This window comes from Nicotiana sylvestris, chromosome 3, assembly GCF_000393655.2.
Source record: "Nicotiana sylvestris chromosome 3, ASM39365v2, whole genome shotgun sequence".
NCBI lineage: Eukaryota > Viridiplantae > Streptophyta > Magnoliopsida > Solanales > Solanaceae > Nicotiana > Nicotiana sylvestris.
In genome coordinates this window covers 193190169-193262257 of record NC_091059.1, presented here as the reverse complement: position 1 = coordinate 193262257, position 72089 = coordinate 193190169, and the positions used below count along the sequence as shown (strand labels likewise).

Genomic DNA, 72089 nt, shown 5'->3' with positions numbered 1-72089 from the left:
TCTTTGGAATAAAATGGGGAGCTGCCCCTTCGCTATATGGTTGTTCGACGAATCGATTCACATCGCGTTTTGGTAACAGCTTCGAAGCGCCTGGTATTTTATCGACCCTTTCCTGATGTTCCTTCATCTGGTCGTGGAGTGTTTTGTTCTCATTTTCCATCTCTTCCATTTTCTTTAAGATGGCCGTAAGTGCATCGTCGCCCGCATCAGTAATAGTGCGGGTGTTACCTATTCGTGTAGCGTTTGGCTCATCGGCAACAACTGCGGTTTCTGTGGGTAGCGCGTCTTCGACACCTCCCTAAATGGGTTTCTCGAGCATGTTGCTCAAGGTACTCTCTAACCATTCTTCTAGTAGCCTTTTGACAGCTGGTGGTGCTTCTCCTGCTGAGGATGTTGAGGTTCCTCTCTCGCGCAAGATCGTTAGATCCCCGTGCGGAGGATGTGAGATCTCACCCTCAGGTGTAACACTTGGTGTTGCATTTTCATTGTCTTCTCCACTGGCCTCGTTGAGGGAATTCAGTAGGTTATTTGAGACGCGTACTATTGCCTTTAGCCTCGCTTCACCCTTTCCCGCCATTGTTAGCTTTTATGAGGCTGAAGAAAAGTGATTGTTTCTTTCAAGAATCTAGAAGAAAACTATGATTTCAGCTATAGAAATCCTCACAGACGGCGCCAAATTGTTTGACTCAAAAGATATTAGAACTTTTTTGAACAAATCAATCAAAGATAAAAGGGTAAATCTTAGTTGAGTATAATAATCTCTGTAAGCACGTGATTTTTGACCCTCCCCGAGGATTTTCACATTTTTTTTAGCATAAATATGTAATTGGGTCTAATATAGTCATTTTAACTATTTTGCTTTATTTCGTTGCAAAAAGAAAAATCACAAAATATATATATAAATTTTAGTTTATGTATTTCTCATAAACTTGAAAAATACAAAAAAATTGTACTTTATTTTGGTACTTTATATAAATTCGAAAATTATAAAAAAAATATAATTCTATTAATGTTTTGTAGTCGTTTTAATTTTGGAAAAAAAAAAAATATTACTTTATATTTTGTCTTTATTAAAAAAAACAAAAATTACAAAAAATAGTTTTATTAATATTTTATAGTCATTTTAACTTGGAAAAATACAAAAAATATTACTTTATATTTTGTCTTTATTAAAAAACGAAAATTACAAAAAAATAGTTTTATTAATATTTTATAGTCATTTTAACTTTGAAAAATACAAAAATATTACTTCATATTTTATCTTAATATTTACGAAAATTACAAAAAAATAGTTTTATTAATATTTTGTAGCTATTTTAAATCTTGAAAAAATATTTAAAAAAAAGATATAGTTTTGTTTAAATACTAGTCTTATTTTTGGTAGTTATTTTGCTTACATAGGACTAATTAAGCAACGTGTTCCTATTTCTCGGGTCCGGGCAAAAGAATAATATTCGGGTTCAAACTATCCGCTTTTAGGCCTAATTTTCGGACCTAGCCCATAATAATCCGAGTCCGCCACACGTGGGGAACACGGACGGAATCCCATACACGGGGAACCCCACCACGCGTGGGGAACACAAGCCTCGAACCCCACCACGCGTGGGGCTCATTTGTCTTGGCCAAAGGGATCAAATACACGGACAAAGCAAGAGAAACGGACGGAGAAATTTTTGGGGCTCAGAACACTATTCATCTTCTTCTTCAAAAAGAAGAAGAAGAAAAAACCTAAAGGACCACCCAAACCACCGTCAACCTCCAGCTCCCCACCCCCCCCCACGCTTCAACCACCATCCCCTCACATCCAAAACGCCACCACCTACGTCCGCAACCTCCCAGCTCCACCATCTTCAACCAACAACCTCCCGTCGAACCACCGTCGACCACCTGCCCGACGCCATAACCACCAACCTTCAACGAAAACCCACCAGCTCATCCAGTCGCACCCCCACGTCCAAACGACTGCCTGCATCGTCCAAACACCACCTTCAACCAACAACCTCCCGTCGAACCCCCTCCTCCTCACGTCCAGCAAAACCACTAGCTCCATCACCCACCCTCGCACCCCGGCAACGAACCACGACCACCTCCGATCAGCTGCTCCCTCCTCACTAACAGACCCATCAACGACCCACCAAAGCACTGCCTCCATCGTCGCAACCAGCTCCCTCTCCGCCTCTCGACCCTACTGTCGCAACCAACACCAAACGACCACCCTGTCTCCTCCTAGTTCCATCACTCCGTCGACCACTACCCAAAACTAACCAGTCCGACACCCCCTCGTCGTCACTGTCCAAACGCCATAACCATCGTCAAAACACATACACACACCAGCTGAAGATTAACCGTAAAACGTTCGAAAGGGTAGCCCAGAAGTTCTGTCCGGGGTGAGGTCCGTCGAGGTCGACTTTGGTTCGTCGAGGTCCGGTACGTCGAGGTTGTTGTCCGAGGTTTCGTCGCAGGTCCAACGCATCGGACGTTAATCTCAAGTAGGTTATCTCTGCCCGTGTCCTCCATGTTTGCTGTTTAGTTATATGTATAGGTGTTTGTAGAAATACAATCCTAGTTCATGCGGATAGTACGCGAAATTGCGCAAGACATATATACATGATGATTGTGAATTGCTATATTTGATAATTAACTCCGTACGGTATTGAAATTTGGCCGTGAATGTCTTTTTCGTTGTTTCGTTATTTTAAGTAGCTATTTGACATTTTATTTCTTCATGTTTAAATTGTTGTTATCCAGATATTCGTCGTAATAGAGGTTTGTATGAAAGGTGTTAATTATTTAGTTTGTCTTAATAGTTGTTTATACATGTGGTAGTAATGTTGAAATTATAGTAGCAATTTTAATTCCGCAGAAAAATACGCGCTTCATCAAATAGGTTCAATCTATAACCTATGACCTCGCAAAGTAGCAAAGAATGTAGTTATTTTAGCCTTATCTTTTTTTTTCTTTTTTGAAAGAAAATAAACAAATAATAATTAAAAAAAACGAGACAAGCTTCACCAAAAAATAAAAAATGTACAGATTGCGGAGTCCTCACAAAATGATGTATTAAATACTTAGATTCCGGGATAGGCCGTTTAGCAAATTTCACGGCCCTACTCAAAAATAATAATGCGCTAGTTGCTTTAGGCGCGCCTTTAATAATATTATCTCCTTAAGCTCGGGTGCACATTTATGTGACCCAAATCCAAGTCTCAGCGAAATCGAAATGTGTCTCTAATCACGGGTACATTGATTGTGGCGTGGTCTGAGATGCATTTCCACGACGTTGCAAATTTCTTTTAAGAAAAAAATAAGATGAGATGAGCCTCGCCAAATAAAAATACAAATTGCGGGGCCCTCAGTAAATACTTGTTTTAAAATTACTTAGAATTTAGGAGGGCCGTTTAGTGAATTTCACGGCCTTCCCAAAATAATAACACGATAGTCTCTTTAGGGGCGTGTTTAATAATCTACTTTCTTAAACTCGGGTGTGCATTTCATGCGACCCAAATCCAAATCCTAAAACATTGAATAAAAATATGTTCCGGATCGTGGGTGCATTTCATGTGACGCGGTCCGAAGACATGTTTTAAGCGATGTTCACATTCCTTAATAATAATAATTATGAAAGCGGTAAAAAGTTAAAATTTGCACATAAGTTCATATTTGTATAAAATCAGATAATCAAGCCGAATATAACAGTTGAGCGACCGTGCTAGAACCACGGAACTCGGGAATGCCTAACACCTTCTCCCGGGTTAACAAAATTCCTTATCCGGATTTCTGGTACGCAGACTGTAATATGGAGTCATTCATTTCCTCGATTCGGGATTAAAATTGGTGACTTGGGACACCCTAAATCTCCCAAGTGGCGACTCTGAAATAAATAAACAAATCTCGTTTCGATTGTCCTTTAATTGGAAAAACTCCATTGCACCCTCGCGGGGGGTGCGTAAAAAGGTGGTGTGACAGCTCTGGCGACTCTGCTGGGGATGAAACCCAGAATCTCTGGTTCAGGGTTAGAAATTCGAGCTTAGATAAATTGTTATATTTGGTTTTATCTGATTTTGTTACATGATCTGTTCTTAATGTGCTAATTGTTTGTCTTTTACCGCTTTGATATTACGTGAACTGTATATAAACTGTGCCGAAACCCCTATCCTTTCTGAGTCTTCTAAATCATGAAGAAGGGTATACTTCGTACGACTTCTTTTCTGTATAGTGTCAAATCCCAATTTAGAACGAGGTTCGGACAAGTTGCTAAGCCGGTGAAGCTTCTGTATTCCCGGTACGCTGCCCCCTCGGCTCGAGCTGTCCGCTCGGGTAAGCCAGGTCTAGAACAAACACCCAGGTTCTGAACTTAGTATAACAAAGCCACATGCCGGATCCCTAGTAGGAACGTTTATTTGCATCATGTGCATTTGACTTAGGGGACTCAACACAGGGGTTGGGTCCGTCTAGGACAAGCAACCTGAAAATAATAGACCATCTTTTGGCATCCTATGTGCTACATGTTGTACTTATTCAAGGGTGAATTGTTATGTTGATCACGTTTAATAAGAAGGTCGCACGTTTTTCCAGCATGATCTTATTTTAATCAAAAGCATGGGGAACATTTGTGGAATTCAAGAGGCCTTGGTATTCCATATGTCCCCCACGCTTTACATTTTGGGAAAAAGCACATGGGGAACCTTTGTGGAATCCAAGAAGTCTTGGAATTCCCTATGTCCCCCATGCTTCATTTTTGGGAAAAGCACATGGGGAACATTTGCGGAATCCAAGAAGTCTTGGAATTCCCTATGTCCCCCATGCCACATTTTTGAAAAAAATACATTAAATATAAAAACAAATATATATATATATAAAGAGCATGAAAATTCAAAATATTTTGTATGTTGTCATCATTTTCCATAAATTAGAAAATCGTGAAAAAGAGGAGAAAATAACAGGGTAGAGATATAACTACTTATTTTTAGAAAAAAAAAAAAGCAATGTCCAAGTAGTATCGAAACTCTGCCGAAATTTTGAGAAAATAAAAACAAATGTCTTATTAGTTTGTTATATTAAAAGCAAAGGAAAAATAGAAGAAAAAATCATCATTGTTCTGTCTTGTTTTTTTTTTTCTCAAAAAGAAAATAGTTTGTTGTGCCATTAAATAAAAATCAAAAAAAAAAAGTCTGGTCTTTTTTTTAAAAAAAAATGTTTTTTTATATTATTTTGGTTGTCTATGAAAATGCCAAATAAAAATAAAAAGAGTCGGGCGTTAACGTGATTTTATTATCTGTTCCAAAATAAATATATATATAATCAAAAAAAAATTCAAAAGAAAATTCAAAATTAAAAAAAAATCCGAAAACATTTTGATTCTTCTTTAAAATCCAAAATTCAAAAAAAATATTTTTTTAAGCAAGGTAAAAGAAGGAATGTTTTATGCTTTTGTATGTTTTTTTTTTGTTAATTTGTTTGTTTGTTATGAATGAAAAATAATAGTCTATTTGATTGTTGTGGGGAAAATATAATAAAAAAAAAAATAGAAAATGGAAAAGGGTCTTCTCGAAAATAGTTCTTTTACCCGAACTACGTGGGTTTGATTCTCACCGGATGTGAGATACGAAGGCAACCCTCATCGGGTCCAACCCCACCTTTTGCTAAAAAGCCAAAAATAAATTAATAATAATAAACAAAAAATATATGTCAAACTTTAATTTTGTCATAAAGAAGTTGGGTGACGCTGCTTCATCAAGACATAGCCGAATGTTCCCGAAAGGGACGCCGGAAGGCTGACTTTGCATAAACAGCCACCTTTGGGTCATTTTTATAAGACTTGGTCCAGTTGACCCCCACAGCCTAAAAATCTTCGTCCCCGAGACGTTGAAAGACCATGTTTGCAATATTGACTTTTCTAATTTGAAAAACGATAAAAAGAGTTATAAATAAGTCAGGTGATGTTGTTTTGTCATAAATAGTCAAATGTTCCCGAAAGGGACGCCGGGAGGCTGATTTGGCATAAACACCCGCCTTTGGGTCATTTTGAGATATGGACCCACACAGCCTTAAAAATCTTCGTCCCCAAGCCCCTAAAAACCCTGTTTGCAACACCAGGTTTTATTATAATTTGAAAAGAAAAATACCGTTGGAATTTTGTCATAATAAGCCGAGCCAGCCTCGGCCGCGTCTTAAACCGTTCTTGCCGAAATAGCCTTAGAGTATCTTTCAGTTGTCGAAAGGTTATTTTCGTAAAAGAACGGACAAGTTTGTAAGGTGTCATAAAATAATCCTCCCCGGCCTCAAAATTCATGTGAAATTTGGAAGGGGCCACATTTGCAAAAATAGCCGTTTGGTTGCATTTGTCAAACGGGGAAAGAAGCTGGCTGTTTGTAAATCTTTTGATTAGAATATGCGGGTGTTTGACTTTCGAGTTTGTAGGTCATCTTCAAACCTTTGAAACCCGGTCTGTTTTAATATGAAAATTGAAAAAATGTTTATTATTGTTTATCTCTTATTGACCCGAACTACGTCGGTTTGATTCTCACCGGATGTGAGATACGTAGGCAACCCTCATCGGGTCCAACTCCCTTTTTCATTTTACCAATAATGATATACCATAAAGCATATATGTACATATACACATGTATATAAATACGTATACTGTTTGTTTTGTTTTCCAAGATTTTTGTTTAGAGTCAAAATAAAGGTTTCTGTTTTCGCCTAAAAGGTCACCTTAATAAATGTGCAGGATGAGCACAGAGCAAAATGAACCATTCTCGGCCCTCAGCGAGGTCCCCCTACAACTCCACATGTGGTGGAATGATTTGGAAGCCAATAGCAAAGAGGTAGTAGGAAGAATATTGGGAGGTTTTGTAAATTTGTTGGGTGTTAGGCCAAGGACAGATATTCTTGAAGCTCTAATACCATTTTGGGACCCAACCCACAATGTATTCCGTTTTGTTGATTTTGAACTTTCACCAACACTTGAGGAAGTCGCCGGATATGCGGGATTGAATGAGAGGTTAAGAGGGCAATATTTGCTTTCGCCAAGACCAGTGTCTCCGCATGCGTTTCTGGATCTACTAAGCATCAGTCGGAAGATACAACATGACGATTTATCGAGAGGATGTTGTGATCTCCATTTCTTGTATCAGCGGTACGGAACCCCGCAGGGTTTCGAGGAACCGAGCCTTGGGCTAACTCACGGCGGAAACAGAAACAAATGGGAAGCAAGACGTACTTTGGCTTTTATCACAGCATTCTTGGGAGTCATGGTCTGTCCAAGGAAGGATAAAAAGATAGAGATAGGTCTGGTAGGTATGGCCGACGTTGCAATCAAAAGAACCAATAGTACTGTGGTTCCTTTGATTTTGTCCGAAATCTACCGGGCTCTGACTATATGCCGAGAAGGAGGCAAGTTCTTCCAAGGTTGCAACCTGTTACTTCAGCTATGGATACAGGAACATCTCCATCACCGAGTAGGATACATGAACCACGGGTTGACCGAGAGGAATTGTATCAGCGGATTCAAGAAGCGCATGACAGGCGCCAGATTTCCTGAAGGTGTCGAAGCATGGTTTACACGGTTAAGGTCAACAACAGCTGACCAAATTGAATGGGCATTCGGTTGGTTGACTGATACTGAGGTGATCTACATGTCGGCTGAAGAATGTCATGTTCTCTTAATGGGGCTTCGCAGCATCCAGCCATATGCCCCTCATCGGGTATTACGACAACTGGGCAGGTTTCAAGTAGTCCCTACTGATGAAGATCTGAGCAAGCATGCCTTGGAATTAAGCCCGGGAGTCATATTCCCCGAGGGGAAGATTAGAAAACTGTGGCATGAATGTAGATTCTTGGAGCCCAAGACCATGGTGCGAGAACTAGCTAAAGGTGAGGTAGACCCAAAGTACGATGCTTGGTTCGAAAGAAGGTTTCAGATTCGGCAAAGACCTGCTAAAAGGGCACACGTCCAACACTTCACAGATGATTCACAAGAGCAATGGGGATGGTTAAAAAGGGAGGAAGGTTACCGGGTGGAAATCGGGAAGCTAAAGCAACAAGTCGAAAGGCTTGTATTTGAGAACAATGTGCAAGTCGCCTCGGAGCAGGCTGAAAGAAACAAGCTAGCCCAAGAAAACCAAACCTTGAAGGCCCGCCTTCGCCAAGCCAGTAAGAGTAACGTTGACCGACAGAAGCGTCGCTCTGACGAAAGATTGATAGCAAGTTTGAGAAGTCAGGTCATCCAGAGCCAAGAAGAATTAGAACAATCAGAAGCTTGCATAGCAAGGATGAAGGTCAGATGGGCAAGGTACACAATGGCCCGGAAGCAGCGTTTGCAACAGGTCATAAGGGATTATGAAATGAGCGTCGGAATATTAAGGGAGACGAACTCCACTCTACATGATCGGATCGTCAAACAAGCACGAGATGCCCAAGCCGACAGAAGGCGATGTTACGATGCAATGACCAGAATGGAAAGACAAATGGAGATGTTCCAGGATCAGCTTGCCAACAATGCGCAAACACTGGGATTGAAGAACCGACAGATAAGGCATTTGTTCGCAGAAAGGGACAACATTCGAGGAAGGATCGACGAGATTGGGCATTACATCTACATGAGATGCCTGGCATGCGAGCAAATGCCTCGGAAGACCCTCCTTGTTTCCATCATGGGTTGCGTCCACCGAATCATGAATGAGTTGAAAAGCCTGCAGAGGGACCTCACACCAAGGGCCGCGGAAAGGCCGAATGATGCCTCGCGGGCCCCTAAGTTGGAAAATTAATCTTTGGTTGAGTCTTGTTTATTTGGCTTTGTTGCTTTTCCATATGTTGTTTTCTTTTCTTTTAGTCAAAACGGGTTAAGAACTGTGGAGTCTGTACTATTGCTATTCCTTGCTTGAAGTAATTTGTAATAGCAAAATTTTGAGAATGAATTTAACGATTTCACAAGAATTTTGTGTTTCTTTACTTTAAGGCAGAACTACGCCTGGTCTGATTCACGCGGGGACGTGATACGTAGGCAATCCCCATAAGATTCGACCGCTTTTAATAAAGAAAGAAAAGAAAATACAAAATAAAATAAAACACAGGGTTTCCCAAAGTACTTTAAAAAGGGACGAATGAGCAAACCGGGATGACGCATGTTGTTTGAAGCAAAGCATGTAGAAACGATTAACTGCCTAGGTGCATTGCATCCTCTATGTGTTATGATCAAATCTGTTAAACTCTAACGCTAACAAAGTTTGTTGTTGTCTCAAACAAATTAGTTGTTAAAGAACTCTGGCAACACACTCCTATCAAACCAGATCCAAAGGACCGATAGCAACCAACATGACTACTTCAGAGAATAGTAATGAGGAAGAGAGGCCGATGAGCCAGTTGCTAAAAGAAGCGATGGAAAAGATTGAAAGGATGGGACTAGAGATGAATGCAATGCAGCTAGCCATAGCCAAAACACAAAAGAGCCCTGAAACACTGGGGCACATGCCGGAATACCCTCACTCTGGCCCTTCCACAAGCCGCCCAAATCCCCTTTATCATCAAGAAAGAAGCCCTCATGATTCCCAAGCTCCACCACCCCATCAACCTCTCCCAACACCCAATATTCCCATTTTTGTGGGACCAACATCAGCCCCTTTGCAAAGAACGACCAGTGAGCCATTGTTTCAGGCTCACGATACACAATACTACCCCCCCGAGCCTACGTTTCATGCCCCCGAACCACAGGCTTACAATCCACATTTGGAAGTGCCGGCAGAGATTGAGAAGCCGGCTAAGGCCCCTGAACAGGATGAAGTATTGAGAAAGTTCAAAAGCCTGGAGCAGTCCTTCAGGAACTTGCACGGGCTGGGCAATCAAGTCAGCGTAGCATACAAAGATCTGTGCCCTTTCCCAGACGTCCAACTCCCGGCTGGGTTCAAGATGCCTAAGTTTGATTTATATGAAGGGCACGGTGATCCCATGGCACATTTGCGGGGATTCTGTAGCAAAATGAGGGGGGCAGGCGGCAAGGATGAGCTGCTGATAGCTTATTTCGGCCAAAGTCTGAGCGGATCTGCACTAGAATGGTATACCAGGCAGGATTCCAGCAGGTGGTACACGTGGGATGATCTGGCGCAGGCTTTTGCAGGTCATTTCCAGTACAATCTCGAGATAGTCCCTGACCGTCTCACATTATTGAGAACTGGGAAGAAACCCGGGGAAAGTTTTCGCGAGTTCGGGTTCCGCTGGAGAGAACAAGCAGCTAGAGTCGATCCTCCCATGAGAGAGGGAGAGATGGTGGACTATTTCTTGCAGACACTGGATCCAACCTACTTTGGTCACTTGGTGACAACAGTTGGAAAATCTTTCAACGAGGTGGTCAAGATAGGGGTCATGATAGAAGAGGGTCTGAGGTCTGACAAAATCTTGAACTATTCGGCACTCAAAGCCACAACCCAGGCTATTCAAAGCGGCACGGGAGGTGCGCTGAGAAGAAAGAAAGAAGAGGTTGCCACGATCGAGGCAGGCAGTTGGTCCAGGGCTGGCAGGCCGCACTACAACCAACCCAGACCTCACAGGTCAAACTACCCATACAACCCACCACAAAATTTCTATCCGCCTCGAGAACCACATTGTTCCGTACACCAGGCCCAAGCATACACTCAGCCTCCGGTTCGCCCACAATGGCGCGCGCCGGCTCCCCAGAACATATATGCACCACCACAAAACACCTATCCTCCACCGAGGGCGTATAGAAACCCTTCAGGGGCAGGCTTCCGGGGAAATCCAGATGCTAGGAATGACAGGTTGCGGAAGCAGAGAACTTTCACGGAGTTGGGAGAAACCTACACCGCTTTGTTCCACAAGCTGAGGCAATTGGGTTTGGTTAGTCCTGTCCAGACTCGAGAACCAAATCCCCCACCTCAGAATTTGGATCGATCAATAAGTTGTGAATACTGCTCAGGGATGCTCGGGCATGACACCGAGAAGTGTTGGAAGTTAAGGCATGCCATACAGGATCTTATCGACACCAATAAGATCGAGGTCCAGACACCAGAAGCTCCTAACATCAACCAAAACCCACTGCCAGCGCACCACGAAACTCACATGATTGAGTTGGTGTGTGAGGGAGGAGAGTTGAGAAAACCCTCACAAACAGTGATGATGATCCAAGCCGCCCCGAAAGAAGTCTCGACCAGTGTAAGGACGAGTGTACAGTCGCAGGGAGAAGGCGTCAAGCCGGTAGTGATATTGGGAAAGAGCCCGTCCGCCATAACAAGCAAACCCGAGCCAAGCAAGTTGGTAATATCAGGAATCCCGCCCACACCGGCAGTCGTGTTAAAAGGGGTATGTAGAGAACTGGTGACCATAAAGCCTGTGGTCCAGCTGCCGATGATTGACAGCAGGGCTGTGCCTTGGAAATATGAAAAGGCGGTGGTGATGTACAAAGGAAAACAGGTGGAAGAAGTCAGTTGTGAAGCGCAAGGGCTGACTCGATCAGGTCGATGTTTTGCTCCGGTGGAGCTAAGAAGAACCAACCCAGTTGCAACCAAGAAACCTGTGTCCGAAGAAGAGGCTGAAGAGTTCCTGAGGAAGATGAAAGTACAAGACTATTCTGTGGTCGAACAGCTGAGAAAAACACCGGCCCAGATCTCACTGTTGTCATTACTGATCCATTCTGAGGAGCATCGTCGGGCCCTGTTGAAGATATTGAACGAAGCTCATGTACCCAGTGAGATTTCTGTAAACCACCTGGAAACCATTGCCAGCAAGATTTTCGAGGTGAACAGGGTAACATTCTCAGATGATGACCTGCCGGTGGAAGGTACGGAGCATAATAAAGCTCTATACCTAGCTGTCAAATGTGAAGACTCGGTGGTAACTCGAGTATTGGTGGATAACGGCTCAAGCGCCAATATTTGCCCACTATCTACCTTAAACCAGTTAAAGATCGACCACGGAAGGATCCACAAGAACAGTATCTGTGTCCGAGGGTTTGACGGAAACGGAACAGCTACTGTAGGGGATGTTGTACTTGAACTGACCATTGGTCCGGTCCTGTTTACCATGGAATTCCAGGTGTTGGACGCCACAGTATCTTATAACCTGCTGTTGGGACGACCCTGGATTCATGCAGCCAAAGCGGTGCCTTCCACCCTACATCAGATGGTGAAGTTCGAGTGGGAAAGACAAGAGGTCGTGTTACACGGCGAGGATACAACGTGCACCATGGGCGGAACCATTGTACCTTTCATAGAGACCGCTGATGACAAAGGTCCTTGGGTCTACCAGATTTTCGATACAGGGTCGGCCAACAAAATTTCTGAAGGAGAAATCATCCCGCACCCTAGGGTAGCTGCCGCAACAGTCATGATGGTCTCAGAAATGCTGGGTAATGGATTTGTGCCGGGAAAAGGCCTGGGAGTCGAGCTTCAAGGGATTGTCCAACCTGTCTCCCTTCCTAAAAATCTGGAAACTTTCGGATTGGGGTTCAAACCAACCGCAGCAGATAGGAAGCAAGCGCGAAAAATGAAGAAGAGGGTCTGGTTTCTGCCTAAACCAGTGCCACGCCTCTCAAGGTCTTTTGTCAAAGCAAGTGCCAAGGGGTCACCGGTCCCAAAGATTCTAGGACCTTTGATCGGTATAAATGAAGACCTGAATCAGAGTTTTGAGAAGCTATTCGCGGATGTCAGTATGGTGGAAGCTGGAGAAGGTTCCAGCAGAGCAGAGATACAGTTTGTGGGGCCTGAGGCCAAGACCAACAATTGGACAGTTACTCCTCTTCCTGTCCGAGGGGAGTCTTGGTAGTAGGCTTTGATTTATGTTTTGTGTGTTTTGTTTTGTCCGGATTATTCAAGGGTGTAATCCAAATTTTACTTTCGTTTTTGTAAAAGTGTGAACCCTTTTATCCCGCAAGTTTAATGAAGTTCTTTTCTTTTGTCCCATTTTAATTTTGTTTTGTTCTTTTTCTTTCTGAACAGTTCTCTTTTTACTGGTTCTAATGACATGGCATGCACAGCGGATCTTCGACCTAGTCTAATAAATCAATCTGAATCCGACTCAATGATGCAAGAGGTCGTTTGTGACGATGAATCTGAATGTGACGAAGGGGGAGCCTTCGAAGAGATAAACCGAGAACTGTGCCAATTTGAAGAGAAACCCAAGCCTAACCTAAATGACACTGAGGCTGTGAATCTAGGAGACGCTGATAACGTCCAAGAGACCAAAATTAGCATCCACATTGAGCCGAATGTCAGGGAAGAATTGATCGAAACCCTCACGGAATTCAAAGATGTTTTTGCATGGTCATATGAGGATATGCCAGGATTAAGCACCAATTTAGTGGTTCACAAATTGCCCACTGACCCGGCATACCCTCCGGTCAAGCAAAAGCTAAGAAAATTTAAAACAGAAATGAGTGTAAAGATCAAAGAAGAGGTGATTAAGCAGTTGCAGGCGAAGGTCATTCGGGTCACTCGATATCCCGAGTGGTTGGCCAATGTGGTACCAGTCCCAAAGAAGGATGGAAAAATCAGGGTGTGCGTCGACTACCGCAACCTCAACAAAGCAAGTCCCAAGGACAATTTTCCGTTACCCAACATTCATATCCTGATCGATAATTGCGCTGGGCGCGAGATCGGATCCTTTGTGGATTGCTATGCGGGTTATCATCAGATCCTAATGGACGAGGAGGATGCTGAGAAGACAGCGTTTATTACGCCATGGGGAACCTACTGCTATCGGGTAATGCCGTTCGGGTTAAAGAACGCCGGGGCAACGTACATGCGAGCAATGACTGCCGTGTTTCATGACATGATACACAAAGAAATCGAGGTGTACGTCGATGATGTGATCATCAAATCTTGGCGTCAGGAGGACCATGTGGCAGACCTAAGGAGATTTTTCCAAAGACTCCGAAGGTATGATATCAAGCTTAACCCGGCCAAATGCGCATTCGGGGTTCCATCAGGAAAGTTGCTAGGATTCATCGTCAGTCGACGGGGGATTGAGTTAGACCCATCCAAAATTGAATCCATCCGAGATTTGCCACCGCCAAGGAACAAAACAGAGGTAATGAGTTTGCTGGGTAGACTCAATTACATCAGCAGGTTCATCGCTCAACTCACAGCAACTTGTGAGCCCATATTTCGGCTGCTGAGAAAGGATGCTGCGGTAGGTTGGACGGCAGAGTGTCAGGAGGCTTTCGACCAAATCAAAGGGTATCTGTCTAATCCACCCGTATTGGTTCCGCCTAAGCCCGGGAAGCCCCTAATTCTTTACCTGACGGTCTTGGAAAATTCATTTGGTTGTGTATTGGGGCAGCATGATGACACAGGAAGGAAGGAGCAAGCCATCTACTATCTTAGCAAGAAATTCACAGTACATGAGGTCAAGTACACTCAACTCGAGAAAACATGTTGCGCCCTAACTTGGGTAGCTCAGAAGTTGAAACACTACCTGTCTTCGTATACTACTTATCTCATATCCCGTTTGGACCCATTGAAGTATATCTTTCAGAAACCTATGCCCACGGGAAGGTTGGCAAAATGGCAAATTCTGCTCACAGAGTTTGATATCGTCTATGTAACGAGGACGGCCATGAAAGCCCAGGCGCTGGCAGACCATTTGGCAGAGAATCCCGTTGATGAAAAATACGAGCCCTTAAGAACGTATTTTCCTGACGAAGAGGTAATGCATACAAATGAGTTGGAATTGCCTGAGGAACCGGGTTGGAAGCTTTTCTTCGATGGAGCTGCAAACGCGAAAGGGGTTGGAATAGGAGCAGTACTCATTTCTGAAACAGGACGGCATTATCCTGTTACGGCTCAACTACGCTTCTATTGCACCAACAATATGGCCGAGTATGAGGCTTGCATTCTGGGTCTGCGCTTGGCTGCTGACATGGATGTCCAAGACGTCTTGGTCTTGGGAGACTCGGACCTCTTGGTACATCAAATTCAGGGTGAATGGGAAACACGAGATCTAAAACTCATACCATACCGACAATGCTTGCATGATCTGAGCAAGCAATTTCGATCGGTGAAGTTCAAACACATCCCGAGAGTTCACAATGAGGTTGCGGATGCCTTGGCCACCTTAGCATCAATGCTGCACCACCCTGACAAAATGTATGTTGATCCTCTACACATCCAGGTCCGTGATCAGCACGCCTACTGCAATGCCATAGAAGAAGAAGCAGATGGCGAACCCTGGTTTCATGATATCAAGGAATACCTCAGAATGGGGATATATCCAGAACATGCCTCTGGAGACAAAAAAGAGCCCTTCGGCGTTTGTCGAATGGTTTCTTCCTCAGCGGAGGAGTATTGTACAAAAGAACCCCGGATTTGGGATTATTGAGATGCATAGATGCCAGTCAAGCAACGACGGTTATGGCAGAGGTACATGCTGGAGTTTGTGGGCCACACATGAGCGGATATGTATTGGCAAGAAAGATCCTTCGAACAGGGTGTTATTGGCTCACCATGGAACACGACTGTATCACTTTTGTGAGGAAATGCCATCAGTGCCAGATACATGGAGATTTGATTCATTCTCCGCCAACAGAGTTACATACGATGTCAGCACCCTGGCCGTTTGTGGCATGGGGCATGGATGTCATTGGGCCCATCGAGCCGGCAGCATCCAACGGTCATAGGTTCATTCTAGTGACCATTGATTACTTCACCAAATGGGTTGAGGCTAAAACCTTCAAATCAGTAACCAAGAAGGCAGTGGTGGACTTTGTTCACTCCCATATCATCTGCAGATTTGGGATCCCAAAAGTGATCATCACGGATAACGGTGCGAATCTTAATAGCAGCTTGATGAGAGAGGTATGCCAACAATTCAAGATTACACACCGCAATTCCACCCCATATCGTCCCAAGGCGAATGGAGCAGTCGAAGCAGCCAATAAGAATATCAAGAAGATACTGCGAAAAATGGTGGAAGGGTCCAGACAATGGCACGAGAGATTACCCTTTGCTTTGTTGGGTTACCGCACTACCGTCCGAACTTCCATAGGCACAACTCCTTATTTGTTGGTGTATGGAACTGAGGCCGTAATACCAGCGGAGGTCGAAATTTCGTCCCTCCAAATTGTCGCTGAAGCCGGGATTAATGATGATGAATGGGTCAAAGCTCGATTGGAAGAGTTGAGCCTGATAAATGAGAAAAGATTGGCAGCAGTGTGCCATGGTCAGCTGTACCAGAAGAGAATGGCAAGAACATATAATAAGAAGGTGCGCCCCAGGAAGTTTGAAGTAGGGCAGCATGTATTGAAGAAGATCCTCCCACATCAGGTCGAGGCAAAAGGCAAATTCGCCCCAAATTGGCAAGGGCCTTATATCGTGACCAGAATATTGTCCAACGGTGCTTTGTGTTTGACAGATGTCGAGGGGAGATGTGTCGACATGGCTATCAATTCTGATGCAGTCAAGAGATATTATGCGTAATTTCTTTAATTATAGCAATTATTGGTTCGTTTGTTTGTATTTGGCATTTATTGGATAATGGGATGACGGAGACAATTCTTTATTCTATCCAAACACTTTTTAACCCTTGCTTCCCCCTTTGAGCCTTAAGTTATTCTTTCATACCCCTCTTTTGGAATCACTAATGGAAAAGACATGAAAAAAAAAAGAAAAAAGAAAAGAGAAAGAAGATGAAAAGAAGGAAAAGAAAAAAAAAGAAGAAGATAGGATACGTAGGCGCCTCACGGCTCAGTCATAGTATGCATCATAGTGAATATAGGATGCATAATGTACACAGTGTGCATAATAGGCACAGTGTGCGTAACGCACATAGCGCAACATAAGTGTAAAAAATAAATTCCCCAAGCAAGAAAACTAGGGCAGAGGTTATGTTTTAAGTTCCAACAAAGGTTTGATTCCAAAAGTTGTAGCACATCACCCATCAAATTATTTTTATTTTTATAGCCTTTCTTTAACCCCCACATCAAAACCAACATCAACGCCCAAAAGACCTCCCGATCAATGTCCAAGAGATGCCAAGTCAGGCAAATAAGACCGAGAATAATACACCGATCCCCAGCAAAGAAGAGGATCGTAAGATTGGGAATGAATCGATGATCAAAGGAATCTCCAGAAGAGAGGGTCGTATCTACAACACCCCGATTCCTCGAAAGAAATAAAAGGAGAGAGTCTTATCGGTGAAAACCTTCACAGGCACCGAGAGGCGATGTAAGATGAGGAATATGAAATGAGAGAGTCTTATTGGTGAAAACCTTCACAGGCACCATAAGGCGCCGAGAGATATGAAATGAGAGAGTCTTATTGGTGAAAACCTTCACAGGCACCATAAGGCGCCGGGAGATGAGAGAAAAGAGAGAGTCTCATTAGTGAAAACCCCTCGAAGGGCACTATGAGGCGACAAGACAAATCAACAAAAGCTACCACATTCGCAACGAAATGGACACTCATTTATCATCCCCAGCAAGTTAGACCATCAGGCAAATCGATTGATACAAATAGACTGGGTCGGGAATCTATGGTGCACGACATGATCACGAGGACCAGTCATGTCCTCCAGATAAGTTCTTCTGAGTTTCTTCTCCCACCAAATATTGGTTCAGAAAGATTTGCTCCTTTTCTATCTTTTATTTCCTCTTCCTAAAATTTGTCTTGAAAAGGATTTTTCAAAGCTTACTACCAGAGACCGAAGGGGAGTTCATCCAATGCAGGATAACACAAACAGTCTTAAAAGCCGGCCCTAGGCAATGCAATAATCGTGCCTCGCAGTTTTGGAGGAAGTAAGCTCCAAAGGGAATGGTTTCAGGAGTAAAAGCAGATTCCCACAGCATGTGCTTAAAGAAAAGCAGAAAAAGGAACAAATTGAAAACCAGCCCCAGCAGGCTAGAGACCCCCAGCAGGCAATTTTGTCCACTAACCAATTATGGGGACATAGAGCAAGAAAAGGGGAAGAGAGGAAAAATCATCCGCCGAAAAGGCACCCTCTACCACCACGATTAAAACTAATTAAATTCTTTTGTCTGCTGCAGGAAAACAAAGGATTGATGATGGCAGCGAGAGGCAACGCCAGGGAAGTCACCAAAAACCGGGGCAGAAAATTTTCTACCAATTGTCAAAATTTTCTCGAAAGGACGGGGAAACAATTTCAAATACTTTTAAGTTCTAGGTCGCCCACCAGTATAATGCGGGAATACATTTAAGTTCTAGGTCGCCCACCAGTAAAATGCGGGAATACATTTAAGTTCTAGGTCTCCCACCAGTAAAATGCGGGAATACATTTAAGTTCTAGGTTGCCCACCAGCAAAATGCGGGAATACTTTTAAGTTCTAGGTCGCCCACTAGTATAATGCGGGAATACATTTAAGTTCTAGGTCGCCCACCAGTAAAATGCGGGAATACATTTAAGTTCTAGGTCGCCCACCAGTAAAATGCGGGAATACATTTAAGTTCTAGGTCGCCCACCAGTATAATGCGGGAATACATTTAAGTTCTAGGTCGCCCACCAGTAAAATGCGGGAATACATTTAAGTTCTAGGTCACCCACCAGTAAAATACGGGAATACATTTAAGTTCTAGGTCGCCCACCAGTAAAATGCGGGAATACATTTAAGTTCTAGGTCGCCCACCAGTAAAATGCGGGAATACATTTAAGTTCTAGGTCGCCCACCAGTAAAATGCGGGAATACTTTTAAGTTCTAGGTCGCCCACCAGTATAATGCGGGAATACATTTAAGTTCTAGGTCGCCCACCAGTAAAATGCGGGAATACATTTAAGTTCTAGGTCGCCCACCAGTAAAATGCGGGAATACATTTAAGTTCTAGGTCGCCCACCAGTAAAATGCGGGAATACATTTAAGTTCTAGGTCGCCCACCAGTAAAATGCGGGAATACTTTTAAGTTCTAGGTCGCCCACCAGTATAATGCGGGAATACATTTAAGTTCTAGGTCGCCCACCAGTAAAATGCGGGAATACATTTAAGTTCTAGGTCGCCCACCAGTATAATGCGGGAATACATTTAAGTTCTAGGTCGCCCACCAGTATAATGCGGGAATACATTTAAGTTCTAGGTCGCCCACCAGTAAAATGCGGGAATACATTTAAGTTCTAGGTCGCCCACCAGTAAAATGCGGGAATACATTTAAGTTCTAGGTCGCCCACCAGTAAAATGCGGGAATACATTTAAGTTCTAGGTCGCCCACCAGTAAAATGCGGGAATACTTTTAAGTTCTAGGTCGCCCACCAGTAAAATGCGGGAATACTTTTAAGTTCTAGGTCGCCCACCAGTATAATGCGGGAATACATTTAAGTTCTAGGTCGCCCACCAGTAAAATGCGGGAATACATTTAAGTTCTAGGTCGCCCACCAGTATAATGCGGGAATACATTTAAGTTCTAGGTCGCCCACCAGTATAATGCGGGAATACATTTAAGTTCTAGGTCGCCCACCAGTAAAATGCGGGAATACATTTAAGTTCTAGGTCGCCCACCAGTAAAATGCGGGAATACATTTAAGTTCTAGGTCGCCCACCAGTATAATGCGGGAATACATTTAAGTTCTAGGTTGCCCACCAGTAAAATGCGGGAATACTTTTAAGTTCTAGGTCGCCCACCAGTAAAATGCGGGAATACTTTTAAGTTCTAGGTCGCCCACCAGTATAATGCGGAAATACATTTAAGTTCTAGGTCGCCCACCAGTATAATGCGGGAATACATTTAAGTTCTAGGTCGCCCACCAGTATAATGCGGGAATACATTTAAGTTCTAGGTCGCCCACCAGTATAATGCGGGAATACATTTAAGTTCTAGGTCGCCCACCAGTAAAATGCGGGAATACATTTAAGTTCTAGGTCGCCCACCAGTAAAATGCGGGAATACATTTAAGTTCTAGGTCGCCCACCAGTATAATGCGGGAATACATTTCAGTTCTAGGTCGCCCACCAGTATAATGAGGGAATACATTTTGTCTGTTCATTCCATATTCTAGGTCGCCCACAAGTATAAATACAGGCATGTCATTACCAATAGGAGACGCACTTCCTTGGTTTAGTTTCACCATAGGAGACGCACTTCTTAAGTTTAATCTTACCAATAGGAGACCCGCCTGTAGAACGGAGTTTGTTGTATGTCGAAGAAAAATAGAAATCAGGCGTCCACCTGGAGAACAAGGACAAAGAAAAATAGAAATCAGGCGTCCACCTGGAGAACAAGGACAAAGAAAAATAGAAATCAGGCGTCCACCTGGAGAACAAGGACAAAGAAAAATAGAAATCAGGCGTCCACCTGGAGAACAAGGACAAAGAAAAATAGAAATCAGGCGTCCACCTGGAAAACAAGGACAAAGAAAAGAAGAAATCAGGCGTCCACCTGGAGAACAAGGACAAAGAAAAATAGAAATCAGGCGTCCACCTGGAGAACAAGGACAAAGGAAGGAAGAAATCAGGCGTCCACCTGGAGAACAAGGACAAAGAAAAATAGAAATCAGGCGTCCACCTGGAGAACAAGGACAAAGAAAATAGAAATCAGGCGTCCACCTGGAGAACAAGGACAAAGAAAATAGAAATCAGGCGTCCACCGGGAGAATAAGGACAAAGGAAGGAAGAAATCAGGCAGCCACATGGAGAACAAGGATAAAAGAAATAGAAATCAGGCACCCACCTAGAGAATAAGGGAATACAATTGAAGTATTGAAGTCAAAAGCCCGCTCATATGAGAAAGGAGCACACTTAGAATCAATGAAGCAGAGGAATACAACAGGAATCCCCAGCAGGAAGCAATAAAAATCCCCAGCATTCACAAAAGGCTGGTCAAAAAAGACAACAAGAAAACAAGAGGGGAAAAGAACCCAAGGTACGGAAGTGGAGAACAGATGTGGTCCGCTCAAAGAACTAGCACCTACAACTAGCAGTATCAAGGTTCAAATCTGAAGTCTGTATGAAGCACCATTCAAGACTCAAGACCAAGTTTCAGAAGACTTACAGATAGGAATCCCTGTAACTAGTAGCTGATAGGCTTAGTTAGTCTTTTTCAGTCTTCATTTTTTGTTGTAACGACAGGACCGCGGACCGGAACCTCAACGGAACGACACCTCGATCGGCTCCTCACCTCGGTACACTCTACCATCTCTCTCATTTTCGAACTACACGGGGCCTGATTCCTGTATAACCAAGGATATGTAGGCAGCTCAGATACCAGGGCTCGGTCACATTCCTTTCCTTTCCGTAGTGTAGTCCCCTCCAAATAATGGTTGGGTCAAAAACACGTCTAGTCGTTCTTTGTCGGAAAACTCTTCGTGTTTCCAGTCAAAGAGGGGCAGCTGTAAGCACGTGATTTTTGACCCTCCCCGAGGATTTTCACATTTTTTTTAGCATAAATATGTAATTGGGTCTAATATAGTCATTTTAACTATTTTGCTTTATTTCGTTGCAAAAAGAAAAATCACAAAATATATATATAAATTTTAGTTTATGTATTTCTCATAAACTTGAAAAATACAAAAAAAATTGTACTTTATTTTGGTACTTTATATAAATTCGAAAATTACAAAAAAATATAATTCTATTAATGTTTTATAGTCGTTTTAATTTTGTAAAAATACAAAAAAATATTACTTTATATTTTGTCTTTATTAAAAAAAACGAAAATTACAAAAAATAGTTTTATTAATATTTTATAGTCATTTTAACTTGGAAAAATACAAAAAATATTACTTTATATTTTGTCTTTATTAAAAAACGAAAATTACAAAAAAATAGTTTTATTAATATTTTATAGTCATTTTAACTTTGAAAAATACAAAAATATTACTTCATATTTTATCTTAATATTTACGAAAATTACAAAAAAATAGTTTTATTAATATTTTGTAGCTATTTTAAATCTTGAAAAAATATTTAAAAAAAAGATATAGTTTTGTTTAAATACTAGTCTTATTTTTGGTAGTTATTTTGCTTACATAAGACTAATTAAGCAATGTGTTCCTATTTCTCGGGTCCGGGCAAAAGAATAATATTCGGGTTCAAACTATCCGCTTTTAGGCCTAATTTTCGGACCTAGCCCATAATAATCCAAGTCCGCCACACGTGGGGAACACGGACAGAATCCCATACACGGGGAACCCCACCACGCGTGGGGAACACAAGCCTCGAACCCCACCACGCGTGGGGCTCATTTGTCTTGGCCAAAGGGATCAAATACACGGACAAAGCAAGAGAAACGGACGGAGAAATTTTTGGGGCTCAGAACACTATTCATCTTCTTCTTCAAAAAGAAGAAGAAGAAAAAAACCTAAAGGACTCACCCAAACCACCGTCAACCTCCAGCTCCCCACCCCCCCCCCCCCACGCTTCAACCACCATCCCCTCACGTCCAAAACGCCACCACCTACGTCCGCAACCTCCCAGCTCCACCATCTTCAACCAACAACCTCCCGTCGAACCACCGTCGACCACCTGCCCGACGCCATAACCACCAACCTTCAACGAAAACCCACCAGCTCATCCAGTCGCACCCCCACGTCCAAACGACTGCCTGCATCGTCCAAACACCACCTTCAACCAACAACCTCCCGTCGAACCCCCTCCTCCTCACGTCCAGCAAAACCACCAGCTCCATCACCCACCCTCGCACCCCGGCAACGAACCACGACCACCTCCGATCAGCTGCTCCCTCCTCACTAACAGACCCATCAACGACCCACCAAAGCACTGCCTCCATCGTCGCAACCAGCTCCCTCTCCGCCTCTCGACCCTACTGTCGCAACCAACACCAAACGACCACCCTGTCCCCTCCTAGTTCCATCACTCCGTCGACCACTACCCAAAACTAACCAGTCCGACACCCCCTCGTCGTCACTGTCCAAACGCCATAACCATCGTCAAAACACATACACACACCAGCTGAAGCTTAACCGTAAAACGTTCGAAAGGGTAGCCCAGAAGTTCTGTCCGGGGTGAGGTCCGTCGAGGTCGACTTTGGTTCGTCGAGGTCCGGTACATCGAGGTTGTTGTCCGAGGTTTCGTCGCAGGTCCAACGCATCGGACGTTAATCTCAAGTAGGTTATCTTTGCATGTGTCCTCCATGTTTGCTGTTTAGTTATATGTATAGGTGTTTGTAGAAATACAATCCTAGTTCATGCGGATAGTACGCGAAATTGCGCAAGACATATATACATGATGATTGCGAATTGCTATATTTGATAATTAACTCCGTACGGTATTGAAATTTGGCCGTGAATGTCTTTTCCGTTGTTTCGTTATTTTAAGTAGCTATTTGACATTTTGTTTCTTCATGTTTAAATTGTTGTTATCCAGATATTCGTCGTAATAGAGGTTTGTATGAAAGGTGTTAATTATTTAGTTTGTCTTAATAGTTATTTATACATGTGGTAGTAATGTTGAAATTATAGTAGCAATTTTAATTTCGCGGAAAAATACTCGCTTCATCAAATAGGTTCAATCTATAACCTATGACCTCGCAAAGTAGCAAAGAATGTAGTTATTTTAGCCTTATCTTTTTTTTCTTTTTTGAAAGAAAATAAACAAATAATAATAAAAAAAAACGAGACAAGCTTCACCAAAAAATAAAAAATGTACAGATTGCGGAGTCCTCACAAAATGATGTATTAAATACTTAGATTCCGGGATAGGCCGTCTAGCAAATTTCACGGCCCTACTCAAAAATAATAATGCGCTAGTTGCTTTAGGCGCGCCTTTAATAATATTATCTCCTTAAGCTCGGGTGCACATTTATGTGACCCAAATCCAAGTCTCAGCGAAATCGAAATGTGTCTCTAATCACGGGTACATTGATTGTGGCGTGGTCTGAGATGCATTTCCACGACGTTGCAAATTCCTTTTAAAAAAAAAATAAGAATGAGATGAGCCTCGCCGAATAAAAATACAAATTGCGGGGTCCTCAGTAAATACTTGTTTTAAAATTACTTAGAATTTAGGAGGGCCGTTTAGTGAATTTCACGGCCTTCCCAAAATAATAACACGATAGTCTCTTTAGGGGCGTGTTTAATAATCTACTTTCTTAAACTCGGGTGTGCATTTCATGCGACCCAAATCCAAATCCTAAAACATTGAATAAAAATATGTTCCGGATCGTGGGTGCATTTCATGTGACGCGGTCCGAAGACATGTTTTAAGCGATGTTCACATTCCTTAATAATAATAATTATGAAAGCAGTAAAAAGTTAAAATTTGCACATAAGTACATATTTGTATAAAATCAGATAATCAAGCCGAATATAACAGTTGAGCGACCGTGCTAGAACCACGAAACTCGGGAATGCCTAACACTTTCTCCCGGGTTAACAGAATTCCTTATCCGGATTTCTGGTACGCAGACTGTAATATGGAGTCATTCATTTCCTCGATTCGGGATTAAAATTAGTGACTTGGGACACCCTAAATCTCCCAAGTGGCGACTCTGAAATAAATAAACAAATCCCGTTTCGATTGTCCTTTAATTGGGAAAACTCTCTTGCACCCTCGCGGGGGGTGCGTAAAAAGGAGGTGTGACAATCTCTAGAAGGAATAATAGATAAAGAGAAGATGGTCACAAAGTTTCTTTTCATTCATGAGTAATAATGTCTCCAGCGTTCGGGCCCCCATTACAAGATTATTGTCCTCCTTTTATACTAAGTGAGAAACTCTTCTAAATTGTAAAAGACAAAATACAGAGAATATTCCTAATGTCCCCATTATGGGCTTACACTACTACAAGGGTTGTACAGTCTCTTGTTTTGTCTTAAGGTCGTCTCCCTCAGGACATCGACTCAAGGAGACCCCGTCATTTGTCGTACTCGTCGTTGGTCGTGATTGGTCAAACTTGAACCCATACAAAGACTATATTATATTATTAGTGAATTTTAGTTTGTGATAATATTTTACTTGGAATTTATCAAAGAAAATAATCTAATAAGTGAATTGATATTGCAAATACCGTTTATAACTTCGATGCATAGAACTTAAATTCGTAAAAATTATGGACTCGCAAGCCATTAGAGTTTAAGTATAATATAACCAAAAATATTTCCTTCATTCATTATTGATCACAACTTCATGCCACGCTCAAAATTTTGCGAAATAAAATAGGTTAAAATAATGGACTAAAGAATTAGAAAGAATATTAATAAATCTTGGGAAATTTGCAATGTTTTTGTACGTGGGATAAAGAAGTAAAGAAATGGCAGTAGTGGGATAGTTCAGGAGCCAGAAAGAAAGATATTGGCAGGCAAACAAAATGGTTTGGAGTCAGAACTCAGAAGCTAAGTGAAGATAACAGAAGCTCAGCAACTTGTTCCTATGACTTTGTCTTTTCACGTCTTATCTTTTTTTTTTTTTTTTTCATCCGATATCCGATACTCATATTGGAACTCGATTAAATCTCAATTCGCGCCAGAAAGTCCCACATTGGAGGGTAAAGCGCTCCCTAACAAAGGCGATTTTATACCCAGGGCTCGAACCCGAGACCTATGGTTAAGGATAAAGGAGTACTTACTACTCCACCACAACCCTTGTTGATACGTGTTATCTCTCACTCCCATTATTCTTTCTTCTATAGTATTTTTATTTTTTTTGTTTTTTATCTTAGAAAGAGAAGAAAATATCGAAGGTTTTGAGCATCTAAATCTCTGAATCCTACCCACATGCGCCCCATCATTACAGCTCAGTGAATGGGTTGCCATAGCAATTTGCTTCTTTCTGTATCAATTTCCACCCCCTTCTCTATTTCATTAAACTGATTTATTTTTCCTACTTGTTATTGTCAACGCTCATGTTTTTCTTCACCTTGTAGTTTACTTGTTTCATTTCTTAAGTTGTTGAAACCAAATAATAATCATTTGACATCAATAAGCTCGTAATAATTGTGAGCTATGCCCCATTTGATACTTACGTATAAGCCTAGGTATAACTTTAACATAGTAGTAGAAGTCTATCCCCCCCCCCCCCCCCTTTTTTTTTAAATAAAAAAAACAAAACAAAATGGTGCTCTAGCCAATTTGTTAAGCACCTCAACTATTTCATTAAGCACTCGCACTGAATGTCATCTTCTCACTAAAACTTAGGTAATTCAAATGATGTGTTCCATAATTTTTTATCCCACTTTATTTAATATTAAGTCGTAGTAACAATAGGGGTGTACAAATCGAACGGGAAAACCGCACCAAACCGGAAAGTCAAACCATACCGATTAAAAAATCCAATTAGGTTTGGTTTGACTTGGTTTAGTATTGAGTAAAAAATTCCGAACCAAACCGACATTTAAATATATAATTTTTTATATATGCTTTTAAGAATTTTCATAGAATTTTCTTTTAAAAAATGTATAGAAATATTTGTGATTCTCTTATGAGATGTAATATTTAGTTAAATATGAAAGTTTTATTTTATTAGCTTTAAATAATGGGTTGTACGATCACTATCTTATTAAGTAGTATTATATTAAAATGTGTCAATCTCTTTGTTCTTCCATATTCATAAGTTAAGATCTAAAATTTTTATATTTCAAATTTGAAGTGGTATTCGATAATTTAAAATGAAATAAAACATATCATTATATATGTATCATATTAGTTTTTATGTTTAATTATTAAATTTAGTTAATCTTGAAAGTGTATATTAACGAAAAATTATTGTCAGGCGACTAAAAAACTAAATATCATATGTTACTAAGAAAATTCTCCCGTAAGAATATGTTGATAGATCATATGTTTTTCAATTTTTTTAATTTTTACTAAACATATATTTACTTATAAATTTTTTTAACAAAGTAAGATTGAAATCCGAAAAATATGAAAAACCTGGCAAGACTGAACCAATCCAAACCGAAATAGTTGGTTTGGTTTGGTTTTGATAAAAACCGAACCAACCCAGTCCATGTACACCCTAGTAACAATTTTTTTTTTTTTTTGCAAATAATGGAAAGTTGTAGTTAAGATAAAGCTACCCAACTAGACATTGTATCTTGCAAATGAAAGACAGAGCGAAAGAGCGAGAATTCGGTTTGGATGCAACAATAAAACAGAAATGTGATCTGCACGTAACAAGGAATTATAGATGTTAGTTGAACGAGTTTCCTACTTTTGTTTAATCACTCATTTTTAGTTTAAGTTCAAAATATTGACAATATAAAGTATATTTACATAATCATATCACTAATCATAAGGTAACTATATTTAATTTTTTATGATTAACATTCATTGATAATTTTATAATATAATAACTACTATATTATAGTAATATTTTCAATTACACGAACAATATATACATAATTAATTTTTTAAACAACAATGCATAAAACTTAGCTTTATTTTAACAACTCCTACTTTAATGCACGTACAGGTCATGAATTTAAGTTGCTTCAAACCTCCAAAGCTTGTGTCATTTGTCCGTGGGGCAATCAGAAGTTTCCCTGAGATAGAATCAAATGATATTTGGATTTTAGTTGGAGTAAAAGACAACTCCAATAAATTAAACCAGAACAAGAAAAACAATGTATAAGTGGACAAAATTGTTATTAATATGGCTATGCATGCATCAACAATAACGGTTTACAAAATTTAATGTACCAATTCTTTTTCTCTTTCTTTTCCCGTCATAGTTTTAGATATAGTATATATCTTAGTACTCCCTTCTTCACTTGGCATGTATACTAAAAACAGATTTTTAATTTTATTTGTCACTTTAGTATATCAAGAAAAGACAAATTTTTTTCCTGTTATACCTACAATATTTATTACTCATTTCAAATTATTTTCTCAAATTAATTAAAATATGCATCAATTAATATGGGTATCATGGTAAATTATACACTGTATTTTTTTTTAAGGGGCATGAAAAGTCAAAACGTGCCTAATAAAAGTAAACGGAGGAAGTATATATTACAACAACATCAATGTTTGTTCTGGAGGTCGAACAGTTTTTCACGAAATCTTATGAAATTCAATTCACTTAATATCTGGATCCTAATTAATTAAGCGTTCAAATATCTTGTTTAATTTAGTTAGTTCAAATATTGTGGTCATAATGTTTAGATAAAAGCTTTTCGATATAATTTCTTTTACATGTAATCATCAGAAAATTAGTTCTGCACCTTGTTCATATTTTGCATTTTAATACCCCTTCCGTTTCAAATTAGATGGGTACTTTCCTTTTTAGTCTATTCCAAAATAAATGACATATTTTTAGATTTGGAAATAATTTAATTTTAAACTCTTCATTTTACCCATTTTACCCTTAATGAGAAGCTTTTATAATCACACAAAATCATAGTCCCACAAAGCTTTTACCCCTTAAACTTTTAGGATCACAAGTTTCAAAAGTCTTTTTTCTTTAAACTCATTGCCGAGTCAAACTATCTCGTCTAAATTGAAACGGAGGGAGTAGTTTTTATTTGAGTAAACTATTAAGAGAAGAAGTGAAAGGTAATGTGAATCTTAGACAACAAAATACAAAATTCAAGGGCATAACATCTAGCGAGGAAAAGATTAAAGCTCAATGGGTGAAAGCATTTTTACCATCCGAAAATTGAGTAATAGCAAAAAGATATTTCGCTTTACAGAAAAAAGAAGCACTAAGGTAATTATTTTTATAATAACTTATACTATATGATTAAGTTTATGGATAATCATAAGTAGTTGATTTAATTGGATCATATTAAGTAGTGACACTTTTAAAACTTGAGAGGGCTATTATAACTCTACTATATATAGTAGGGACCAAATTTTGATATGATGTTCTGAATTTAAGAGATAAATTTGGAAATTTTCTCCATTTTAGAAGGTGATACTTTGAAATGAAGGTAAAACATCTAATTTGGGCCGATTTCAGATGTGGGCCTATTTAAGATAAGTGGTTCGGCCCACATAAGAAAGTGGTCCAGCCATCCACACGTAAATGTCAGCATCCAAATTAAATGCCTCTCTAATATGAGTTGTCAACGTGTCGGCTTAGATGACGTCACTTTCAGGCTGGTCGATCTATCGGCTCGGCTTTGCCCACTGGGACCCACAAATGCCACAAATCCTTTCTACTATAGCTAGGGATGGCAAAATGGTTCAAAGAAAACGGTTAACCACCTATATTATCCACTAAAAATGGGTTGGATATTGAACTTTTTAAAAACAGGTCAAATATGGATAAGAACCATGTTATCTATTTAGAAAATGGATAACCAATGAGTAACCAATGGATAACCAATGAGTCTAATTTTTACATTTGTAAAACCTCAAATTGGAGGTTCCTCAAGTTATAGAAACTAAGAATTTTCTCAAAAGTGATCATATGCAAGAAGTCATGGATAATATCGGTTATCCGCCGGTTAACCTGTTTTTTATCCGTATTAAATATGGGTCGGGTCGAATAATTAATCCGTTTTTTCATTACCCGTTTTTAACCCGAACCATATTCGACCGGCCCGTTTGCCACTGCGGACTATAATAGAAGTAGTATAAAATTCTTATCCTTGAGGTCCTCACGTGAACTCAATGCCTCAAGTACACGTGGAAGGAATTTAGTGGTTGTCTACAGTACCAGATAGGCATCTCCCACATGGGAAATCAATCAGAGCTGCTGATTAGGACCATCAGATCTGATCATGAGAATCCCATTGATTCTCTCTCTCTCTCTCTCAATTACTAGCATAAAAATTAGTATTGCTTTGTTTAATTTATTAAGTATTGTTTGATATCAGCAGATGATACGCATGATTGGTACTAAAATTAGTTTAATATTAATTCTCATGACAGCAGTCAAATTACTTGTTTAATTTATCTTGTTAGATTCCTTCTATTCCGAATCATTTTGGTTTGTAAAAGATGAGTTGACATTCCTAAATCCACTGTAATCTAGTAGTATTTGATTAGTTTTAACGATGACTTAAAGAGGAATTACAAGTATCTAAGACACTGATTTAATCATTGATTAGGGATGCAAAGAACATGCAATAGAAAGTTCCAAAATATTAGTCTTTTTGTTTTAAAACTGATTGGTGTGAAATTAAAACAACGATCCGTTGATTCTTTTCTTTTCTTCTTAATAAGATTTCGATATTAGAAATTACGGAAAGCACCAAAATTAGGGGTGGAGCTAAGTGGAGACGACGTGATTCAATTGAAATACACTGCAAAATAGGGAAAACTAATTTTATTAGTATTATATATAAACTGTTAAACCACCCCCCAAACCACATAAGAAAGATTCTAAGGTGGTGGCAAAAGTTTATGAAAACCCTTATATTAGTTCCTAGCTCAGCCACTAACCATAATCGAAAAATAGATGAAATTAATTCTCTAAAAATAGTAAGTCATATAAAATGGAATTAATGTAGTAATAATTTGATAAAAAATCAACTGAACTTTTTTAGGTGAATTCAAATAATAAATTGATCTAGGACGAATATTCACATTAAATAAATAACATGATCCACAAATATATAAAGTTAAGCCCAAGTTAGTTATAACTTATAACTGAGGCGTAATGGTTGTTTGTTTGTTGTTGTCTTTGAATAATTCGTCTCACATTAGATTAGATGAGTTAAATGTAAAAGATTTCCCGTCAATTTCGAGCCATATTAGGATAGGTACTCTGTCCAATATTAGAGAATTTGAGGCATTTTAGACCAAATTGGTCAGAGTGAATGCCTTAAATGGGAATTGGCCCATCATCGCCAACTTTGTGGAGCTGTTTAATTCTTAAGAGTTCGTGCTACCATTTACTAGAAATGAAGTAAATATAGGGGAGGGCCAACGAACAATTCAATTCTCTGTATTCAATTTCTTTTGCATTTAGAAGTATTGGTGTATATGCATTGTACAGTATCCACAGTGTCAAATTCAATGGCCTTAGCCCCCAACGACCTCTTTTGTCCGAATCCCTCAAACTAATCAAGTGGTCATGTGGAGAAGGGGGGACTAGGTTTATCCCTTTCACAACGTTCTGTCACTTTCTCCAACATTTTCTAGAACTTAACCCCATGGCTCCACTACAACAATTACAACTGGTAGTATTAAAATCCATTTCTGTTCCAGTAGTATTTGTAAAATTCCCAAGCTGGCCACTCCTTGGGCATGACAATGACCCCTAAAGCAAAGAGATCACTCTCCACCAATCAAGTCCACATTTGACTAATAAAACAATGCCTACCTTGTCAACGCTAAAATTCAAATCATCCTCGTCATAACATTCTTACGACGACTCCAGAAAGAGAGGTATTAGGGCGCTAAAATACATTCAAATGCGTGCATAAACCAAGTCTAAAACTCTTTACTCTGATATCAAAGTATAAGGCCAACAATGGTCTTTTTCTTTATAATACGTGCGTGCAAGAGAGTGCAAGCTGCAAAGTGAAAGTACGGAATCAAACTCAGCTTCATTCGCGCCTAATAAAGAAATATGAATTTAACTTCAAACATATGCATTCATTTAGCACCCCGTCCAACGTGAGATGAATTCATCTCTTAGCAAAAGAAGTGAGATATGTCTCACTCAAGTTTGTTTAGCGTGACAATCGAGTAATATGAATGCACAACTTTGGCTTCTAGGTGCAGCAAAAGGGTCAAAAGTATCTCACAACATCCTGCCCCTCAACATTGCTTCTGCTTTCCTTACCTGCTTCAGGGGTCCGATGATGAAAACCTGATCAAACAGTGATCGAGTTGTATTATGCAATTGTAAATTATTTCTATAAAGCTAAAAGTCATTTTTTGATTAGTCTAAAACTTGGTTGCATCTCAAACCAAATTCAATAATGAAAAGAGTAGTCTTTGAAAAAAAACTTCGAAGTATTTCAAGATTTCGAAGGCACAGATGACATTTCTTTGTAAGCTGATATTCCTCCTTTTAATGTTTGGGATGTTTGGGATGGCATCGTTGCTTCATATAAGTTTCATCCTATACTAGGTAACGCCCCGTCTAACGGCCCCACACTAATCACATAGACCAATGTGATCTTTGGCTCTTGCAAATGTAATAAATGTAATGATATTGCTAAAAGTTTTTTCTTCTTCTTTGAAATGGGTGATATTGCTAAAAGTTAAAGATAGTTGATGAATTTAGTGGAAGGGTCGGTGGGATCCCGGCCAACTTCCTCCCTAACAATGTATGTGAATGAGGATAAGTACACCAGAATTTAAGAGCTAATTTTGAACTGCAAACTTGTAAATGAATTGGCCTACATAATTGAGATCATAAGAGAGGAAGAAGTACAATGTATCCCTTCCAGACATGAATGACAATCTACTTCAGATAATAATTCAAAAGTAAAGAGTTACATGTTTAAATTTACCAACCTTGTCTGGCGTCCCCTTTGATCCACCGATTAGAATTTCTGCCCTGCAAAATGTTTCATATTAGGACCCACTAAACCAGCAAACAAGAATGATGAAAGGGAGAGACTATTACTTGCATGATTCTTTGATTGACAAAATCGAGGACCCTTTTCTTCCAATAACACATCCCATTTTCCTGGCTGGCACATCAAGTACTGACAGAATCTCCTCTTCCAAAGTATCTCTTTCCACATTGAGGAACTCTGACAGGATGAATCACAGTTTAGCAGAAATGCGCTAACATTTTATTGGTTAAGATTATCTTGCAATTTGATAATATGCAAACTTTCACAAATTAAATTTTCAAAATTATGTTCTATTACAAATTTGTGGGATTTTACTGGGTATGTTGTTGTTGTATGTCCTATTACAAATTTGTATCTCCAAAATAGGCTATGTCAGTCAGCCTTCCACCTACATGCATCACATCTGACACTTCTTGTGTTATACTTTTGATGGGCCAGCTTAGTTTTCCACTAACTTAGAGGTGATCAAACTAGACATAAATCAGGACGAGGCCACATGGCCTTAATATAGTAAGAAACTTTTCCAATTACATAAGAGAATATCCAAACAAAATAACATGTGAATTCTGGTATCACTAAGTATTCATGGCCTTGGTGGAGAGCTCGAGATCACCTGGAATGGAAGGGATTGCTGGCCAATCAGCATATCCATTGTCACTTATGCAGAAACACCGACAACAAAGTGAACCACGAACTGCAAGTCTCCACAATGATTGTTCACTCAATTTCTCCATCATCTTATGGAATATGTATGGAAGAAAGCGAACATCATCAGCAGCCGCACGGACCATCAACTCAGATAATGGTCTGTAAGTCCAAAACTGAGGATCCTGTGGAAAAGGAACTAAGCAATGTGATTCTACAAGGTACATAAGCAAAGACACTGTGCATAAATGGGATATCTAAGCATGGAAAGAAGCTCCATATAGTTAATCTAATACTAAAGTTAATTTGAGAAGTGAAAAGTTGCCGTCATGTATAACTGCGCAAAACCTGAAGCTTATCAAAATACAAGACCATTTAGTTGGGATCGGCAACTATTTTGAAGAGCACATACATAGTTAATTGGAGCAATAAACAACGAAAATCTTGTCAAAGAACTCATCCCTTGCCAACTCTAAATACTAGGTGATTATTTACCCATAGCAGGGATTGGGGGGGGGGTGGCTTTCTTTTTTTCTCCTAATTATTCTTTTGTTTGGGGGTGGGGGAGAGGCATAGTAAGACTTTGGTTTATCTTCTCACTGTGTTAGTTCCTGAAGACTACTTGTTGCCAGGTGCCTACTTGGTAATTCTTTCCACATATAATTCATCTTGTTTTTCGACTACCAAAGTCTTTAAGAACCCCTTGGCAAAAGGGTCAAAGAACTTTCTCAAAATTATCTTTTCTCTGATAAAGCTATTTAACTGTGGTCTGGGAATGATAACCAAGGATGCATGTTCCACATGGAAGGCATGTCAACTGAAGAAAGAAATTGGTAACATAGAATCCAACCTCCCTCAGAAGGGAACGGACTTCTTTTTTCTCAATGTATGATATACCTGCAATCACATAAAAGAGATAAAAAGGAAAAGGAAAGCCAATTAGCAACTTTATCTCTCCATGAACTTCTTTTTTACAACCTAGAAGTTTTCCATAGCAAGCTTTTTCTAGTCATGAGCATCATTAAAGTTCATTGCATGCCCTAAGTTTTTATGAGCAAAAACTAAAGGTAGAGAGAAGAGGTGGTCAGAGTTACAAGTTCCACTGGAAGTGCAAATATAGTTGAGGTTATATTGTCAGTATTAAGGAATCCTTGCTGTGCACCGTAGAATTTTTGCTTCATTTATTTTCGCTCTTTACATTTTGAAGTTATGAACTAGCCAGAAATTTTTTGATTGTCCTTAGATATTCTTCTTCCTCCCTTCCCCACCTCAGTCCTACCAACTAATTACATTACATGTATACCATGACAACTCAAAATATGCAAATTAATTTGTTCCATAGTCAAAACTTACAGAATAGTATCAATTTCCAATGCCATCTCTCTAAATGTATGGATAACAACACAATGCTGAAAAGACATTCCTCAAAGAATGAGATGCAGTTCAAAGAGGACACTTCGCAATTCTTTTCCTTTCTCTTTTATGATTAAAAACCATAAGAGCAAGCATAATCAAAGCCAGATCCGAGATAATGGCTGCCCTTGTTCAGCTGCCGTTTTCAAAAGTTACAAGAATTGATATTTTTGACCAAAAACCATAACCAGTGAAATTTGGATATTTTATAGAATATAGATCTTGCTTCTCAAAACCAAATCAAACATTTCCAGGAATCAAAACAAAACCAAACTTAGCTGGTCATCCTGTAGGAGTATTTGCATTTAACCACTCAACATTCATATACTCAGTGCAGTCACCACATGGGAAAAGATAAATAGAAGCTGAACAGGGAGATAGTACCACAATAGCGTGGATCTGCAAGAAGGCGCACAAAAGAGATATGGTCATCTGGTGCCCTCTTCTTCCCCAACTGTTCCTCTAGCAGATAATATGCTATCTGTACAACATAGAAAAGTAAACAGTCACCGAGTAGAAAAGCAAACTTTGTTTTGCTGTTGGAAGTAAGTTAATGTTCAGGAGTGCTTTACATTAAATAAACCATATCTGGAATAAAGAATCAGTGGAAATGATTTATTTTATCACACAAGATAGATTTTTACTGCACTATGGAAGAAGTTAACATCATCAGCAGCAACTAAAAGAAAAGCCTCTCATTAATGGCTCACGTTCAGTCCTATTTTCCAAATTACTAATGAAAATGATATCATCGATCTGATGTCAAATCATCATATAAACGTCCAAAAAATAAGATTTCATCCGTTGAGCTTCTAAATAAGATACCAACTCCTATCAGTTAGAGGTCACAAAAAGTGGTGCAGTAAATTAAACAAAATATAGCGAGAATATTATCTAGCGAGGCAGTGTAGAAATCAAAACTATCATGGCTGGGAATCAGCACAATCCAGGTGAACATTAATAAGAAAGATATCTTACACATGAGGTGGTAGAAAGGAAACATGCAATGAGTATGCAAGGGGCCCGGTTAAGCAGCAAGAGCGTAATGTCTGAATCACTTACAATTTTCGTTAAAAGGTATCTAACAGAATAACAGGAGAAACTAGTAGCCAATAGCTTACAAGAAAGTACCAGAAGCTAACCTGGGTATCCATAACATTGTGCAACTTGATATCAAACTGATAGTATAATGCCTGAAAAAGAAAGAGGAATTATATGTGACAAAAATGATACAAGAGGGAAAAGAGAAACAAGATTAGGAGGTTAAAAGAAGTTCCATAAGACCTCACTATCCCGTTTGCAGTCGTGAATAACTTTTGTGACATACATAGACTCAAGAGCAGGCTTACAGGCATTAATCAACTTTTTCCCACCACGAATTGCATCAACTAGGTAAATAGCATCCGGAAAAGCAAGCTGTCAATTTCAATGACGAAAGGTCAACTAAAAGGTGAATAATATGGTCAAGCCCCACCCAAAATTCTACGATAAAACCTATAAACTAGTGAAACTTAGCATGGAATCACCATCCCAAGCCAAAAAAGTCAATTTACACATCTTGCAATTTGTACACTAAAATATTGGACTTAGGACACAGAAAAGACAAGCTTTAACCAATGCTCAAAATGGTCGACCTTGGGTTGACAGGGGGCTTGGTACAAGCCTTGACATATGAAACCCGAGCACTGACTCCATTAATTTGGAAAAAAGCAGGTAATGAGTTTGATTTGGATGCACAAAGTCTAAAGGATGATTATAGCTATGTTATTGTCAGGCAAGGGAAGTTAGGAGATAATTTTCTGAATCCTGCAACTTATAGCTATGATTTTTTTTTTTATTATTTATTTATTTATTTTTGCTTTGCAAGAAAACAGATATTCAATTAAAGTTACTCCTAATAGACTTACACAAAGCTGCTATTGAATAACATCAGAATATTGGCAAATCAAGTGAGGCACAAAGTTGGAATGTACTCAGAACATGTAGGAATTGACAAATACCTGCACAATACAGAGAGTTCCATATCGACAGAGGTCAACACCCTCGCAGTCAAGTCCAACAACCAACTCATTTTTTGGGGAAGGGTTGAGAAATGTTGCTGGAAGTTGAGATTCATGGGTGACGATATAAATGGGCACTGGTTTTAGAACTACTTCATGATCGGCATGTTGCCTACCTGCTCAAATGCATGATTAAGTGATACGAACATTAACCAGTAACTAAATTATTACAGTATACACATAAAAAGGGCAACGAACTACATGCCCTGATTGGAGCCCTAATCACATCCCAAAACCAGTTACGACAATTGAAGTGTTGGAAAATAATAGGCACACATAGTTTACCCTAAGTTAACAATATCAACATAGTAGTAAAACTAAATATTGGGCATAAAAGACCACCTGAATTGGAGGACGGTAGAGGAATGTAAGTTTGGCGAGGACTAGGTGCTAAAGCCATAAGATTAAAAATTTGAAATTACCACCAGAGCAACAATCGATTTTAACATCAAAAATCTTTTTGTCTATGATTGGATATTCATGTTCTCAAATACTGCTGTTGTTGATGCTTTTATTCAATGGATATAGCAAAGAGAAAGCAGCAGTGAAGAGGCTATAAAAACCTGCAGAACGGTACAATGCGGCGTCTCTGCTCAGGGCATGCGCCTTTTGCTTGATACTTTTTCCCTACTCTTTCTGTTTCTCTCGGGCGGAGCCGTCCGCGTGCTATGCCGTTGTTCTGACACACTCTGGTATATTGGAAGTTATATAAGAATGGGCAGGGAGGTATACGGGTTGGTTGCTATTTTACAATTATCAAATCAAATTAATTGTGTCGGGTTATTAAATCTAAAAACTTTAATTCTAGAGTTATTTTGATTTGTCGGGTTATCAAATCAAACTTTAATTCTACTAAGATACAACTATATAAAGTATTTTCCAAAAAAATAATACAAAATATGAGATGTGTCATGGCTTATCCTAAAATATTCAACAATAAAGACAATAAAATTATGTAATATAAATATTGCTAATTAAAAAGTCATAATAAAAATAAACATAATCTAAAAGTACTAAGTCATGCTAAACTAAGTAGACTAATAAGGGCGTATTAATTACATGACTAAACGCTAAAAAATAAAAATAAAAATAGGTTATGCATTTTTATTTAAATTATTGCAAAACAAAAAATAGATATTCAATACATTCCCGTTCGTGGTATTGAATTGAATGTCTTTTGTTAGTATTGGTATTGATTTGATTTTGGTTTGGGCTTTTATTAGTATTATTTAATTTACTAATATTAATGACTATAAAACTTATTGGAACATTCAAAAGTTTTAAGTTCAACCTTGAAATAATACCTTAAAAGATAAAATTATGAATTTTTTTTAAGAAATATTTATAGATTACATCACAATAAGTATATTTATATATTAAATATATCTAAAATTTCTATATATGTAATGTCGGGTTGGTTTGGTTTCGATTTGACTTCTTTAGTTAAAACCAAACCAAACCAATTATGGTCGGGGGTTTTTTCCCAATACCAAACCAAACCAAACCAATTTAACTCGAATTATCGGGTTGATGCGGTTTGTCGGTTTACTTTGTACGCCCATAAGAATGGCAATGACTTCTTTTTAAAAAGGAATTTATTCTAAAAGTATAAATGTTCTTTTTCATTTTGCAAAGTAATGTGATGAAGAAGGTTTTTTAATGTTGTAATAAGGTTATTAATGTCACTTGTTATGAAAAGTTAACATGTCACCTGATAATATATAAAAAATTATAGTATATAATTTTTTTTAAAAAAAGTTATAAAGAACGTTAGGATATAAAAATTTGAGGAGTATTTAAGTTATAGACACATATAATGCTATTTTTTTATGAAGAGTTTTCTATTGTTGTAAGTCAATGTAAGTGATCTATATACTGTGTGTGCACATAATTTGGGCTCTTTAAAAAAAATTACTTAAAGCTTAATATGTAATGTATTTTACACCATAGTTCTCATGACGAATTATCCCTCAACAAAATTAGTAGTTCATTTTCAATTATTTGTAGCAATACAATAATTATGTTTTACTTATTGCGTTCTTCCCTTTGCATCCCATCCATTTCTTTTTATTCCGTAACAAAAATTACCAAAAGCAAAAGATAAAACTTAGGAAACTTATGTGGGGGCATTGTTAAAGAATGTTAATCATATCAAAGTACAATCGATTTGTTTGAGCAAATTAGATCACATGATTTAACAAAATCATAACTGTCATTTTATCTCACAGCAAGTAATAAAAATATATGTATTAAATTAAAAGAATTATGTAATCATCGTATAGATTTTGCTGAAACTCAAATAAGAAGATTAAAACATAATTAAGAAATTAATATAGTGTATATTAAAAACGTGGTTAAGAAATTCTGGTAATACTATCATAGATAGTGGTGTACTCGAGTAGGTCCCTTAATTTGACTTGGAGTTTTTACTAAGGCCCTTTGGGAACTAATAAAAACTTCATGAGTTTTTCAAATGTTTTGATTTGAAAACATTTGGTAAGGCGTGATGATTTGCGTATCAGTGTGCATAATCAAATTAATAACATTATTAGAAGATATGTAACTTTAGGCAAGGCGTGCATGAGGAAGAAATTTATTCGTACTCAATATTTATACCAATTAAATGAATATCAGACATATTTTATGTTTATACACTTTTATCACTTAATCATAATTAAAATATACTTACTCGTCGATTTATGACTTTTCCAATAAACTTGTTTGATTTAACGGACTAAGATAGAATGTAATTGACCTTTTGTAAACTTGATTGTAAATTAATCATAACATGATTGTATTCGTTCCGGGATTTGAATTGTCACATTTTCCAAACCTCAAAGGCCTTCTATGTCTTCCGCTATTTGCCCGTCGTGTCGACTAGCCAACACATCAAGTTGATAAAAGATAATCAAGAAATGTCACGATCCGGATTTCCCACTCTCGGGAATCGTGATGACGCCTACTCATAAAAGCTAGACAAGCCAACTACTATGATTTTAACACATTAGCAATAATCCAATCAGAGATAAATAGTAATTAAAGATAATCAGATATAAAGTGCGGAAAAGTTATAACAATTCAAAATACTCCAATACATGTCTACCCAAGGATCTGGTGTCACAATTTCACGAACATCTACGAATTTCTACAAACACTGGTTTAGAAAGAAAAGTACAATTGTTCTCAAAGTGAAGAGACAGCAAAAATCTAAAACGGGGAAGGGCGACTTCAGGCTCTGCGGACGCCAGCAAATCTACCTTGGTCTCCCTGAACTGAAGGCAACTACCTCAAGGTACTCATCAGGTCCGGCATCGAAATCTGCACAAAAGAGTGCAGGGTGCAGTATTAGTACAACCGACCCCATGTACTGGTAAGTGTCGACCCTAACCTCGGTGAAGTAGTGACGAGGCTAGGACACGACAACCATATAAACCTATGCAGTTAAATCGTATACGAACAGAACGATAATAACATAAAATGACAAATAAAGATGGGAAGGGGATCATGCTGCGAGGAATATCAGGTATTAACAGAATTTTAGTAGAGAAGCATAAAGAACACCATATTTATATCAGCGGGAATAAGGAAAACAGTAACACGTGCACGACATCACCCTTCGTGCTTTTACTCTCGTCCTCACCATAAGAATCAACAGGATCGACACATCATCACCCTTTGTGCATTAACTATCATTATCATGACACGGCATCACCCTTCATGCATTAACTCTTGCAATATCGGCACGACATCACCCTTCGTGCTTTAACTCTCAAATCATGGCACGACATCACCTTTCATGCGTTAACACTCACAATATCGGCACGACATCACCCTTCGTGAGTTAACACTCACTCACCATATCATGCACGACATCACCTTTCGTGTTTTACACTCTTCCTCACCCCAAACAATAGAAACAATACATTCCGGCAAGGGAATCAACAAGATAAACAATAACATCCCGGCAAGGGAATTAACAATATAAACAATAATATCCCGGCCAGGGAATCAGCTATAACCAATCTCTTTCCAATAGTTACTTCACAAAACAAATCCTAACTTGAGCCAATACTCAACAATGATCAATTACTAGGAAATTATCATGAATCATGTTCAACATTGATAATCATCAGCCTAAGCATGGACAATACACAATAGAGTCACAACAATCATGGTATAAGACTCATGGGCATGCTTGAGACCAACGTATAGATACTCGTCACCATGCCTATACGTCGTACTCAACACTAACACGTAGCAATTAAGACCACAACTCATATTCTCTCAAGCAAAGGTTAGACCAAACACTTACCTCAATTTCACGAATAAAAATCAAACCTCAATTACTGCTTTACCTCTTAGTTCTACTTCCAATCCGCTTGTATCTAGTCATAATTTACTTAATAACATCAATAATTGCTAAATAAACCAATTCTAATGCATGATATAGATTTCCCAATGTTTCTCCCAAAAAGTCAAAAATTGACCTCGGACCTGCTTGGTCCAAACCCAAAATTCGGATCAAAACCCGATTACCCATTCACCCCCGAGCCCGAATATACAATTGATTTTGGAATTCGACCTCAATTCAAGGTCTAAATCCCCAAATTTCAATATTCCTAAGTTCTACCCAAAATTACCAATTCCACAATGAACACCCTAGATTCTAGGATGAAATCTTGTAAAAAGAAGTTAAGGAGAGAAAGAAATGAGTTTAAAATAACTTACATATGATTTAGGGAAGAAAGAGTATTTGAAAAATTGTCTCTTATGCTTTAGGGTTTTGGAAAAACAATGGATGAAAAGTCCCGTTTATATAGCCGTCACAGATCCTTAAAATGCTGACCGCGGAAAAAGGGTCGCGGCCGCGAAACAAACCGCTGACAGCGAAGTAACGGCCGCGGGAGCTTTAGCCTTGCCCACCGCGGCAGCGAAATCCCCAGAGCGGCCGCGAAATTCCACCGCGGACCGCGAAACCCCAGGTTCAGAGACCTGCAATTTTTGGAATTATGCAGCACAAGTCTTTTTCCTAAGTCCATACACCCCGAAGCCTATCCGTAACTCACCTGAGCCCTCGGGGCTCTAAACCAAACATGCATACAAGTCTAAAAACATCATATAGACTTGCTTGTGCGATCAAATCGCCAAAATAACATCAACTACGAATTTAACCTCAAATTCATGAAATTCATAAGATAGTTCAAATTTTCCATTTTCTCAACCTAGGGTCTGATTTTTATCAAATCAACTCCGATTCTTACCAATTTTTTCATAGATTCGACCTAAATATTATTTTAAAACCTGTACCAAGTCCGAAACCAAAATATGGGCCCGATACCATTCAGATCACACATCGTTTCTTTTCCAAAAGTCTTTATATTTTCCAATAGACAATTTTCTTTAAAGATTCTTTTTCTCGGGCTAGGGACCTCGAAATTCGATTTTGGGTATACACCCAAGTCCCATATTTTACTACGGACCCTATGGGTCTGGGTCCGTTTACCAAAAACGTTGACCGAAGTCAACTTTGATCAATTTTAAAGGCTAAATTCAATATTTCTCTTAAATTTCACATAAAAGCTTTTCGGAAATGTGCCCGGACCGCGCACAAATCGAGGTGAGACCAAAGGAGATTTTTAAGGCCTCGGAACACAAATTTGACTTCTAAAACAAGATATGACCTTTTGGGTCATCACAAGAAAACTATTCAAATGATCTTTTCAATCCCTATTCCGTAGTATGATTGCGATACTCTCAATTTCATATAGCTTGCCTCGAGAATTATTACATACATACTAGAAGTACATACCTGCTATTGAATAAATTATGTTAATGCAAACATATGGGAGCATTGTCCTAATTTGTTTTTTTTAAGATTCAGACGTCTGAATCTGAATATACATCTGAATATCAAGATGTGTATTAAGATTAAGACATCTGAATCTCAATATACATCTGAATATTAGGATGTGTATTAAGATCTAAATACTAAATAATTAAAACTATTTGATTTTTAATATCTGAGTGTATAAAATTTATTTTTATTTGAAAATTAATAAACATAAAATTTAAATAAAATACTAATTAATCTAATATTCTATCAATAAAATCTATAATTTTTTTAAAATATAGTAGTTGCTGGTGGTGATGGCTAATGGTAGTGCTTGTGAATGCTGTTTAGAGGCGGTGGTTGGTGGTAGGTTTGGTTGATAGTTATGGTTGAGGGTAGTATTAGTGGTGATTAGTAATGGTGGCGATTATGATTGAGGATGGTGGTGGTGGTAGTTGCGATTGAGGAATGTGGTAGTTAATAATGATGTGTAGTGCCAGTTATGGTTGTTGCTGGTGATGGAGTGGTTAGTTGTGGTAGTTGAGGTGGATGGGTGTTATTTGTGGTTGAGAATGATGATGGTGGGAGTGGTGCAGATGGTGGGTGGTGGTAATCGATTATGGTGACAACTATGTTTGAGGATGATGGTGGTGGTGGTGGTGGTAGTCAGATGCAGAGCTAGGATTTGAAGTGTGTGGGTTCTAAATTGTAAAATAATACTATGACCTAAAACTAATATACAATAACAAACTGACTAAAGAATGAGTATCGATATTTAATATATATTTAAAAAGTAACAAAAGATAAACACAATATATGAATATAAACATTATCATTTTAATTGCACTCGACGACTTGTCATGTTTTGAAAACGATCAATGATCGCATCATTAGGTACACTTTCAAATACTTAATCCTCTATATAACAAACTAAACAATCATTCAAAAAGTTTATCACCAATCCTGCTTCGCAAATCATTTTTAATAAACTTCACTGAAGAAAAAGCCCTTTCGACCGTTGCAGTAGCCACAGGTAATATCAAACTCAATTTCACAAGCAAATAAATAAGTCCTCATGTCTTGTGAATATTTGTTTTAACCAATGTCTTCGACAGATCACCAAGCCCTTTCAATTTAGAGAATGCATTGTTCAATTCTCGCACATAGTCAATATAGTTGTCAAGCTCACAACTAAGATATTCAAGGTTAGAAGCAGTGAACTCATTTGGATAATATGTAGCAAGTTTCATAATCTTATTTCTATCATAATCTGCAAAAAAAATATTGGGACACAAACTAGCCATACCAAGAAGCAACTCAGTATTCACTTCACTAAAACGACTGCTAAGCTTCGAAAGTTGCAAATCAATAGTTGCACAAAAAATTCTACGTACAAATGATGAGAATATGTAATAGTTGAGCTTTCACGCTTCGACTTTCCAAGTGCATACTTCTCATCCATTTTTGGGATTACAATACCATTCTTATCACAAAACGCAGAGACATCTTCTATCAAAGAATTCCGTTTAGATTCCCTCATTGTTTGCAATTGCTTCTTTGTGAAATCAACAAGTTTCATTGCACTAAAAATATCTTGATCTTTTTTTTGTAGGTCCATATTCAAATCATATGTAATTGCCAATAATTTTAACATCAAATGTAACATACACACGAACTCATAAGATCTTATATCTTCCACTAGACTTTTTGCCAATGTTTTCTCCTGATAATTTGAACCCTCATTTGCAAGAACTCCAAGTATATGAAAAATTGATGAGAATAAAGAAATAAAGTTACACAATGTCTTAAAGTGAGATCCCCAACGGGTATCACCCGACCTTTGAAAACCAAGTTCTTGATTTAATCCACTTCCTGTATGAACTTCACCAAGCACTAATAACTCATCTAAATTTTCGGCTTGATCATCTCTAAGTATCTCCCTATGCTTATAAGAACCTCCAACAACATTCAAAACATTAGCCAAAATGTTTAAAAAATTATTTACATCATGATGTTTCTTTGCAACAGCTGCAAGAGTTAATTGCAATTGATGAGCAAAGCAACGTATGCAATATGCCGAAGGATTATCTTTCAGAATCAAAGTTTTAAGACCATTGATTTCACCTTGCGTGTTACTTGCTCCATCATACCCTTGTCCCCGTATTAGAGATGAACTCAATGAATATTGTAAAAGTAAAGAATATATTGCTTTTTGTAATGCAGGTGCAGTTGTACCTTTAACATGAACAAGACCAAGGAATCGCTCAATAAGTTCACCTTCCTTGTTGACATAGCGCAGAACAAGAGCCATTTGTTCCTTATGAGATACATCCTTAGACTTATCAACTAATATCCCAAAAAAAAAAATCCCCATTCAAGTCTTCAATAATTGCTTTCACCATTTCTTTTGCACAAGAACTTACAATATCTTTTTGAATATCAGGAGAAGTCATGTTGTTATTTTTTGGAGCTTTTTCTAATACCACATTTTTCACATCTTCCTTCTTATCTGCAAACCATTTTAAGAGATCTAAAAAGTTGCCTCTTTTTGTAGAATTTACACTCTCATCATAACCCCGAAAAAGTATTCCTTCTTTCAAAAGATACCTTATCACATCAATTGAAGCATTCAAGCGAAGTCGATGTTCACTTTTAATTTTCTCAGATTGCTTGTCCAAATAAGTTAGAATGGATTGTGCTTGGTTCATTAAATCTAGCATCATCTTAAAACATCGATTGTGAACACTACTCACGTCACCCACATGTGATTTAAGCCTTTCTAAACCTTTACTCCAACCTCTAAAACCATCCGTTGTGAAAGCATCGCCTACTTTTTTCCATATCCTCCAACCTCATTTTTAAACAAGTAACAACATAAACAAAATGCTGCATCTTGTTTAATGTTATATTCTAACTATTAAGAACATGAAGTTTTAAACCATTCAGGATTAAAATAACGAATTATTCCTCCAAAATCTCTTTTTGGAAAGACAAAATCACGAGGTTGACAAGGTCCATTTTGTATATAATTTCTCCCTATGCGGTCAAGTAAATTAGGAGGATATTCTGAAATTGGTTTTCTTTCAGCGGGATCAGGCTCATAATCCAACACTTTATCCGATACTTGGGAAGGATTAATATTGTTATTAATAACTGGGCATGGAAAACTTGGCAAAGGAGAGCTAGAAGAAGCTACAGAAGCTTGAGCTTTGTAAAAACTCGTGATCATATTACTTTTGCTAGAAGACCCCAAAAATCACAAAATATAAATTCACTTCAAGTTGTATGTTTCAAAATACTATAACAACCTATTCTTTATCTTTTTTGACATAGTTCAATTTGTAAACTAAATATGCTTTATTCCTAAAAACTTAAAAACTTAGTCTAGATGGATAGTATATACAGTAAAGTCAATTCAATTTATTTGTCTAACAAAGAGACCCACTTATAAGGCCACAACATATGAAAGAAGTCAGAGGTTACAGGCTAATGCTTCGAATAATGACTAATGATTCGAATAGTGATTTAGCTTTCCATATGTTTGCAAATCTTGCTTTCCACATTTATTATATAAATAAAACATAATGATTGTTATGATAAATATCACATTATGTTGGATGTCTACTCTCTTCCATGATCTTCATCTCAAATGTTTAATGACATATTCAATGACATATTTTGTATGTTCAATGATATATTCCATGACATATTTTCTTCACTTTTATGACTATATAAAGGCCTTGTAATAGATAGAAAAATACACACAATTGAAGAAGAAATAAGAATCTCTCTTCCTCTCTTTCTCTCTATATCTCTTAGTTTATTTTTGCTTGTTCTATATTTTTATTTTGGGTTATATTTTATAACACGTTATCAACACGGGGCTCTACCATCTCAAGAAGATCTTTGAGAAAATTAAGGTATAATTTTTCTAAAATTTGTATTTTTTAATTATGTCTGATATTATGAAAAGAAAGTTCGTTGCCCATGAAATTTCGGGCAAGAACTATATGACATGAGTATTGGATGCTGAAATCCATGTAGATGCAATGGGTCTTAGAGACGCCATTAAAGATAAAGATAAAGCATCTACCCAAGACTGTGCTAAGACCTTGATTTTCTTGCGTCATCATCTGGATGAAGGGTTGAAAATTGAATATCTCACAGTGAAAGATCCACTTGTTTTGTGGAATGGTTTAAAAGAAAGATATGACAATTTAAAGTTGGTCACTCTTCCACAAGCACGATATGATTGGGCTCATCTTAGGCTCCAAGACTTTAAGTCTGTTTCTGAATATAATTCTGCTATGTTTAGAATTACTTCTAAATTGAAACTCTGTGGAGATAATATCAGTGACTATGATATGCTTGAAAAAACGTTTACAATGTTTCATGCCTCCAATATGATCTTGCAATAGCAGTACCGAGAGAAAGGCTTCACAAAGTACTCTCAGTTGATTTCTCTTCTACTTATGGCTGAACGAAACAATGAATTACTTATGAGAAATCACGAAAATCGACCCACTGGGTCTACACCATTGCCTAAAGAGGATAAGGTGTATTCCCATTATGCTAATCGTGGAAAAGGTCGTGGCCATATTTGTGGTCATGGTCGTGGCCATATCCAAGGAAGAAAATTTCCTGGTGTTAATCATCCTCCACCGAAAAATAACTTCCAAAAATGGAAAGGGAAAGATGAGAAGCGAAACGCAGAGGGTTCAGAAACTAAATGCTATCGTTGCGGTGGAAAAGGGTATTGGGCAAAAATTTGTCGCATACCAAAATATTTGGTTGAGCTTTATCAAGAATCTCTGAAGAATAAAGGCCCTGAAGCCAATCTTGTCTATGACAATGAATTTGACATCACCCATTTGGATGTGGCAGATCTTTTTGAGCACCCTGATAAAAAAATAAACCACTTGATCGGCGATGGATCTGTGGTTAGAGATGATTGAGCAATTTAATTTTTATGCTTTCCTATTCGTAGTATGTAATGAATAAACATCTCGTAATTTTTATTGTACTTTATAATTCTTCTTATGTAGTTATTAAAAATATTTTTATTTCTGAAATTTTATAAATTTCACAAAGAAGGAGTAATATCCTATTAATTAGTATTCTAGTCTCAGTGATCTTTTAACAATTTTAACTTTCCTTTACGTTGCTTTAATTCTCTTTAAGAAAAGGTTTACAAGCACCCTGGAACAACTTTTGTTACTTCACCCTCAATTTTTTTTATGAGTATGTTCTTTTCTTACACGGATCAATTATTTTTCATACAATGTGGAGGAAAATGCAAATAATTTATACATGTAAATAAATTTATTGTAGTTGTATTAGTCATATGTGTACTTGTATTATTTTTTGTGTAATTATTTGTATAATAATTAGAATTTGTCAGAAAATGCATTAAAGGCTGCTATTGAATTATTGGTTTAACTTTATTTCTTTTTCATTTTTCTCTAAAAATACTAATATTTATTCATATACTTCTTTTGTATGTCAAACTACAAAAAGCAAATATGGATATCTTTCAAAGCAAACTTGGATCAAAGTTCAATTGTAAAAATATTTGCTTAATTGATTCATGTACGACATATACAATATTCAAAGAGAAGAAATATTTCTCTCATTTAAGTATGTATAAGGCAGATATTACTACAATTTCTGGTAGTAGTAATCTAATTGAAGGCTCTAGAAGAGCTACTATAACTCTGCCTATGGGATCAATAATTATCATAGAGAATGCAATGTTCTCCTCCAAGTCCAAGAGGAACTTGTTGAGTTTTAAAGATATCCGCGGAAATGGATTTTATATTGAGATAATAGATGAGAATAATATGGAATATCTCATCGTTACCAAGAATGTCTCTACCCAAAAAAGAGTTATTGAGAAGTTCCCATCTTTATCTTGTGGCCTATATTGGATAAAAATTAGTGCAATTGAGGCACATTCTACCTTAAACCAAAAGGTTACTACTTCCAATACTTTTGTACTTTGGCATGATTGATTGGGCCATCCTGGATCAATTATGATGAGACGAATCATAGAAAACTCAAATGGGCATTCATTAAAGAATTTGAAAATTCTTTTAAATAATGAATTTTCTTGCACTTCTTGTTATCAAGGCAAGTTAATTATAAGACCATCACCAACAAACGTTGGGATTGAGTCTCCTGCGTTTTTAGAACGTATATAAGGGGACATTTATGGACCTATTCACCTACCTAGTGGGTCGTTTAGATATTTTATGGTCTTAATAGATGCATCTTCTAGATGGTCTCATGTATGCCTATTGTCATCTCGTAACCTCGCGTTTGCAAAATTAATGGCACAAATAATCCGATTACGGGCACAATTTCCCGATAATCCAATTAAGTCTATTAGACTTGATAATGCTGCTGAGTTTTCATCCCAAGCATTTAATGATTATTGCTTATCAATTGGGATAAAAGTGGAACATCCTGTAGCTCATGTTCACACTCAAAATGGCCTTGCAAAGTCTTTAATTAAACGTCTGCAATTGATACTAAGACCGTTACTCATGAAAACGAAGTTGCCTACTTCTATTTGGGGTCATGCCATTTTACATGCAGCAATACTAATTCGTCTCACACCGACAAATTATCACAAATATTCCCCGTTGTAATTAGTTTTGGGTCATGAACCTAATATATCTCATCTAAGAATTTTTGGATGCGCTGTATATGTGCCTGTAGCACCCCCATATCGCACCAAGATAGGTCCCCAAAGAAGGTTAGGAATATATGTTGGGTTTGAATCGCCCTCCATTATTCGCTACCTTGAAACATTAACGGGAGATTTGTTCACGGCTCGTTTTGCAGATTGTCGATTCGATGAGGCATTTTTCCCAAAATTAGGGGGAGAAATTAGTGAAACCAAACGTGAAATTTTGTGGAAAAATACATCATTGTCTCATCTTGATCCACGTGCCTCTATTTGTAACACAAAGGTGTAAAAGATTATCCATTTGCAGAAAATAGCAAATCAAATGCCAGATGCATTTACGGATCTGAAAAGGATAACAAAATCACATATCCCTACAGAGAATGTTCCAATCCGTATTGATGTCCCTATTGGAAAATCTTCTAGTGTCATAGCTAATGAGTCAAAAGCACGGCTAAAACGTGGCAGACCATTAGGTTCTAAGGATCGAAATCCTAGAAAAAGGAAAATAAATGATCAAGATGACACTACGAAAGAGTCTCATAAAAAAATTCACGATTTAACCAATCCTGAGATTCATGAGGAAATCAATGAGCCTGAGACTCAAGAAAATAAGGAACTATCAATAAATCCAATTGATATTGAGACAAATTTTAATCGAATGGATATAGTGGTGGATTACATCTTTGCACATAATGTTGCATCTAGCATTATGCAAGAAAGTGAGGATCTTGAACCTCAATCTTTGTCAATAAAGACTTGATTGGCCAAAATGGCAAGAAACAATCCAATTAGAGCTAAGTTCACTTGCAAAACGTGAAGTTTTTGGGCCTGTAGTCCAAACACCTAATGGTGTTAAGCCTGTTGGCTATAAATGGGTCTTTGTACGCAAAAGGAATGAGAAAAATGAGGTACAAAGATATAAGGCACACCTTGTTGCACAAGGATTTTCATAAAGGCCTGGTGTCGATTATGAAGAACATATTCTCCTGTTATGGATGCTATAACATTTCATTATCTCATTAATTTTGCTGTCCATGAAAAGCTTGACATGAATTTAATGGATGTAGTTACAGCCTACCTTTACGGCTCACTTGATAATGAGATATACATGAAATTTTTTGAGGGATTTAAAATGCCTAACACACAGAATTCAAAGTCCCGGAAAATATTTTCAATCAAATTGCAAAGATCTTTGTATGGTCTAAAGCAATCAGGAAGAATGTGGTATAACCATCTTAGTGAGTATTTATTAAAGGGGGGTTATATAAATGATGTCATTTGTCCATGTGTTTTTATAAAGAAAACAACATCGGAATTTGTTGTACTTGTCGTATATGTCGATGACATAAACCTTATTGGAACTCCTACAGAACTCCAAAAGGCAATTGATTATTTAAAGAAGGAATTCGAGATGAAAGATCTCGGGAAGACAAAATTGTGTCTCGGTTTGCAAATTAAATATGTGACAAATGAGATTTTTGTTCATCAATCTGCCTACATTAAAAAGGTATTGAAACGGTTTTACATGGATGAAGCACATCCATTAAGTACTCTGATGATTGTTCGATCACTTGATGTGAATAAGGACCCGTTTTGACCTCAAGAAAAGAATGAAGAGCTTCTTGGTCCTGAAGTACCATATCTTAGTGCAATTGGTGCACTAATGTATCTTGCTAACACTACAAGGCCTGACATAACTTTTTCGGTTAATGTCTTAGCAAGATATAACTCTGCTCATACAAGGAGACACTGGAATGTGATCAAACACATATTGCGATATTTAAAAGGGACTACCGATATGAGCTTATTTTATGGCAATAATTACAATCCCGATCTTGTTGGTTATGCCGATACTGGGTATTTATCTGACCCGTATAAGGCTCGATCTCAAACAGGTTATGTGTTTACATGTGGCGGCACTGCCATATCTTGGCGATCGACTAAGCAATCAATTGTGGCTACTTCTTCTAATCATGCTGAGATAATTGCTATTTATGAAGCAAGTCGAGAATATATTTGGTTGAGGTCTATAATACATCTTATCCGAGACAAATGTGGTTTGAAGTGTGAAAAACTACCCACAATTTTGTATGAAGACAATGCAGCATGCATAACCCAATTAAAGGGAGGATTGATAAAAGGAGATAGGACAAAACACATTTCACCAAAGTTATTTTTTACACATGATCTTCAAAAGAATGGTGATATCAATGTGTAACAGATTCGTTCAACTGATAATATGGCTGATTTGTTCACCAAATCTCTACCAACATCAACCTTCAAGAAACTGGTGTACAAAATTGGGATGCGAAGGCTCAAGGATGTGAGTTGATGCTCTCACCAGGGGGAGTTAATACGCGTTATACTCTTTTTCCTTTACAAGATTTTGTCCCACTGGGTTTTCCTTGCAAGATTTTTAACGAGGCAACTAAAAGGCGTATTTCTAAACATGTGTACTCTTTTTCCTTCACTAGGATTTTTTTTCCCATAGGGTTTTTTCCTAATAAGGTTTTAACGAGGTACATTATCTATGGACATCAAAGGGGGAGTGTTATGATAAATATCACATTATGTTGGATGTCTACTCTTCTTCCATAATCTTCATCTCAAATGTTTAATGACATATTTTGTATGTTCAATGATATATTCCATGACATATTTTCTTCACTTTTATGCCTATATAAAGGCCTTGTAATAGATAGGAAAATACACACAATTGAAGAAAAAATAAGAATCTCTCTTTCGCTCTATATCTCTTAGTTTGTTTTTGCTTGTTCTATATTGTTATTTTAGGTTATATTTTATAACAATGATAATTTAATCTCTGACTAGTACCTATGTGAATGTAAGTTGGTCTCACTAAGAAATTGAAAACAAGAAAGTAGGATCAATGGACCACATACCTTGTCTACCGGTTTGTCAGGGATTCCAGGTTTGAGCTTTTGGAAAATACAAAAGCACAAATTGACCAAAAGAATAGAGGTCAAAATGTGGGACAACCCTAGAATCAAAGATTAAAAATCAAATTTTGTATAAATTATCAAATATAAAATATAAGAGAAACATATGAAGCACAAAATCAGAAAAAAAGAATTGAAGAAGAAAAATGGGTCTAACTTCTAAGTGAGAAAGAGCATACACAGCAGAGAATTGGAGGACGTCCAACAGATTGTGGTAGCAGACTAGTAGTGATTGTCGATAAACAGAGGCAGAGAAGACCCCTAGTTTTCTTGATTTGGGAATTGGGATTTGTCGTTTGGTCTTTGGAGTTGGAAGGCTTTTGTTCTTTTCTTTATTAGAAAGAAAGAAAATGTTTTTTTATTTTATTTATTAAAAGATAAATGTTAGTTTAGTCTCTATTTAGAGGAACGTCTGAGCAAAAACGTTTTTATGTTTATTAAAAGAAAACGTCATCGTTCAGTTTGTGATTTGTATTAAAAAAATGTGAAAAGCAACAAAATAAAACACTGCTTCTTTCACAGCAAGCCCAACCCTTACCATTGAACCTAGAACCATTTTGTTACTAAGTTCGGCATTATATATTTATATATATATATAATGAATATTTCAATACATATACAAGGTTTCGGAAAAAGTCACTGGGTTTGCCCGAACCCGTACCCACTACTGTAGCTCCGCCCCTGGTGGTTGCATGGTGGTTGTTGATGATAGTAGGCGGTTATGACAATTAATAATGAATATGAATGATAGCATCTTAATTAAATTAAGTCCATGTTATGGATCTTAATCATATAAACCTATTCAGACCCATTAAGTGATTGTGAAGTAAAAAAAAGAAAACACACTTAATAATTAAGATTCAAACTTAAAAAACAAACGCGCTTAATATCTGAGATCTTAAATGATTAAGATTCAGAGCTTCATTAAGTACAAATAAATGAGGCCTTAGACTCATTCATTAGACTAACTAGAACGAATGAGATTAATAATAAAGGGCAAAAGAGCCAGATATTTTACAGATTTTTCTGTGAAAAGATTGGCCAGATTTTATAATGTGGCACTTGTGGTTCCAAGCGTCAACCATTTGAAGCAATTTTATATTTTTCTATCCACTGTTGGTCTTATAATGTCCATATTTCATTCTCCTCTTCTATTGGTTCATGTGATCTTCTTTTTCTGATTCCCACATGACTGTCAACCTATCCTTGTTCAATCTTCTTCACTGCACTACATAATAAAAGACTCACCTTTTCTGTGATAGTATTTCTTGTTTCTTCATTATTTGGCCTTTTCAATATTGTAAACAGAAAACCGTTTTCACTTCTGTGGGGTAGGCTCATTGTGTGCATCTTTAGAAGTGTACTACTAATCTGCTAAACAGTTTCAAATCTTCTTGTATGTTTCCGAGGCTACATATCAATGATACCGATAAAGGAGGGAACAAAATGGCTCTTTGTGAACAGTCCGCCGCCATTACCAAAATAGCTCTTGTAAGTAAAGCATTTTAATGTTCTCTTTGTCTTCTTCAGTATAGTTGCTTGAATTTCGAATAACCTGAATTGATTGTTGTTCGCTGTTGAGTCGATTAAACATCCTTTGGCTGGTAAATTGCATTCTCTTAAATGCTCAAACATGTCAATGCAGCTTTTGACATGTTTATAGAGGTAAACCACACATAAGATAGAATACTAGCACTCCAAAAGATATATAAACAAATCAAAATGCATGGACCAAGACATCAGATTCTTTTATTGACTTAAATTTCTTCATATGTTTATTTCTTGTCCTGTTCAGATTCAGAAACTGTTTTCCTATTTGATAACTTAGCTTATTAACTGTTTCACCAAAAAGTTATGAACCTTTCAGTTAAATCAATTAATGATAAAATGAACGGTGAATCTTAGTTAAGAATAATAAAATCTACACCAAATATTATATTCAAAGCCGGTTAAGATAAACAACGTTAATCAGTGTGTTTGTACCGATTAAATGCTCGTAAATGCAGCCGATTAAATGCTCGTAAATGCAATAACATAAATATTGTGCAATAAATGTAGATAGTGACAATGAATATAACAAAAAGGAATCTACCACCCAATTATTGTAACACTTGGATGGTTCTTTTCTCTGACATCATCGTGGGGAAAAGAGAAATAAAGAAGGTTGAGGGATCTTTGGATCTTGTGAATAAAGAAGCAAAAACGTATGTTTGAATAGGATAATTAATGAACAAGACAACTGTTGTATATTCTCTCAGGTCAATCTTTTACAATGTGTTTTTTCTCATAAAGCGAAGATCCCCTTTTTGTGGGGTCCATCCCATTAATTAAGGAAGACTTTTCTTCCTTGTTGGTTGTTTTCAAAGTTGGCAACCATCATCTCTTTTGCATTTGTCAAATTCGGCAGGCGTGCAGAAGGAAATGTCAAATGTAATAGGCGAGGCTCTGCCTATAAAAGGAGAGCTTCGGCCCTTATTTTGATACACCAACAAAGAAAGAAAGAAAGAGTGAGGTTTCATAGATAAGGTATAAGAAAATAGTCTGTGAGGAAAATAGAGAGTGAGCGATATTGTAGTGAGATAAAAATATCAAAAGAGGGTCATTTCTTTTGAGTGTTGTAGTGGTCTTTGGAGTATTTTACTCGGACCTACAAAGTGTAAAATTCCTTGCTATAGTGATATCAGTTGCTCGTCTCAGGACCGTGTTTTTTTCCCTTATTCAAAAGAGTTTTCCACGTAAAAATCTTGGTGTCTTCTTTTATCCGTGTTAATTATCGTATCTCGGTGCTACATTATTATTCCGTTTTTAGTACCGTGAATATTATTTTTGTAGGGAGTTTATTCCAACACTTTTTGTTTCTATCTCCTTCTATTTATGGGAGATATTTCCCCAAAATCCTAAAAAGTACAAATTAAGGAATATCCAAAGGAATATTTCTTATATTCATATTTGAACCTATGCTACTGTTATTTCTTCATCTCAGCTGCCCGTCTTTGGCATCAGCCCTCTCGAGAGCGGCTTTCAGTTACTACCCGCAGTTGACCCCGTCCTTGATCTCGCTTATCCCTTACTGCCTAGTCGCCAAATTTAGACCAATACATTAACCACCATAGAATAATAGTTTTAGCTAGCTTTGCTTAATTGATAATGTTCCATGTTTTTCCTTAACGATGGGATGAGGTAAGGACCTTGGTGCTAATGGCTTGTGATTTTGTGAACTATAAAATACTTTGGGCCAAATATTGGCTGATAAGTGCTAGCTGAGAAGTTGATATAAGCTGTTTCATTTCATCTGCTCACAGAATGTCTTCGTCGGTCATAGGTTGATAGCAATTACAGAACTCCGTTTTCTCCGTTCTGCAATTCATCCCAGTCTACTCATTTTGTTGAGATGATTCTTCCATATTCTTCTAGTGGAACGAATTGTATGGCGAGACATCCTGATGTACAACAACTGAAGCCTCTAAATCATAAGGCTTTATGTCCTAATCCTTCTCAGCCACAGAGTTTATCATGCTCTAATAGTAATTCTCCTACCAATGCTTTTGAAAGGAGCAATGATCTTTGTATTCTGGATGTAAGCCAGGCCAATTCAGATGTTTCATCAGCAAAGAGACGTGCTTACATGAAGGAGGATCGACTATGTCCCTATCTACCCCTTGAGGATGACCATCGATCTCTAAAGAGGGCTAAGTTAGGAGATGCTGGCAGACGTGAGGGAATTTCAGGCACTTCAAATTCTCTGTCATTCGTTGAAGTATCTCCAGATAATGTCATGGAATTGATTGGTCCGAAACTATTCTGCATAGCAAGAAGAACCATAGTACAGTAAGCCTAATTTCTTTCATGTATTTCCAGGGTAGCGTGATGGTAGACTTGTAAACTTGAGGCTCGACACGAGAAGTTAGTAAAGTAATTTTGCTGATACGAATTTGATTTTACTTTCAGTCTCTGCCCCCGTGCTACACTGTTCCATTTATTTATCTAGATAACACCACTTGCTAGAACTTTGAACTGCACAAGTGGAAGAAGTCATTTTATCTACTAACTGGTGGTTAAATTGGCATAAACACTATCCTTCATATTAAAATGTACTTTGCCAAAGTATCTAATTTGCGACAATCAATAGAAGGTTTCATGTTACTTTGGTGTCCAAGTTTGTGTATGGTCCGTCGCTGGCTCAGTGCATTGGCCTTCTTAAAGTAATATATCGACAAGGAATTTGAGGAAATACTTCTGGGACAGAGGTTTCTGCTGTGTTTTTGGTCAATTATTAGTTTTTCTTTTTGTCTGTGATGTATTATTAACTTGCTGTTTACTATTTTCAGCCAACAACGGATCTTGGCGATACAAGTGTTTGAGCTACACAGGCTCATAAAGGTACTTCACATTTTTGGCGAAACACTAAATGTAACCTGGAGGGTTAGAATTTACTTAAGCTACTATCTTTTTCAGGTGCAGAAGTTGATTGCCGCATCACCAGATATATTATTTGAAAACAACTTCTATCTCACCCAACCTTCTATCAGATCTTCAGTGAAAAAGTTGCTATCCAATAATGTTCGCGAATCTTCTGCGGTGCCTGTTAAAGCAAAGGTTGATCCTACGAAACCTATAACTTTTGAGCATTCAGCGGATAATAATGCTCCCGAAAAGCTGCTTACTCTCGATAATGAAAATGATAGAAGACACATACCACAGCAGCCAACTCAAAATTCATACGTAGGGACACCGATATCAAGATCTGTTACTTCTGATCCCAAATTACCACTTCCTGGAAATCAGTGCTTAGTTCCAATAAGGTCACCTTCTGAAGGACTTGTTTACAAAAACTATACCGGACCTTGTCCTCCTCCTCCCGGTTTCGTGGCATCAACTTATGGTAATTTTACGCCTGTGAACTTGTCTGCTGTTCGAGGAGACTTTTCGAAGTTTCAAAGTCAAACAGTTGAGGATCACAATACGGAGCAGCGAATTCAAGTGATTAAGGTTGTGCCTCACAACCCTAAGACAGCACCTGAATCAGCAGCTCGGATATTTAGGTCCATACAGGAAGAAAGGAAACTACATTTCAGTCTTACCTTGTAAGGAGTAGGCCCTTTCAACTATTACTATATGTTTTCCTTTTGTATGTCCTTCATCATTTCTTTTAATCAAAAGACTCTTTACTGTAAATGCATTCAATTGAAAGCAACAGAAACTAACTTCATTCTTTTGTATCATTGACTGAAACTTGCGCACGGATGTAAAAGATGGATTGAAGATATAGTACAAATGTCAATAATCTTAAACTATTTTCTGACTTCTCTGCGAATATTTGCAGCAAGCTTGCAATAAATAATGTTAAGGTGATTTCTATTGTTCGGAGAGAGACGACAGGTTGGATCTTGTGTTTGTGAATATTTATTTTCCCTTTTTCACTTTGCTTTGAACTTGTGTTTGTTTGACCAAAAAGTGTTAAGCTTTTTGTTTAACTAATTAATGATGAAAATAGAGGATGAATCTTAGCCAAGGATAATTAACTCTAGATCTAAACACATGGAATAAGAGAAAAAGATATAATCAAGCTTATAAACTTTATAAGATGTCAAATGTAAATAATAGGCTTACATTCTTGACATATTTTCCCATGATGTTGTGATAAAGACAGAAAAGATGGGATGCCATCGACAATAACGAGATCTATCCTTTTGATTCAATAATCACGATTATAGAGATTTGTATTCACTATCTAAAACTTTTCTTGGTTTTCTTCCCTTCTTCTCCTTCCAGGAGAGGAAGCCCCATTTTCATGTCTTCTTACCTCCTATATATATTGTCAGTGTTCCCTTTTATCCATCGGTCCTTAACCAGAATGTCTTCATCCCTTGATTGTACTTCACGTCGCCACCCTCAAGTACTACGATATTTACTTCGCCATACACGCTTTTTGACGGCTCGATCTCAGCAGTGGCCGAGGTATTCATTGTTATTACATCTTGTGGGTACGACCACGACTTAGTCAACCTTTTATATACCATTCTTGTTAGCGCTAATCCACGTGTGGTCAGATTTTGACCCATACAGTGTCCACATATGAAGTAAACTTCGAACTTTTGGTACTAACCAAGTTTACCTTGCTGTACGATTGGGTGAAAGTAATCAGCATGATATTAAGGCTTTCAAATAGCTAAACATTAAAACATGCTTCTCGTCGTCGTCCTTTCCTTTGAAGCATTCCCCTTTTCTTTTTTCCTCTGTCTGTCCTTTTAACCACCTTTATTAGATGCTTAACTATTAAGAACGTCATAAAAATTGGGCCTAATTACTAGAGAATCAGATTTAGTAGCACTAGCCTTTCCTCTATTTTAAAGTTGAAAACCAGTAGTAATACCCCTAGTCTGATCTGCCCTCTCCGAACATGACAAACTCCTCTTGGACTTAAGAACAGTCATAGAAGAATCATATTATAGTTACGATATTGTGTTTGACTTTCCATCACACCAAAAGTGATTTGGCCATTCCACAAGGGGGAGAAAAATATCAGTTATATTTCCAGCTTCCTTTCACTCTTTCACTGTTACCTTACAATGTCAGAAATTTAAGTTCAACTGACAAGTAATTAACAATAGAGTTCTGAACTCGGATCGAACGACGACGAGTTACTATTTCGATAAGTTCGAAATAACACCCTTTAAGGCCAAGGGCCTTCGCCAAAAAGAGAAGAGTTCGACCTCGATCGAACGACGACGAGTTACTATTTCGATAAGTTCAAAATAACACCCTTTAAGGCCAAGGGCATTCGCTAAAAAGAGAAGAGTTCGACCTCGATCGAACGACGATCGGTTACTATTTCGATAAGTTCGAAATAACACCCTGTAAGGCCAAGGGCCTTCGCCAAAAAAGAAGAGTTCGACCTCAGCCGAACGACGACGGGTTACTATTTCGAGAAGTTCGAAATAACACCATTTAAGGCCAAGGGCCTACGCCAATAAAAGAAGAGTTCGACCTCGATCGAACGACGACGGGTTACTATTTCGATACGTTCGAAATAACACCCTTTAAGGCCAAGGGCATTCGCCAAAAAGAGAAGAGTTCGACCTCGATTGAGCGACGACGGGTTACTATTTCGATAAGTTCGAAATAACACCATTTAGGGCCAAGGGCCTTCGCCAAAAAGAGAAGAGTACGATCTCAATCGAACGACGACGAGTTACTATTTTGACAAGTTCGAAATAACACGCTTTAAGGCCAAGGGCCTTCGCCAAAAAGAGAAGAGTTCAACATCGATCAAATGACGACGGGTTACTATTTCGACAAGTTCAAAATAACACTCTTTAAGGCCAAGGGCCTTCACAAAAAAGAGAAGAGTTCGACCTCGATCAAACGACGACGGGTTACTATTTCGACAAGTTCGAAATAACACCCTTTAAGACCAAGGGCCTTCGCCAAAAAGAGAAGAGTTTGACCTCGATCGAACGACGACGGGTTACTAATTCGATAAGTTCGAAATAACACCCTTTAAGGCCAAGGGCCTTCGCCAAAAAGAGAAGAGTTCGACCTCGATCGAACGACAATGAGTTACTATTTCGAGAAGTTCGAAATAACACCCTTTAAGGCCAAGGGCCTTCGCCAAAAAGAGAAGAGTTCGACCTCGATCGAAAGACGACGGGTTACTATTTTGACAAGTTTGAAATAACACCCTTTAAGGCCAAGGGCCTTCGCCAAAAAGAGAAGAGTTCGACCTCAATCGAATGACGACGAGTTACTATTTCGACAAGTTTGAAATAACACCCTTTAAGGCCAAGGGCCTTCGCCAAAAGGGAAGAGTTCGACCTCAATCGAACGACGACGAGTTACTATTTCGACGAGTTCGAAATAACACGCCAAAAAGAGAAGAGTTCGACCTCGATAGAACGACAATGGGTTACTATTTCGACAAGTTCGAAATAACACCCTTGAAGGCCGAGGGCCTTCGCCAAAAAGAGAAGAGTTCGACCTCGATCGAACGATAATGGATAACTATTTTGATAAGTTCGAAATAGCACCCTTTAAGGCCAAGGGCCTTCGCCAAAAAGAGAAGAGTTCGACCTCGATCAAATGACGAGGGGTCATTATTTCGATAAGTTCAAAATAACACCCTTTAAGGCCGAGGGCTTTCGCCAAAAAGAGAAGAGTTGGACCTCAATTGAATGACGACGGGTTACTATTTCGATAAGTTCAAAATAACACCCTGTAAGGCCAAGGGCCTTCACCAAAAAAGAAGTATTCGACCTCAGCCGAACGATGACGGGTTAGTATTTCGACAAGTTTGAAATAACACCTTTAAGGCCAAGGGCCTTCGCCAATAAAAGAAGAATTCGACCTCGATCGAACGACGACGAGTTACTATTTTGATACGTTCGAAATAATACCCTTAAAGGCCAAGGGCCTTCGCCAAAAAGAGAAGAGTTCGACCTCGATCGAACGACGACGAGTTACTATTTTGATAAGTTCAAAATAACACCCTTTAAGGCCAAGGGCCTTCGCTAAAAAAAGAAGAGTTCGACCTCGATCGAACGACGATCGGTTACTATTTCGATAAGTTCAAAATAACACCATGTTAGGCCAAGGGCCTTCGCCAAAAAAGAAAAGTTCGACCTCAGCCGAACGACGATGGGTTACTATTTCGATAAGTTTGAAATAACACCCTTTAAGGCCAAGGGCCTACGCCAATAAAAGAAGAGTTCGACCTCGATCGAACGACGACGCGTTACTATTTCGATACGTTCGAAATAACACCCTTTAAGGCCAAGGGCCTTCGCCAAAAAGAGAAGAATTCGACCTCAATCGAACGACGACGAGTTACTATTTTGATACGTTCGAAATAATACCCTTTAAGGCCAAGGGCCTTCGCCAAAAAGAGAAGAGTTCGACCTCGATCGAACGACGATGAGTTACTATTTCGATAAGTTCAAAATAACACCATTTAAGGCCAAGGGCCTTCGCTAAAAAGAGAAGAGTTCGCCCTCGATGGAACGACGATCGGTTACTATTTCGATAAGTTCAAAATAACACCCTGTAAGGCCAAGGGCCTTTGCCAAAAAAGAAGAGTTCGACCTCGATCGAACAACGACGAGTTACTATTTCGATAAGTACGAAATAACACCCTTTAAGGCCAAGGGCCTTCGCCAAAAAAGAAGAGTTCAACCTTAGCCGAACGACGACAGGTTACTATTTCGATAAGTTCGAAATAACACCCTTTAAGGCCGAGGGCCTTCACAAAAAAGAGAAGAGTTCGACCTCGATCGAACGATGACGGATTACTATTAGGACAAGTTCGAAATAACACCCTTTAAGGCCAAGGGCCTTCGCCAAAAAGAGAAGAGTTCGACCTCGATCGAACAACGACGGGTTACTATTTCGATAAGTTCGAAATATCAACCTTTAAGGCCAAGGGCCTTCTCTAAAAAGAGAAGAGTTCGACCTTGATCGAACAACGACGGGTTACTATTTCGATAAATTCGAAATAACACCCTTTAAGGCCAAGGAACTTTGCCAAAAAGAGAAGAGTTCGACCTCGATCGAACAACGACGGGTTACTATTTCGATAAGTTCGAAATAACACCCTTTAAGGCCAAGGGCCTTCGCCAAAAAGAGAAGAGTTCGATCTCGATCGAACGTTGACGAGTTACTATTTTGACAAGTTCGAAATAACACGCTTTAAGGCCAAGGGCCTTCACCAAAAAGAGAAGAGTTCGACCTCGATCGAACGACGACGGGTTACTATTTCAACAAGTTCAAAATAACACCCTTTAAGGCCAAGGGCCTTCGCCAAAAAGAGAAGAGTTCGACCTCAATCGAACAACGACGGGTTACTATTTTGATAAGTTCGAAATATCAACCTTTAAGGCCAAGGGCCTTCTCCAAAAAGAGAAGAGTTCGACCTTGATCGAACAACGACGGGTTACTATTTCGATAAATTCGAAATAACACCCTTTAAGGCCAAGGAACTTTGCCAAAAAGAGAAGAGTTCGACCTCGATCGAGCGACGGCGGGTTACTATTTCGATAAGTTCGAAATAACACCCTTTAAGGCCAAGGGCCTTCGCCAAAAAGAGAAGAGTTCGATCTCGATCGAACGTTGACGAGTTACTATTTTAACAAGTTCGAAATAACACGCTTTAAGGCCAAGGGCCTTCGCCAAAAAGAGAAGAGTTCAACATCGATCAAATGATGACGGGTTACTATTTCAACAAGTTCAAAATAACACCCTTTAAGGCCAAGGGCCTTCACCAAAAAGAGAAGAGTTCGACCTCGATCAAACGATGACGGGTTACTATTTCGACAAGTTTGAAATAACACCCTTTAAGACCAAGGGCCTTCGACAAAAAGAGAAGAGTTCGACCTCGATCAAACGACGACGGGTTACTATTTCGACAAGTTCGAAATAACACCCTTTAAGGCCAAGGGCCTTTGCCAAAAAGAGAAGAGTTCGACCTCGATCGAATGACGACGGGTTATTAATTCGATAAGTTCGAAATAACACCCATTAAGGCCAAGGGCCTTCGCCAAAAAGAGACGAGTTCGACCTCGATCGAACGACAATGGGTTACTATTTCGAGAAGTTCGAAATAACACCTTTTAAGGCCAAGGGCCTTCGCCAAAAAGAGAAGAGTTCGACCTCGATCGAACGACGACAGGTTTCTATTTTGACAAGTTTGAAATAACACCCTTTAAGGCCAAAGGCCTTCGCCAAAAAGAGAAGAGTTCGACCTCAATCGAATGACGACGAGTTACTATTTCGACAAGTTTGAAATAATACCCTTTAAGTCCATGGGCCTTCACCAAAAGGGAAGAGTTCGACCTCAATCGAACGACGACAGGTTACTATTTTGACAAGTTCGAAATAACACCCTTTAAGGCCGAGGGCCTTCGCCAAAAAGAGAAGAGTTCAACCTCGATCGAACGACAATGGGTTACTATTTTGACAAGTTCGAAATAAAACCCTTGAAGGCCGAGGTCCTTCGCCAAAAAAAGAAGAGTTCGACCTCGATCGAACGACGACGGATTACTATTTCGATAATTTCGAAATAGCACCCTTTAAGGCCAAGGGCCTTCGCCAAAAAGAGAAGAGTTCGACCTCGATTAAACGACGACGGGTTACTATTTCGATAAGTTCAAAATAACACCCTTTAAGGCCGAGGGCTTTCGCCAAAAAGAGAAGAGTTCAACCTCGATTGAACGACGACGGGTTATTATTTCGATAAGTTCAAAATAATACCCTGTAAGGCCAAGGGCCTTCACCAAAAAAGAAGTATTCGACCTTAGCCGAACGACGGCGAGTTAGTATTTCGACAAGTTTGAAATAACACCTTTAAGGCCAAGGGCCTTCGCCAATAAAAGAAGAATTCGACCTCGATCTAACGACGATGAGTTACTATTTTGATACGTTCGAAATAATACCCTTTAAGGCCAAAGGCCTTCGCCAAAAAGAGAAGAGTTCGACCTCGATCGAACGACGACGGGTTACTATTTCGACAAGTTCGAAATAGTACCCTTTAAGGCCGAGGGCCTTCGCCAATAATAGAAGAGTTCGACCTCGATCGAACGACGACGGGTTACTATTTCGATAAGTTCGAAATAACACCCTTTAAGGCCGAGGGCCTTCGCCAAAAAGAGAAGAGTTCAACCTCGATCGAACGACGACGAGTTACTATTTTTATAAGTTCGAAATAATACCCTTTAAGGCCAAGGGCTTTCGCCAAAAAAGAAGAGTTCAACCTTAGCCGAACGACGACAGGTTACTATTTCGATAAGTTCGAAATAACACCCTTTAAGGCCGAGGGCCTTCACCAAAAAGAGAAGAGTTCGACCTCGATCGAACGACGATGGATTACTATTTGGACAAGTTCGAAATAACACCCTTTAAGGCCAAGGGCCTTCGCCAGAAAGAGAAGAGTTCGACCTCGATCGAACAACGACGGGTTACTATTTCGATAAGTTCGAAATATCACCCTTTAAGGCCAAGGGCCTTCTCCAAAAAGAGAAGAGTTCGACCTTGATCGAACAACGACGGGTTACTATTTCGATAAATTCGAAATAACACCCTTTAAGGCCAAGGAACTTTGCCAAAAAGAGAAGAGTTCGACCTCGATCGAACGACGATGGATTACTATTTGGACAAGTTCGAAATAACACCCTTTAAGGCCAAGGGCCTTCGCCAAAAAGAGAAGAGTTCGACCTCGATCGAACAACGACGGGTTACTATTTCGATAAGTTCGAAATATCACCCTTTAAGGCCAAGGTCCTTCTCCAAAAAGAGAAGAGTTCGACCTTGATCGAACAACGACGGGTTACTATTTCGATAAATTCGAAATAATACCCTTTAAGGCCAAGGAACTTTGCCAAAAAGAGAAGAGTTCGACCTCGATCGAAATACTTCTAAGGCCAAAAACCATCAGAAGGAAAGAAAACCGGGACTCGCCATACATGCGTCTATCTCGCACCCAAAGGCCATAAATAGATGAAATCAAGGTAAAGGTAAATAACGAAGAAAAGACTCTCCTTTATACAAAGTCATTGTGTGGGCTACCGCCGCTTACATATGGACCAAGCCAACTATAAAAAAAACTAACGACGATCGACAAAAAACTGAAAATAAAAATAGACAAGGAAAACATTCTTCGTTTGGCGTCATCAGCACCATCACCATCACCTTCTCCTAGAAGCTCTCTATTACCATCATCCGCACCCCCGTTGGCTTCATGCGTCGTCACATCATACCCGCAATTGATGCGAGCCTCCCGCGCTTTTGCTCGCGCTTCTTCATAAGCAACCTTATTCACGGTACCCGCCTCCCACAACCTCTTATATATATCACGCTGGGTTTCGGCGTAAACCCAAAGCTCGTGCATATGGCGGGGAATGGCGGTGGAGGAAGACTCAATTTGAGCCAACAGTTGCCCATTTTCTACCTCTAGTGCTGCAACTAGATCTCCCAGAACCAATGCTTCTTGATCGATCTTGCTGATGCGCTCCTCGAGCCTTGCCTCCATGAGGGTAGTTGTCGCTCTCTCCGATTCCTATTCGAATTGAAGGACGCGGATGGTGTTCTCCAGGGCCGCCGCCCTCGTCGAAGCCTCAGACCAAGCACTCTCGATGCTTTCCAACCCGGTGACCTTGTTCTCCAGTGCGGTCAATTTCCCCATCCATTCCACGCTCATCGCCTCGACCTTGGTCAAATTCTGATCCATCTACGACTGCATCGACCTCAATCTCTCCTGCAAATGCTCACATTCTGCGGCAACTCCCTTGCCCAACTCGAGCTCCTCGTACTTAATATGAAGTTGCTCTTCGAGCACACTCTTGCTACGGATAGCTCGCATCAACTCCTGATCCCTTTTCTCCAACTCCTCACCAAGAGCCCGATTACCGGGGTTTGTCCTCAGCCGCTCATGCATCTCGCGGAATCTATTGCTGTAGCAACGATACTTCTCTAACATCTTTAAGAAAATCTTGGCCCAAATGTTAGCCCTGCGAATGCTTTCCACTTCTACCATATATGTCTGAAAAACGCAAAAGCGGGGTATACCTCATAAAAACGGCAAAATTCCACCACCAACATAGGAAGAGGAAATGTATATCCTATAAGAAAGGGGTAGGCGTAAAGCACGCAGTACCCAGGGCGGTCGAAGTGAACTATGTCGTTCCCCACTGCCAGCTGCATATCGACATAATTGGGGATTCCCTACCTTTCTTTCAACTCTGCAATGTCCCTTTCTCTCAAAATGGAGGGGACAGGTTCCGGTTCCGCCCCGATGCGAATACTGAAGTCGGTCGCCTCTCTCCCAAGGCGAGGCAAGATCTCAATCACCGATGGGACCTCCTCATCTTCAACCACATCTACCCCTCCAGCGGCCTGAGCAACACTTTTCGGTATTAGATTAGTGGCAGGGACATTGTTACGGGACGAATCACCAACCATTCTTATCAGAAAATACGCCAAAGAAATAACAAGAAGAAGAGGTGGAAGTTTTCAGTAAACAAGAGGGCACACAGAAAATCGAGGTATCAGAAAGAAAGTATATCAGCAGGATCCTCCCAAGAAAAAGATAAAGAAGTGTGTCAATCGAATGACAAGCTTCCTCTATTTATAAAAGACATAAATCCCCCGAGCACAAAACCCAAGAGTCGCCAATCGAATCTGATAGAGCACGAAATGTTTCAGCTCCCTCGGAATGTGTGTCATAATGGCGATAACCACGAAACAACGCTTTGATACCAAACAACGTTTCGGTTCCGAAACCGTCGCAACGATCCATGGGAATCGACAGAACGCCGCTACTCCGCTGAAAACCCATAAAATATAACTAAGGAACGAAGAGTTGTAAGTCAGATTTCTCTCAAATTCGTGACAATCATGATCCGTCTGCCGAGCCCGACATAAGACGACCCCGACAGATGGAGGGACTAACTGTATTGGTCAAAATCTGACCATCACGACCAAGCCGACCGACATCCCGCCTAAGTAACCAGGCAGTGAAATTTAATATAGCCCACTCCATTTCTCCTCCCTGACATCCGACGAGTTGGTAGAGTGGCGTCTAAAAGCACGTCTAAGACACATTAGCGGCAAGAGGACATCGAGTCGAGCAAAGGGCAAGGGTGCCTTGACTATATATAGTCAGGAAAAGCTTTCGACCAGGGGGTTGCTCCTATTATCTCTCTCTAGAAAAGCCAAAATAGCTCTCTTCTATTGCTCCTAAGAGATTAGAATGAATTTCTGGAGAAACATGTAAAGCAATCTCCTCATCGATTGATAAGAGATACAATATTGAATTTCAAAAAGATTAGTTACATTCCCTTTATCCTACATACGATCTGTACTGCTAGCTCTTTGATCTGGAATTTATTATGTCTGACTAAGATTTACCCATTCATCTTTGATTGATTTGTTCAAAACGATTTCATTAATCTTTTGAGTCAAACACTATTTGCAAACTTTTTGGTTTGTACATGTTTATATGTGCGCCTTAGGGACTACGATATAAGAATACCAAGTCGTATGAAAAAACACTTAAACAATGTCATTTTGGGATTATAATGTATTTGTATACCTGGAGCATTTTTCTGTCAATGGCGTGCACTACGGATACTATCACGGGCCTGATTTTGGTCCGTCAAAACCAGCTTGTGTTGCAACCAGGCCTTACACCTAGGGGTGGGCATCGGTCAGTTCGGTTCGATTATGAATATTATTGGTTTAGCATATTGGTTAACCGGTTATCGATCATTATCGATTTGGTTATCAGTTTACCCGATAAGATAACTCAATCTAGAGTTAAGCGAAAAAGAGAAGATAATTCACTGGAGTTAAGCAAAAAAGAGAAGAATTCACATATATTATACTACCCACTTCTGTATTTTGTCCGATGAATAGTACTAATTCTTCAACAACGGTTATCCAAATACATTAATAATACTACAAAGTAGTAGCAATTTCACCTTAAAATTAACAAGTCCAAACATATAGTACTAACAGTCCAAACTAGATGTTGTTTGTCAAATGCCTAACCTGAAAAAGAAACCGTATAATAAAACCTTGATCTGTGCATGGGCAATACTAACACAAAAATGAAAAACACCTAGAAGGCAAGAAAATGTTGACATGTTGTCAAAGCTCAGCGTATTGTATAAGACTAAAGACTTACGCTATGAGTAACTAGTAAGGTATATGAAGAATGAAGATGAAGCAACGGAAGAGTGCGGCTAAGAAAGAATAGGAGAAAATGAACTGAAGCCCTAGCATATGTATATACTTAAGGGTAAAGTCATAATTTTATTAATTCTTCTTGGGTTATCGGTTAACCCATTAACAAAATTGGAAAATCGAGGCCCGAATCGATAACCCAATAGCGAAAAAATTCTAAACCGTTACCGAACCGTTAACCCAATAACCCGATACCGATAACCCAATAAACAATTAACGGTTTGGGCTATCGGTTTTACCCGATATATGCCCAGCCCTACTCACACCCAACTTCAGCCTTCTCCCAACACTTAGCCAAAATTACAGTAACTTTGGACTTAGAATATTTTTAGGCAGTTTGAACGTAGTAAGTCTTAAGACTGATTTTGGCCATGAAATTTAAGTAAAGGCAACAGAAATAAACAAGAACACAAAACACAATATAGAGGAAACTCTTTTCCCAACTTTGTATTTAACTCAAACATACAAAGAAACTCAATTCAAAGTACAATGCCGTATACAAGAAGATCACTCTTGACCCTCGGATTTTCTCACAAGACTACTCTTAGCCTTAGGAATTTTCACTTTTGAAAACAGACTTAGGAACTCTTTCCTAACTCAAAACATGCACTCTCACACGTTTTTCTCCTTTTTCACAAGCATAAAGTTGCTGCCCATTTATGAAACATGTGACAGCACTTTGCCTTTACACTTGTCACTCTTAGGCTTAGACACTTATCCTACACAATCCACTATTTTAGCCTAGTGTAGTTGACATCCCCCAACTACTAGGATCATGTAGATCGTGCTACGATAATGGAACTAAGGCTCCAAAAACGTTCTGGTAACCACCTGTCAGGTTTGAACAAAAGCCAACTACCGCCCATGTGCACATCATGTGCCTTGTAACCAGTGGCGAAGCCACGTGGATATAAGTGTAGTCAACTGACCACCTTTCGTCAAAAATTGTACTGTGTACATAGGTAAAATATTACGTTTTAGGGGTATATAACACATATTGAACACTCTTTAAAGGATTTTTTTCACCTTTTTTAAATTTGAACACCCTCGGATAAATTCCTAGCTTCGCCACTGCTTGTAACTGCCCTTGACTTGGTCAATCTGAAGCTTGCTGCCGATGTGCGTCCCTTGGCTTGAATCAAGCGCCAATGCCTTGTTTTCAGGTGCATTGTAGCCGTATTTAGCCCATGCCATTGCCCACACACATGGCCCTTTGCCACACCCCAATGTCATAAAAAGTCTGTCTTGCTCGCATGCCTTCATTCACTTAGCCTGCCTTTGCCAACTTCGTTTTTGCCTTGCCTTGGAGTCACTGCCCCATGCCTTGATGCCTTTTCCATGATCAAGATTCAAGTGTCACCCTCAACCCTCATCTCATTGTCAAGCCTTTGCCAAGCTATCTTGCCTGCCTCAAAGCCTTGGTCATCACTTGCCTGCTTCCCTTTTCGCCTTGGTGCTAGCTCGTGCACCTTAGCTTGGTACCACTCATGCTGCCCCATGACAACACTCTCGTTATCAAGTCAAGCTCAAAGAGGCGGAGCCCTAACAAATACTATCTTGGGCCGGAAAAACCATCATATCATATCATTTACGAATGACTCAAGACATTGAAGGATTCTCAATGCATGGCTTTAGTTTTCGGGTCAATGGAAGCATAATTTCTCTTGGATCTTCATAAATAAGAATACCCTGCATATTGTGGAAAGCCCAAAACCCAAATTAAACAAGTAGTGCAATACATAAATCAAGTAATTAAACCGATAAATTCGTCCAATTCACAATGAAGCAAACTGAAGGGGGAAAACGATTCCACAGAGATATGAATCCTATGCAGTACTCCCTTCGGTTCAAAATAACTATCGTTTCAGCTAAAAAGTAGTTTCAAAATATTACTACTCATTTTCCAATAGTAGCACTTTCCAATAAGAAATGAATTAGGGTAATATAGTAAGTTACATCATGTACTTAATGTTTTCTTAAAGGACGTGTTTGAGCTAAAACAACAAATAAAATGGGCCGAAGGGACCAGATGTCTTATTTTCTGTTATTGGAATTACAGGCGAGGTAAATACATAAATAGGCAATATTGTAAGGCATAGCGTTTACAACATGCTAAGATTGTAAAAAAAATTGCTATTAATGGAATAATCAAAAAGTAGTATCATTTTCTTAAATACTAGCTTAAAAATGATCAAACGTGTATTTTTCTCATTACAGGGCCCGTATAACCGACGGGCTTCATACTTACCTTTGGTCACATACTTTCTTACCTTTTCAGGGCATGAAGTTAATTTCCAAAGTTAAAACATGGTTTAACTATAAGAAAACTATTACTTCCGCCATTCTAGGAAGAAATAATTATACCATTTATGTTCTTCGAATTGAAGGTAATTCGAACATATAATTAAGCTTTATCCTTTAAAAGTAAATTTTACATATAAAAAATTATCATCTAATTATTTCTCTAATATTTAGTAATTTTCTCTTAATCATGTTTCGCACACTTGTTTAGTTAAACAAATTAAATTAGGACATTTGAAATAACATAAATATTAACTTTAGTTCGATCCGCATCAAACACTCGCAAAAAAGAATTTTAAAACCGTTCTGGTCACCCACAAAAGCTATTTTTTCTCCTTTTATTGATGATCATATAACTTTTCTTTCAGGTTGACTAAAGTTCATGTCCAGAAAAGGGAAGGAATTCGTTTCCTTGTTTGCTTTTACATATGGATTTTTTGTTCTTTCCTTTTTTTTTTTTGGCTAAGAACATATGGAAAAGTTATGACCAACTCCAACTTGGAATGGGAATCGTAAAGAACTGTGACGGAATAAGCTTAAATTCTTCTTTAAAATTGAATTCATGTCTATTTAGGATTTACAGTCAAAATTTTATATGAATAAGTTTCCTAGTCAAAGTAAGTTTGTATTGTTATAAATGTAGGTGTTATATATTGATACTCCTAAATAGCCATTGTTGAATCATTCATTCGTGATCAAATTACTTCTTGTGTGCTTTGATTTCCCTTCAGCAAATTATGGTGGAAACAATAGGTGATGGAGAGGACATAATTAGAGATCTGATATTATGTTTAATCCTTTACACCCCCCCCCTCAAGCTAGGTTCACTGAAGATGTTCTTCAGTCCTTGGACACCAAATAGTCATGTTGAAATCGCTCAAGGCCCTTGGTTAGCAAGTCAGCTTCCTGTTCAGCAGTAGGAACATAGACAGTACTAATCAGCCATTGCTGAACCTTTTCTCTAATGAAATGGCAGTCAATATCAATGTGTTTCGCACGTTCATGAAAAACTGGATTTGCTGCAATTTGAATAACGGATTTACTATCACAATATATAGGAACAGGAGAGGAATGAAGAATGCCCAACTCCTTGAACAGACCTAGAATCCAAATCACCTCAGGGATGCCAAACTCCTGTACTCAGCCTCTGCTGAGCTGCGAGAGATGGTAGACTGCTTCTTGGACTTCCAAGAAATCAAAGAGCTGCCAAACTTGACAAAATAGCCAGTGACTGACTTGCGTGTGTTAGGGCAAGCAGCCCAATCTGCATCACAAAAGGCTGAAAGAGAGGCAGAGTAATTAGCACTTAGTAACACACCCATACCGGGACAAGACTTGACATATCTCATGACCCTCATAGCAGCCTCCATATGGGAGGACTTGAGTGTATGCATGAATTGACTCAAACACTGCACAACAAATGAAATGTCAGGACGAGTGATAGTCAAGTAGAGTAGTTTCCCCAGCAAACGTTGGTATGGTCCAGGATCAGGAAGAATAGAATCACCAACAGAGTTTGTATGAGCATCAAACTCAGTGGTAGTCAGTCTGAGATTAAGCTCCATAGGAGAGTGGACTGGCTTTGACCCTGCTAATTCCAAATCAGAGATCAACTCCAGGGCATACTTGTGTTGCTGCATCAAAATTCCCTGGTCACTCCTATCAAATTCAATACCCAAGAAAAACTTGAGCTCACCAAGGTCTTTGATCTTAAAACTAGACTGTAAATCATCTTTGGTCTGTTGTATAAGCAAGATATCATCACCTGTGATTAACAAGTCATCAACATAGACTAGAACCACCACCAACTTTTCTCCCACTCGCTTGAGGAACAAGGAATAATCTAGGTGGCTTTGTGTGAAACCAGAGTTTTGTAATGCTGTTGTTAACTTGATATTCCATTGTCTGGAAGCCTGCTTAAGTCCATAGAGGGACTTGAGCAGTTTACAGACTAAGGACTTATCAGTGGAATCATTGAACCCTTGTGGGATAGTCATATACACTTCTTCAAAAAGATAACCTTGCAAGAATGCATTGTACACATCCATTTGATGGATGGTCCAATGACTGGAAGCTGCTATGGAAAGCACACTCCTGACAGTCACCATTTTTACCATAGGTGAAAATATCTCTTGGTAG

At 38.7% G+C, this 72089-nt stretch overlaps 2 protein-coding genes and 1 long non-coding RNA gene across 6 annotated transcripts; 1 reads left to right on the top strand and 2 right to left on the bottom strand.

The window, feature by feature from the left end:
• Positions 1 to 31318: 31318 nt before the first annotated feature.
• On the bottom strand, positions 31319 to 36903 carry LOC104215293 (uncharacterized). 2 transcript variants are annotated; one of them, XM_009765063.2, is made up of 10 exons: positions 36782 to 36903; positions 36380 to 36555; positions 35664 to 35795; positions 35522 to 35572; positions 34764 to 34860; positions 33817 to 33863; positions 32935 to 33151; positions 32369 to 32498; positions 32257 to 32299; positions 31319 to 31576 (listed from the first exon to the last, which is right to left on the bottom strand). In XM_009765063.2, exons 1-10 carry the CDS (start codon positions 36837 to 36839, stop codon positions 31535 to 31537), a joined length of 993 nt encoding a protein of 330 aa, XP_009763365.1. In that variant the 5' UTR covers positions 36840 to 36903; the 3' UTR covers positions 31319 to 31534. The 2 variants fall into 2 exon arrangements, with proteins under 2 accessions (XP_009763365.1, XP_009763364.1); XM_009765062.2 differs by having other exon boundaries at positions 31319 to 31603; positions 36782 to 36899.
• Positions 36904 to 39506: 2603 nt separating this feature from the next.
• Positions 39507 to 52257, bottom strand: LOC138886956 (uncharacterized). Its single transcript, XR_011405921.1, has 3 exons — positions 52100 to 52257; positions 51864 to 51961; positions 39507 to 39757 (listed from the first exon to the last, which is right to left on the bottom strand). It is a non-coding gene; the product is annotated as an uncharacterized lncRNA (long non-coding RNA).
• Positions 52258 to 52834: 577 nt separating this feature from the next.
• LOC104221679 (ELF3-like protein 2) lies at positions 52835 to 57224 on the top strand. Of its 3 annotated transcripts, none has more exons than XM_009772790.2 (4): positions 52835 to 53411; positions 55243 to 55748; positions 56249 to 56300; positions 56376 to 57224. In XM_009772790.2, the coding sequence occupies exons 1-4, from the start codon at positions 53319 to 53321 to the stop codon at positions 57006 to 57008; spliced, it is 1284 nt and encodes a 427-aa protein (XP_009771092.1). In that variant the 5' UTR covers positions 52835 to 53318; the 3' UTR covers positions 57009 to 57224. The 3 variants fall into 3 exon arrangements, with proteins under 3 accessions (XP_009771092.1, XP_009771093.1, XP_009771094.1); XM_009772791.2 differs by having other exon boundaries at positions 52838 to 53411; positions 55223 to 55748; XM_009772792.2 differs by having other exon boundaries at positions 52840 to 53411; positions 55507 to 55748.
• The last annotated feature ends 14865 nt before the right edge of the window (positions 57225 to 72089 follow it).

What these genes read in the sequence shown, in the direction of transcription:
- LOC104215293 (XM_009765062.2), bottom strand. Translation starts at nt 36,839, where the DNA reads ATGGCTTTAGCACCTAGTCCTCGCCAAACTTACATTCCTCTACCGTCC. An exon ending in TCTACCGTCCTCCAATTCAG is followed by an intron (nt 36,556 to 36,781) that starts GTGGTCTTTTAT and finishes GCATTTGAGCAG; the next exon opens with GTAGGCAACATGCCGATCAT. An exon ending in ACAATGTTATGGATACCCAG is followed by an intron (nt 34,861 to 35,521) that starts GTTAGCTTCTGG and finishes TATGTTGTACAG; the next exon opens with ATAGCATATTATCTGCTAGA.
- LOC104221679 (XM_009772790.2), top strand. Translation starts at nt 53,319, where the DNA reads ATGTTTCCGAGGCTACATATCAATGATACCGATAAAGGAGGGAACAAA. An exon ending in CCATTACCAAAATAGCTCTT is followed by an intron (nt 53,412 to 55,242) that starts GTAAGTAAAGCA and finishes CGTCGGTCATAG; the next exon opens with GTTGATAGCAATTACAGAAC. An exon ending in AGCTACACAGGCTCATAAAG is followed by an intron (nt 56,301 to 56,375) that starts GTACTTCACATT and finishes TATCTTTTTCAG; the next exon opens with GTGCAGAAGTTGATTGCCGC.